Here is a 72,089-nt window from a genome sequence, read left to right on the forward strand (position 1 = left end):
AATTTTTTTCAATTAATTTAAAGGTAACTGCTATATGCCAGATATCCAGGCTATTTGTCATTATTATTCATTTATTTATATGCAGCACTATCATTTACAAGCACATAATTCTTAAGGAAACATAATTGCTCTAAACCTCTCAATTTGCTTATATAAAACTTTGTAAAGTCTTTTCTCTGGAAAGAAAGTTAAGCATTGGTTGTCAGAGAATGTCCCCCCAGGACCTCTGCATACCATGCACACTTGGGCCTCTGCTCCTGGTCCCCTCACACCCACCAGGCTCCTTGCCCTGAGCCCCAGGAGCCTCAAGTTTATACAGCATTGTTTCAAGCATAATAAAGCCTCAACAAACATTTGCTGATTTAAGGTGGCTTCCTGAGAAAAAGAGCAATGCATACTGTAAAATATGCAGGAAGAACTACTTCACTGGCACATGAATGAAGTAAAAAAAAGTCTAATATATCCTGCAGCCACTCCCTTTGCCCATTTCATTTGATAAGAATATAGAATCACAGACTCAAAATTCTAAAGAAACTTGGAGTAGAAAGGGACTTTAGAGTTCATTTTTCCAACATTATTTTGTAAGTAATGAAACTGAGACCCAGAGAGTTCATTCCACAAGACGACCCTGAGTCAAAGAAGTCTCCAGAACCTGCTGGACATGACTTAACCACAGGTTGTCTTAGCACTCCACATGTGAAGAGCTGGATATAGAATGTCCAGGGTGTGGACCATTATGGAGGTCACTAAATGACCAAGTCCCAAAACTCTGCTGCCATATTTACAATGTCTAGCAATTCCTACCTATGAATTCACTGCCTTCATTCATTCAAAGCTCACTTTAAACCCTGCCTCCTCTAAATACGTTTATTAAAAAGACATAGAGTTGGGCTTCCCTCGTGGTGCAGTGGTTGAGAATCTGCCTGCCAATGCAGGGGACACGGGTTCGAGCCCTGGTCTGGGAAGATCCCACATGCCACGGAGCAACTAGGCCCGTGAGCCACAACTACTGAGCCTGCGCGTCTGGAGCCTGTGCTCCGCAACAAGAGAGGCCGCGATAGTGAGAGGCTTGTGCACCGCGGTGAAGAGTGGCCCCCACTTGCCGCAACTAGAGAAAGCCCTCGCACAGAAACGAAGACCCAACACAGCCAAAAAAAAAAAAAAAAAATTAAATAAATAAATTAATTAAAAAAAAAAAAGACATAGAGTTAATGCCATTTTTAAGAAGGTAAAAGTATACTCGTGTCAAAAACATGACTAACAATCTGGATATTTACACTTTCAAGTAAACAAAAGTGAACTTTCCCTCTATCCCAAATCCCACATCAGACTCACACGGATAAATTTAACAGATTTTAAATTCTGAGAAGGTAATCATACAAAGTGTACAGCACATTGTAGTTGATCAGTGTTTTTGCAATCCGTCAAAGCTTTGCCTCTGTCAGGCAACCTTATTAAGCTTCATTCTTCTTGGAAGACAACTCAGTGGTTCTCCAGTTCAATTCAGTCTCCTGCTGGTTAGTATGTGATTATGTGGTCAAGACTCTCACTTTCATTCACTTCATGCAGAAATCCAGCTGAGAACCTTAACATTTCCTTTAATAGGGAAAGTAACTGACATGCAATGATGAATCAGTAATAGAGCATGAAGATTACCCTACTTAACATTCTTCAGTGCTTCCCTAGATCCTTCAGGGTAAAGTCCAGACTTCTTAAACTGGCAATCATGGACTTTCAAGGATCTGAGCGTCATCTATCTTTCTAGTCCCATTTCTCACTCCTCCCGCTTCTTACTCTCTGGTCCAAGCATGCCAAACTACTTTTAGTTCTCTGGAAAAATCGAACTCTCAAGTCTCTCCACTTAAAATGCCCTACATATACCCTCTTGACATTTGTCTGGCTAGTTCCTAACTCATACTGTAAAGGTCCATTTAGTTGCATGCATCCATGTGGAGTGTCATCATGAAGTAATTAACGTCAACTATACCCCAAATATAGGAACAATCAATCCACTTTCAGTGAGACATCAACATTTGTCTTTTCATGACTAAACTTTTGGTAAAATAGTTTATACCCACCACTTCCACTTCTTTATCATCCAATCCTTTCTTAATCCCTTGCAAACCTGCTTCCCCTAGCATTACTCAAGTGTAAAAAAAAATATTTTTAAGGCTACTAGTGTCCTCGTAATAATCTAATTCACTGACAATAGTTTGTTTTTTTTTTCTCCAAATACCAAGTTTTCTTAAGTTCTCTAAAGCCATCTAGACTGCTAGTCACCCTATTATATTCTACCTCCCTTCCCTTCTGTGGCAGACAGTTTTCCTTGCTGTCTTATTCTTTTTTTTTTTTTAATTAATTAATTTATTTATTTATTATTTTGGCTGTGTTGGGTCTTCGTTTCTGTGCGAGGGCTTTCTCTAGTTGCGGCAAGCGGGGGCCACTCTTCATCGCGGTGCGCGGGCCTCTCACTATCGCGGCCTCTCTTGTTGCAGAGCACAGGCTCCAGACGCGCAGGCTCAGTAGTTGTGGCACACGGGCCCAGTTGTCCCGCGGCATGTGGGATTTTCCCAGACCAGGGCTCAAACCCGTGTCCCCTGCATTGGCAGGCAGATTCTCAACCACTGCGCCACCAGGGAAGCCCTGTCTTATTCTAATTGTTCCTTTACTGTGTCATTTACTGGCTCCACTTCTTCCTCTAATTAAAGATATTCCTCTGGGTTCACTATTTTCAAAACATGAGCATTAGGATGCCTCCCAATTCCCTAACTCAGAAAACAAATGCAAATTATTTGTGTACCCTGTTGATTCTAGCTTCTTAGTGAGAAAGGAAGAACTCACAGTCCAGTAAAAAGAGCACTCATTTTGGAGATAAACTTGGGTTCAGATCTCAAGTACGTCACCAACTCTTGAGCAGTGTGGCATGGAGCATATTACTCAACTCATTTGGGCCTCAGTGTTTCATCTCTAAGTTGAAGAAAATAATGGCTATCTTTCAGTATTACTATATGAATTGCAGTATGCAAAGTGCATATTTCAATGCTGGGTACAAAATTGGGCACTCAATGAAATCTATTCAATATTATTATTTCCACACCCACTTCCTCCAAACTTGTATAGTATCTCACTGTTCCAATCCATTTCTTCATATGCATCAACAAAAGATAAATCTTATAGAGTGCATATATGAACACGTTTTTCTTCTGGCTTAATTGTTCCCGAGTGCTTACTGAATCAAAGCCCAATTCCTCCCTATTTAAGTAAATTTTCAGATTTTAGCCCCATCCTTCCTTTCCAGCCTTCTCCCTCACTGCCATTCTAAATGAATACCATTTTCCAAACAAACTGGATTTTTGTGGTCCAAAGGTCCACCTCAAATTCTGCCTCTTTTATGAAAATTATCTCCCCAGCTGGATATTTTATCCTGAGTATTTTAGTGGTACTTCTTATAAATTGTAACCCTTTTGAAGAGAGAAACTAGGTTCTTATTCATTCTCCTACTCACCGCTTTGCTAAGTGATGAGACATGTATATATATATATATTTTTTAAATTAATTAATTAATTTATTTTTGGCTGTGTTGGGTCTTTGTTTCTGTGCGAGGGCTTTCTCTAGTTGTGGCAAGCGGGGGCCACTCTTCATCGCGGTGCGAGGGCCTCTCACTATCGCGGCCTCTCTTGTTGCGGAGCACAGGCTCCAGATGCGCAGGCTCAGTAGTTGTGGCTCACGGGCCTAGTTGCTCCACGGCATGTGGGATCTTCCCAGACCAGGGCTCGAACCCGTGTCCCCGCATTAGCAGGCAGATTCTCAACCCCTGCACCACCAGGGAAGCCCCCGACATGTATATATTTTTAAAATACCAACTAGACTTTTCCTTAAGGAATTATTTTCACTTCCTCAACTTCTCATGAAAGGGTGGGAATAGAATAGGGAGGGAAGGGTGTATGTAGAGTACTGACAGAGACACTGCTGGCTGAACTTCCACTTGGAATTCTCCCAGCAGCAGCAAAAAGGCAGGGTTGAAACAGTCATCCTAGAAACTGACCAGGTAAGACTTTAAGGTCTGTTGATCAATTGCACTCAAACTCTTGGGAAACCCTTTCCCAATTTGCTAAGCTTGTCCATATTTCTTTTCTTTCCCAGAGTTATTTTTCTACCTTCTAGTCTTCTCTAAACTGAAGAGTAAACAAAAGATTTTATTTTAAACCCACAGTTGAACACACAGGAATATACACACATATATTTAATGTTATTTTATGTATTAGTTCATATTTGAGAATCTTATTTCTTTAAAGTGAAATTTCTTTCAACCCAAATCCAAGACTAAATTTTATAGGTATAATCTTCAGGCAGCACCTGGTATAGTGCTTTGGATACAGTACAAATTCATTATGTAATGTCTGAAAGAAGAATGAATTTATAATGCACAACTCCAGAACTTAATGTTGGTTAACTGCCATGGAAAAAAATGAGAAAATATATAGTCAAAGTGAGTGTGAAACTTCGGGGCTCAGCATCTTGGGTGCCTAGCGGTGTACAAAGATTTTTTTTTTTTTTTAAGATGAGGAAAACTAAGACCCACAAAGAGGTCACATTGGCAACAAAGCTCCTGCTACAGGCAAATTACCTGATGCAGAGTCCATATGTCTCCCTCTGAATATTACTTTCCACACACACACACACACACACACACTTCTTTTTTTTGGTTTTTTTCCTTTCTGATAATCTAGAGGTCTAAAAAATCCCCAAGGCTACTCTCAGGCCTGAGGTACACGTTTATATGTAGCAAAAGGGCAAGTGTTACTTGGCCCACGGTGTTTAAAAAATAAAATAAAATTTTAAAATAAATAAATGTATTTTAAAAAGCGGGAAGGGATTTCCCTGATGGCGCAGTGGTTAAGGATCCGCCTGCCAATGCAGGGGACACGGGTTCGAGCCCTGGTCCGGGAAGATCCCACATGCCGCGGAGAAACTAAGCCCGTGCGCCACAACTACTGAGCCTGCGCTCTAGAGCCCATGAGCCACAACTACTGAAGCCCGCATGCCACAACTACTGAAGCCCGCGTGCCTAGAGCCCGTGCTCCACAACAAGAGAAGCCGCCACAGTGAGAAGCCCGTGCACCGCAACGAAGAGTAGCCCCCGCTCGCCGCAACTAGAGAAAGCCAGGGTGCAGCAACGAAGACCCAACGCAGCCAAAAATAAACAAAATTAAAAAAAAAAAAAAAAAGGCGGGAAGAGGGTGCGGGTAGGCAAAAGGTCTAGCACTTTACTTTGCAACCGCTATGGCTCAGGTCCTTATTCTAGAGTTCAACTACCTTAATGAAGATATACTTTGGTGTAATAGAAAGAGCACAGGACTTGGAGGACTTACCAGTCTGGTATCAAATCCTGACTCTACCATTTACTGTGTGGCCTTGGCGGGGACCCTTAACTTCTTTGAGCCTTAGTTTCCTCATCAGTAAAATGGAGATAATTCAGATTCGATGTGAAGATTTGAGAGGAAAGTATTCTGGCACACAGCCGAAGATCAATAAATAGTTATAAATGAATGAACAACGCGGTCGACGCTCAATAGAAGGAGATCCTGCAGGGTCGGATACTCCCATCTCCTAGGGAGCTCCAGAGCTGAAGGCTCTTCGCAGCCCTCCGACCACTGATGCCTGAAGCTCAGCCCAGAAACCGGCCTACATCTTTCCAGCCTCAATCAGGGCCCCGAGCAGGCCCCGCAGAGGACTCTCTGGGCCTCGTTCTCAGGCCCACCAGGGTACAGTGGGCTTAGAGCCTACCTTCGCCTTCCCTTCTCTTCCCCGCCCTCTCCTCAGAGCCAGAATCAGAGGAAGCCTCACAGCGCTTCTCAGCCCCTGCGACACAACTCCACTATAGGGGAGTTTCTCCGGACGTTAGCATTCGGATGAAGCATTTCGCTTTTTCTCATCTCATTTAACTCGCGGTTTTCTGGTTCTCGTACACTCTCAGCAGCCCCAGGACACTGCAGCGGGTAGTGGGGGGCCACACCCCGCCCTTCCCCAGCAGCGCCAGGTGGGCTCGAGGCCGTTTAGGAGGCCTTGTTGCCTTGGAAATTGGGGCGGGGCTTGGGAAACTTCAGCCCTGCGCCGCGTTTGCGCAGGCGCTCGGGCCCTGGCCTCGAGTTCTATCGCGAGAACTCCTCACGGAAGTTCCACGTCAAGCAGTCGGCCGGTCAGCGGGTCGGTGGGTGTCTCCCGGACTGCTTCGTCTGCAGCGAGTGAAGGCGCCCGGGCTCGGACCAACGGAGCCATGGTAGGTCCAGGCCCTGCAGGAGGGAGTGGGGCCCCTGCGGCCAAGGCCAATTCCTGGGGCTCCTGGCCTGAGGACCGTAGTCAGCAGCGGCCTGGGCTCCCGCCGGGGCCGCCGCCTCAGGCCTTGCGGGGTCCTGGTCCAGTTTGAACTCTGGGAGGGAGGAGGCGGTGGGTGGTTTGAGGAGGCAGTCCCTGGAATTGAGGGGTCCCTGACTCCTCCGGTGCTTACGGCGTTTGCCAGAGGTCCTGCGGTCTGCAGCGGGATCCTTGGTGTAGGGAAATAGAAGAGACCGAAAACGTTGAACTCCGTAGAAGGCTTTGACGAAACTGCCTCATTGTGCCTTTAAAACGGCGACAGCTGATTTTGCACTCGTGTTGGGCTTGTTCTGGTATAGTATGTGCTGACCGCAAACTACGAACTTAAACAGGCAAGTCCCCTTCCCCCCAAAAAAGTAAATAAAATGCATAGTCAAGAGTGGAATTTCAGATGCTTTGGGACCCCAGCTTAAGTTTCTAGGGAGAAACGAAGAGTTGGGGAGTTGTTTATAAAACTGGTTGGCGTGCTTTTCTGCATTTGCAAATACAGCGGCTGATAAGAATGACAGTCATGACAGCATTTTTTATTATCACCCCCAAATATGCTCTAAAATACTTTTGCACAAAAAGAGTTATAATAGTAAGAAAAACAGTACGATAGTGTGAGAATTTCTTTCCAAAAAGATGTAAGAAATTCAATATTTTGTATTTAAACATTTTCCAATTTTTTTTCACTTGTTAGGAAGCACAGGTTCAAGGATTTTGGAGCTTGAAGACCGTAGGGATTAATAGGTCCAAGTTCCTCACCTTGCAGTTAAAGGAAAAAAATAAATAAAAACTTAAAATCAAGTTAGTTTAAGGCTCATTGCTGCAGAGTTTTAACTACAACAAGTTGATTCCCTGGGGAAACTTGTGAACATTATGGATACTTCCAGAAAAATGCATAAACACAGCATTGCATAAAATTTTAGTGGGTTCACTCACAGATACCGCCCCCCCCAATCCTCATCCATGAACTTTCTTGGGTCCCCAGGTTAAGAGCCTCTGAACAACACTCAAGTCACTTAATTATGCCACCTCGTATTACCAACGACCCGCTCTGGGGTGTGCTGTGCTTTCAGCACTGGACATTTTTGGAAACAGCCCTTGCATCTGCCTAATTTAATTTTCTTTTGCAATGTTTAAGAGTATTTTTATAATTACATATTTCATTCTTTAACACATTTAAAATCTTTTATATAACTACAAAATGTGAATTTATTTATTCACTCATTTACCATAGAGTGTTTACTATGTGCCATGGATTTTGCTAAACATTTGCCTCCTAATTCTCACAACAGCCGGGAGAGTGAGTTATAAATGCTTATGGAGTGGTTACAATAGGCCAGGCACTGTTCTAACTGTTTAACACTGAATTTAATTCTCATTATACTAAGCGGTAGATAATAGTCAATGGTTTTACATTTCTCAAACCTGAGAAAAGTTAAGTAAACTTACCCACTGTTGTACGTTTGAAATGAGTAGTGGAACTGAAGTTTGAGTCCATCATGATTCTTTAGACCTCGATTATACTGTCTGTACTTAAACCCCTATACCCAAATATATAAGATGCTGTGGAGATAAACACATGAATAAGCAGTGACCCTTCCCTTAAGGAGTATCTACTCTAGAAAGCAAAAACAGACATGTGCACAAATGTTAAATGTTAAAATTAAAACCTGTAGGATCCCGTAGGAAAGCATACTTCTGGTAGGGTAATCTGAAAGATCATAGTAGTGGCAGTAGCATTTAAGCTGAGTCCTAAATGCATCCAGCTCTTGGGAGATATAAGGAGACATTTTAGAGTTAAGGCTGCACCATGAGTACCTTACTCATTTTGGTATTCCACAGTGCCTAGTACAATGTCTCATTCAAAGTAGGCACTAAAATCTTGGGAGAAATACAGCAGGAGCTCTTTGCTGTGCTTTTTAAACTGAGATTGTGCATTGGGGGTACGTAGAGTTATACTGGGGTTGCTCAGTCCCCTGGACCACCTTCCTGAAGCATCACTTTTACTCAGTAATCAAGCATTTAAAACATTTTTAATGGTAAAATATACATAGTTTATAAGTATACAGTTTCCTCATTTACTAGAGGAAAAAGCCTCCACCGTGGTTCTTGGCATGTAATAGACACATCGTGTTTGCTGACTCTGAAGAGACCAGAAAAAAAGAGTTAACATTTGTGATGATAATTAATGGGACAAAATTCAGAAATGGGTGAAGTAAGAGGTCCTGCTTCAGCAAGGTATGTGAAGATGATGGTTTGAAAGTAGCAAGTTTGAGATGGAGAAGAAGGTAAGACAGTGGAAACATTTTTGTGGCTATTGTAGAGAAGAGCCAGAGAAGTCAGATCTTTTAAAGGAAAGTAAGAGGTATAGGTTGTTGCCAAAAGTGAGGGAGGCCTGTATAGAAGTCAGAACAAGGTTCGAAGCAGTCAGTGACCCAGATTTGATAGAGATCCAAAACGATGAATAAAAGCCTCGTGAGGTGTTTGCTTTGTCTCAGGAAATTATCTCTGTGGAAATTATCTAGCAGTCTTCATTTGTGTAGAAAAGTAACGTTAAATTTCTGTCCCATTCATGATCATCACGGAAGATCGCAAAAATAAAAATTTGATGATAACTCAACTTGCCAAATAAACTTTTAGGTTGTGTGTAAAACCTGTTGAAGGAGAAACATATTTTAAATCAGTCTTCCTCAGATCTGCTTCCAAGAGAGAATTAAGACTACTGCCCTAAGCCATCATTGTATATAATGAATTAACTTTTCTCTTAGAAAGGTATCCTTGGGAGAATTGAGAAAGTAGTTATTCAAATCATTTCCTTTCTGTGGTTTAGATGAGGAATCCAGGTTGAAAAAGGCTGTTTTAAACTATTAGTATTTTATGACTCGAGAGAGTATTTTAGCTTCGGTTTAAAATTGTAATTTCCGTTTGGTTCTTGTAACTTAAATACATTAAAACATTATAAACATTCCCATTTGGCTCCAAAGCCCTGCATGGACATGAATATAACCCCTGTTGATCCCACATTACATTGCCTAGCATTTACTAATATTATTGCCAAAATAAATCTAATACTTTTCTCTGAAGAACTCAGTTTTTTAAAAAAATAATTGAGGTGTAATTGACATATGACATTATATTAGTTTTAGGTGTCCAATATAATGATTTGATATTTGTGTATATTGTGAAACAATCACCACAATAAGTCTAAACACCTGTCACCATACATAGTTACAAAAATGTGTTTTTTCTTGCAATGAAAACGTTTAAGATCTACTCTCTTAGCAACTGTCAAATATGCAACACTGTATTATTAACTACTGTGCTGTACGTTACATCTCCATGACCTACTTATTTTATAACTGGAAGTTTGTACCCTTTGACCCCCTTCACCCATTTCTCCCCCTTCCACACTCCACCTCTGGGAGTTACCAATCTGTTCTCAGTATCTGTGAGCCAGGTTTTTGTGTTTTGTTTTTTGGGTTTTTTTCATATACATCAACCAAAACAATATATCACAACATATTGACGGCCGAAGCAGATATGTGAAAACAACTGTCTTCTATTAAGTCAGAATTTAGAGTTTTGCAAAAATGTGAAACATTGCTACTCTTCTCACTAAATTTCTTTTGAAACTATAGTTAGTTTTCATAACAATATCTTACTTACGTTAACATGTAATGGGTTTAGTTCATTTTTGAAAATGAATTAATACACAAATATTTTAATGTCTCAGTTTTAATTTTTAACGTGGTAAATATTAATAAATATAATCTACCTAAAAAGAAGCTTTTTAGTGTCCTCAAAAATTAAGACTGTAAAGGTGTCCTAAGACCAAAAAGTTTGACAAGTGCTGCTACAAATTAAAATTTTTTAAATACTCATATTTTTTGTATATATGAGTGAATAGGTGCTTTAGACTTCAAACTGTGTCTGTAATTTAGCAAAGTAAAAACTGAATTGTTTTGTAGCATGTTAATGCACTGTTTTTAGTTAAGATCTCAAGCATGTTTTATTTGGCATAGGAATTTAATGTTTGTTTGTTTTTTATGTTTGTCCTTAGCCTCTGCGACTTGATATCAAGAGAAAGCTAACTGCTCGATCTGATCGAGTTAAAAGTGTGGATTTGCATCCTACAGAGCCATGGATGTTGGCGAGTCTTTACAATGGCAGTGTGTGCGTTTGGAATCATGAAACACAGGTAGGAAGTTTTAAAGACTTTATTAGAAATACTATCTTAATCTGTTTTTAATGAAAGAGAAGAAATATAACAGAGTTCAGTAGTATATGCGTACTGCTTTCTTAAATAAATTGGTACAAAGTATTTTTAATAAAGATAAACTAACATTTATGAGGGTAGAGCTTGTGGGAGAAACTGTTCTGGGCTCATTATATCCAATATTTAAGTGTTAAGTTCTGAGATAGGTAGTATTAGCTCTACTTTGAAATTAAGGAAACTGACACCAATATAAGATCACTTGCTCTAGATGAAAGTATTTAATGGTACTTAATTTTCCATTCAGTGAGTATTCTAACAATCTTAATGGGATTTTTACTTTTATTAAATTTTCCCCAAGTGCTCACTGTAATGCATGATGCAGGTAACTTTCAGTCAGCCAAACAAATTATAGATTATATCAGAGGGAGATTTGTAGTCAGCTTTTCATTACACATGAGAATGTGCCTCTTACAGATTATCTGCTTTAAATGCTTTCATCTGAGTAAATAATAGTTCTTTCAGCTTAGTTTGTCTTATCTTTTCTGGTCTTTGTTGGCCATCCTTAATCTTTTTCTTTTAAAGTACAGAACATACCATACAGTTTTGAGTCTATTTATACAGTAATTATCCCCAACATCCAAGATTAAGTTCTTAAAATCCAGATAAAATTCACATTTGAGGGACTTAAGATGGCAAAAATAGGCCTTAGGGAACCAAGTTCAGGAGTAAACCTAAAAACACCCTTACAGCTTATATCACTCTAATGAAACAGTAGGGACTACACACTCAGCCAAGTCCCACCAGTGACATTTTATTCACATTAACACTTTGTTCTCTGCTGTATCCCAGTGCCTATGACATTACCTGACACACAGTAAGTGCTCATTAATTATTTGTTGAACTAGTGAATAATAAACTTTCCTTTTAACAGTATGTCACTAATTCAGAATTTCTGTCCTGCGACTTCAAATCTTTATCTTGTGAATTCCTTTTGCCTTGATGCGGAGAGTATGCTTGTTAACTGCTTTTGTGTGGGTGGGGTGGGGGGGAGGATCTACTCTCTCCATGTGTTTAAAACCTTTCAGATTTTATGCTTAGCAGATATACTGGTACCTGGTCCACCCCCACTGTGCTTCCTAATGCTCCCTGGAGTCCCCTCTGTCAGCTCCATTTAACCATTTCTCAGCTCTGTCATTTCACTATAGTTGTGCTCTAAAGCCTGGGTATACTTCCCTTATCTTTCTCCAGGCTTTACTGTAACATAACTGCTTTATCTGGGTCATCTACTTTGCTTCGTTTTTCTTTTTGTACCCTTCTGTGTCCTTCTGCAGGGCCATCTACTTCTCCTTTCATAATTCATCTCATTGGTAATTTTTTGTTTAATTTCCTTCTTTCCTTCAAAAATGGAGGTTCTCTGAGGACAGGGATTATCCTAGTGTTAATTCCCATTGTTATTCCAAGTGGGTACCTGGCAGACAGGCTCATAGTAGATACTCAGTAAGTTTTTGTTGAATGGTTGATCTGTTTTTGGTTCTCCCTGCTTTTCCTCCTCTTTTTATCACCAACAGAAGTTACTTGCCACTCGTGTATTGAGAGTAAAATTCTTGAAAGAGCCAAAATGGTTTTTGGAAGTAAATTCAAATGAACTTGAATTTCAAATAAGGAGATATTATACTCTTTGAGGTGATGAGTGCAGCAGTTAAAAAATCAGTATGTTATATATACAATGGAATATTTCTCAGTCATGAAAAGGAATGAAACTGAGTTATTTGTAGTGAGGTGGATGGACCTAGAGTCTGTCGTATAGAGTGAAGTAAGTCAGAAAAAGAAAAACAAATACCGTATGCTAACGCATATATATGGAAGCTAAAAACTTGGTACTGATGAACCTAGTGGCAGGGCAGGAATAAAGACACAGATATGGAGAATGGACTTGAGGACACGGGGAGGGGGAAGGGTAAACTGGGACGAAGTGAGAGAGTAGCACTGACATATATACGCTACCAAATGTAAAATAGATAGCTAGTGGGGAACTGCTGCATAGTTTCCCTGCTAATTAAATGATGTGGGCAAGCCTTTGAACCACGTTGAGGCTCAGTGTACTTACCTAAATGAAGATGATATGTTGCCTTCTTTACTTTGCAGGATTGTCAGAAGGATTAAATCAAATTGATAAAATTGTGTATGAGACCTATAAGGCACCATACAAGTGTTTCTTTATTTTCTTACATTTCGCTGGTGGTTTACATGTTGAGTGTGTAGCGTTTCCTCCTGTTTAGCTTGTTTAGCTTATGGAATGGGAAGACCATCCCTTAGGTCATTTGTATCAGCCACAGCACTTAACGTGGACCTGAAACATGACTGTTAGTTCTGTAGCTGCTTTATTTTTTATTGCTCAGCAGATCCCTGAATTTGTTGGCTCCTCACGAGCTTTCGTGGATTTGTCTGTCATCTTATAGGTTGCATGTTCTACCTGTTTGCAGTGTCTGTATCACAGTCAGCTGGTAGTGGTTGTGCAGGTTGGAGCTTATGTCCCCACTTATTCAGCCTTTGACTGAAGAATCTTTGAAGTCTTGCTCAGGAAGCCAGAGTGGGCTCAGCAGTTCTTATGAACCAGTCCCTATTTTTAAATTTGGTGCACATGGTTAATCAATCAGAATATGCTCTTTTCATTATTCTCTCGTACAGAGAGAGAGATTGAAAAGTGATAGTTTGATTTTCAGAATTTTAAAGAACAAGGCATCAAAGTGGGAGGACAAAGAGATGCATTCATCCCTGCTCTTTCTAGCAGGGTCTCCTAGTTTTCCACCTTTATCCTGTGTATATAATTCTATTCTGAGCAGCTTTAAGGGACATCTAAATCACTGTGTTCTCGTACTTCACTAAAAGGAGACAGCATCTGTATGGAAGCATATTGCTGAAGTGTACAAAAGAATTGTATCTTGTTTATAAGTTTATTTTATGAGTTTATGGGTTTAATTTTTAAAAGAAGAAAACTAGGGGCTAATTCATTCAACAAATACTTATTACACATTGTTTTTCAGCCGCTGTTCTAGGCTCTAGGTATACAGTGGTGAACAAGATTCCTGCCCTCAGCGGGCTTAGCAGGAAAGATTGACATTAAACACGTAATTATGAAGGTGCTGTGTTGTGAAAGTGGAGTATAAGGTCCTCTGGGTGGGTTTTCAGGCGGAGGGAACATGAGCAAAGGTAAGACACTGGGAGTAGCCAAGCATGAAGCTAGAGAAGTAGGGAAGGGCTGGAGCACAGAGGATGGGGAACTTCATCTTGTTGACATTTGCTTTCTTTTATCATTTATAAGTATTTGCACTTTGAATCTGTTAAAGAAAAGATCTTTGGTGTATTTTTTTCATTTGACTGTTGCACTTCTATATTTTAGCCTGAGAACATTTTGTGATTAGTAGTGATCTAAAAAATCGGATGTTTTAAATATAACAGGATAGATTTTTCAGTTATCTCATGACTCAAAGTGTATATTCTTGTGAAATTTTTAAGACACTGGTGAAAACATTTGAAGTATGTGATCTTCCTGTTCGAGCTGCCAAGTTTGTTGCGAGGAAGAATTGGGCTGTGACGGGGGCGGTAAGTAATTCCTTGCGCTTCTAACCCATCTCTGAACCTGTCAGTGGCTGCTTTGGCAGCAAGTCGCAGAGCTTTGACTCTTGCTTTGTTTTGTTAATTAGTGCCTTGTTTTGGAACCTGGGCTTTATACCCTGAGCCTATAATATACTTTTTTGTGCAGTTTATTTCATAACAGTAACAATGGTGTTAAACTTTCCATTTCTAGGATGACATGCAGATTAGAGTGTTCAACTACAACACTCTGGAGAGAGTTCATATGTTTGAAGCTCATTCAGACTACATTCGCTGTATTGCTGTTCATCCAACCCAGCCTTTCATTCTAACTAGCAGCGGTAAGAGATGACCCCTTTTGGTCATGTGCGTCTCTTTGAGTAATTCATTTTCATTCAGTGAGACATGCAATTCTTTACTGCTGTTACAAGCAGAGTTCTAATTCCAAGCAGCCTTTAAACTATTTAAATCCATTAACGTGCTATCAGTGCTGTTTACTTTTGTATTTTAATGAATATCAGCTCTACTTAGGATTTGTATAGCAGTTGCTCCAATTCCCGTCAGGGAAGAGTTGAAGGTCTAGATGCTGAAACGTCTACTGAACAGAAAGCTAATTTACTTGCTGATTGAGTGAGTTTTTGGCAGATTGCCATATACCCTAGTCAATTTTATCTTTATACTCAGACTAGCTTGCTCCTTGGCATTATGTATAAAACAGTGGAGCTTTTGGAAGGCATTTAAAACCAGTTGCACTGAACTGGTAATAGCTCTTTGAAACATTTTTAATTTAGAGATTGAGAAGTAACTCAAAACTTTTTTTTTTTAACCAATCTTGTGTTAAAAGAGAAATGCTTATTTCTGAAATAGTCATTGCCATCATTATTCATTCATACTTAGACTCTAATCAAACTTGTTCCTCTTTCATCATTCTGTAAAGCCCATTGAGTCTGTCTTAAATTTTTTTCCATGAAATTTGTATATTTGCTATTAGTAATCTCTCTCTTTTATCTCCACTCTTTAGAGAGTTAAATTTATTCTTAGAATAAATAAGCATTTTGAAAAATCTGTTCAATTCCTATTCTGTTTCTTTAAGTCATGGAATATATGATTTGTGTTAGATTTGCTGCCTTAAAAGGCACAGAGACTCTGCACCTTAGTTCTGAATGAAAGAAATAGAAATTGCAACTAACTGGAGACTTTCTTTTGGTCTAGATGACATGCTTATTAAACTCTGGGACTGGGATAAAAAATGGTCTTGCTCACAAGTGTTTGAAGGACACACCCATTATGTTATGCAGATTGTGATCAACCCCAAAGATAACAATCAGTTTGCCAGCGCTTCTTTGGACAGGACTATCAAGGTAGGATGTCCACTGTTGGTGTCAGTTATGATTGTTGCTGAAATATAGTTGTGTCAGGTATTATACTACTGGCTGCCCAGAAAGTTATTCCTGTCTGAGAAGTTTCTCCCAAAAGCTCATTTTGAAGCAAAATAAGACTTCTCTTTTTGATCCAGAAGGGCATATTCTGTTGAGAAGAACAGTGTGGCAGCTCAGTGCTCTTAATGAAGGAGTGTTTTTCCATGTGGAAGCAATATGGTGTAAGACTTTTTAAACCTCTGCACACCCAGAATAAGAAAATGCCTGTATCTTCTCTAGGTTACTGTTTCCTCTCCTTTAGTATATTTGTTGTTGACTTCTGCTGATTATTAATCTGTTTTATATTTAAATGTCATCTGCCTCCATTCTTTTTCTTACTTCATTTCTCCATACTGCTTCCAGTTATCTTTCTAAAACATGGATTCCATCTTGTCAGTTCCCAGTCTAAGGATAAAGTCCAAATGCCTTGGTGTGGAATACAAGGGTTTCCAAGACTAGCCTTAGCTAATGTTATGAGATATCTCCAGTAACCCTGGTCTACTCACCATTTTCTAGAGAAGCCCAGAACCTCACCTAATTCAGCTGGTTCTTCTGCCTGCAGTATTCTTTATTCTGCCATTTTGATTTCTTTTCCTCTGGAGAATTACTCATCTTTCAAGGCTTATTAGCACAGTTATTTACTCTGAGAAGCTCTCTTCAGACATTCATTTCACCTCTAGACAGAGCCAGTCATTTTCATCCCGTTCCTTCCATCGCTTTTTGCCTCTATTATGGCCTTCATGTTGAATAATAATGAACGTGTCTCCGGAAATTTTTATCCCTGAAATGTTGATGTTTGGGGCAGGAACTGTGTGTTACCCCCTCCCCCAAACAGACACACGTTAGCAAGCAGCACAGTGCCTTGCCTATACTAGATGCTTAATACATGTTGCAGTGAGTGTAAATACATTGCTTTTCCCACTGTAATATTTAAAATATTTCTATATGCGTAGATTTAAAATATACATTACATAAACTTTTGCTTGCATGTATAGGCTTACATCTATATAACATTTTTATTAGTTTTCCTTTAACTTTTATAAAATGTTATATGCTGTTTGTCTGGCAATTTATTATTAAATGCTATATGTTGAGTATCTTAGGACTTCGGCTTACTTTATTTTTTTTCCTTTCACTGGATTGTCCTTGCTTTTGACATAGGTTGAAACTTTGAAATTAGTTTTGAACCTTCTTCACTAAATTAGGTATATCTTGAAGACAAAAATTGTCTTATCTTTGGCTCTAGTAAAGTTTGTTTACACATCTTTATACTCCCCACAGGGCCTCCCACGTAGTAGGCATACAAAATAAATATTTGTAAAGGTAAAGCTCAATACCAGTGCTGTAGTAATATTTGACTACTTTCCCATACTTTTAATTTTTTGACTAAGCAGTAGTTTTCTCCTTTTAATACGTCCTACTAAGTCCACTTTCATTAGCTTTATATTAAATCTCTCGTGAAGTCATTTCCTGCCCTTAAAGTAGTGTTTCTCAAAGTCAAGACACCTGGGGTGTCTGTTAAAAAAATCTAGATTCCTGGGCTTCATTGTAGATCCACTGAATCATAATCTCTAGGGATAAAGCCTGGAAATTGGCATTTTTCAGAGAATGCTATAGTGATTCTGCCCCCTGGAAATTCAAGGAAAGTGAGAAAAAACAAAAACAAGTGGGTGAAAAAATGAGCATCCTTGAGCGCCTCTCCCGGCTTTGGCATTTATATGACCTGTCAGGGGTGTGGTGGAGCTGCCTTCTGAAAAGCAAGGCCCCATGTTGACTGGCAGATGCTGTTGCTCTCTGAAGGTGTGGCAGCTGGGCTCCTCGTCACCAAACTTCACTCTGGAGGGACATGAAAAAGGTGTGAACTGCATTGATTACTACAGTGGGGGCGACAAACCATACCTCATTTCAGGTGCAGATGACCGTCTTGTGAAAATATGGGACTATCAGGTACAGTTTTTTCATAACTTACTTGCCATATGTTAGATATGCTTCTTACTGTTACTTACAGGACAGTTAAAACTTGGGTTGTTGAACTCTGTTTATAGCATAATAACTTAAGGCATCAGAATTTGCACCTAAACTGTGGTCTCAGACTTTCATTTATATTTGAAAACTAGCAGACAAATGAATAAATGTCAGGACATCACCACGGTACAATCATTTTGCCACAAAGACTCTTGTAAACCTAGGTATGTTACTACACTTTTTATCTCCAAGAGTATGTTAAATTTTTATTTTTTTGTTTCTCACATCAAAATTTCAATAAACAGTTAATAAAATGAGGCCTAGAAACCAGTTGTACTGAGATACTCAAATTTGTGTTTAAATACAGGATAAAAATATTAAAGACATCATCTTAGGAATTTGAGGGAATGATACTTAGATGAAGACCACATCTTTCGGGGGTGTGTTGTGTTTTCTTCTTTAAATGTGATAGTTACATTTACATTTGCCTGTACTATCAAATAATTAGAGAAAATGTGTACACAGTAAGATGGTTCTATTTCAAAAATCTCTATTGAATACTGTTTAGATGTCATAACCACTCTTATTTATTATGTATCTGTGCACTGGGAAAATTAAGGATGAGTTATTGTTTGCCACTAATAAAAGTGTTTTCTGTGTACTGATTACAGAATAAAACATGTGTACAGACACTGGAGGGACATGCCCAAAATGTGTCTTGTGCCAGTTTTCATCCTGAGCTGCCAATTATAATCACAGGTTCAGAAGATGGTAAGTTAGAAATGAATATTTATTCCTGTGTTTAATATCATTACTAAGTGGATATTTAAGCTGGCTAGTGCCCTGCATTTTCATTGGAAGTTTCAAAGGATTTTGATATTTTTATTAGAGTAGACTACTTAAGCTATAAAAGAGTAAAGGGGCATTATTATCAGCATCATTCTAATGTGTTTTGACTCTGTTACTTAAATAAGAGGACACCCAGAAGTGCTAGAGAAAAGCTGAAAAAGCCTGTGCTTTGGAGTCTAAAACCCCGGGGTCAAATTCAGCCTCAGCCGCTTCATAGATGTGTGGTTTGGGTACATTATGAAATGGGAATAGATATATCTGCCTCATAGGATTACAGTGAAAGGATGTGAAGAAATCACGTGTAGAAAGCATCTGGCACATAGTGGGCACTGTACCCAGGAATCCTGTCATTATTTCACACTTAAGATCACATTTCTTAGTTTTAGTTTCTTATAAATTTTCTATTATTTATTAATGTTGCTTTATAAAATCACAGACTATAGATCAAGAAGTTAAGCTGCCAGGAAGTGTGTTCTGTTTGAATATAAAGACTTCCATGTGGCTGGTTCACCTGACAGTTCATTCTTGGATGTTCAAATCAAAAGGGCATATTCACATGGTTCTTTTCAGGAACCGTGCGTATTTGGCATTCAAGCACCTATCGCCTTGAGAGCACATTGAATTATGGCATGGAGAGGGTATGGTGTGTGGCCAGCCTGCGAGGGTCCAACAACGTTGCTTTGGGCTATGATGAAGGGAGCATCATTGTGAAGGTAATCTCTCATTACACTGTCTCTGAATAGATGGACATAGGGGAAGCAGTTATCTTCCAAGTCACCAGTTTTGTTAAACTGGCACTTCTGTCATTAAGCTCAAGAGATTAAGCACCGGAGATTTAAAGTGGAAGAAAGGAGCCCTCCATTAAATGAAAATAGAAAATGTTAATTTTGTCGTGGTTTTATTTTGTTTTCCTTTTCATTGCTAAGAGTCATTTGTCATTCCTCCAGCTTGGTCGGGAGGAACCTGCCATGTCCATGGATGCCAATGGAAAGATAATTTGGGCCAAACATTCAGAAGTCCAGCAGGCCAACCTAAAAGCAATGGGAGATGCTGAAATTAAAGATGGAGAAAGATTGCCACTGGCAGTAAAGGATATGGGCAGTTGTGAAATATACCCTCAGACTATCCAGCACAATCCTAATGGGCGGTAAGCCACCACCAAAATCTCTCTCTGGGCTTCTGTGTATGTTTGCATATCCACAGCATATCCCACCCCTGCCCTTTGGTGGGCATTCCTCATTGAGCTTTTGCCATGGCCTCACAGTCCTCAACACAGCAGCAGGCAGCCATGCCAGCTGATGGGGTTGGCATGCAAGGTGAAGCATAGTTGCCTTATCCTGGCCTTATCCCACCACGCAGTTTTGAACAATTGAATAGTTTTGTGTTGACTCTTTATTTCAAATGTGTTGGTATATGTCCTTACGCTCCTTCAAGGCCTAGAATCATGTCTTATCCTGAGACTTAGTGGGTGCTCTCCAAATACTTGCTGACTCATTGCTCTTAAGAAGAAGAGTTGTGAGGTCTTTGTCTTTTGAAAAAATTTTGGGACTGCTAATAATTCTGCTTCTTCTCTGTAATTTGAATCATCAGCTCTGTTTCTCCCTTAAGATTTGTAAAGCACTGAACATCTTGTGAGAGGAGAGTTTCTAGTACAATAAGTTGAAACCTGTGAGTTTTAAAAATTATTTTACAATAGATCTGGGCATTTTATAATGCTGTCCTGAGTATTAAAAAAGACAGAGTATATAAACCAAGTACACTGCCTAGTTCAGTAAATGGTATCCTTAATTACTTGTAATAAAATTTTATGAAGATTAAGAACGCATTGCATTTTTTCTCCTTAATATCATAAAACGTTTCTTGCTTAAGTTTTACATTTCACCTTTGGCCATCTAATAACAGCCAATATGTCTATTGAGAAAATTTTGACTATGCAACATTCTTTTTTTCTTATATTTAAATGTTAAAATATCCTGTTTATTTTGATAAGTTTAACAGTCATTAAAAACTGGGGTAAGATATCTTTACTCATTTGAATGATCAGCTTTAAAATGAAGATAGCCTTGCAACAAGATAGTGCCTTCCTATGGTGTAAATGTAATGAGCAAACTGCCAGGCATCTTGGTGCTCAACAGATGCTCGTCGAATTAGGGGAATCTTCCCCTGTGTGCCTCCACCCTCTCATCTTCCTGACCCTTTGTTTATAAGAGAGGCCACTGCAGTAACATTTTCAGCCGTAACCCCCTCTTCATAATCTGCTTTTGATTTGTTGGGTGGAATATTTATGTCTAGCTCCGTATTCAGAGAAATATATAACTTTAAAAGATAATAGGTTCATTTGTAACAGTCAACTGAAATCACGTTTGTTATTAGAAATATTTTACCATAAAGATGAATCATTGTTTCTTAACTTTTACATGTCATTGGTCCTCTGTACTTCCCTCCCTGGGTTCTATAATTTCTAGGTTTGTTGTGGTGTGTGGTGATGGCGAATATATCATCTACACAGCAATGGCACTGAGAAACAAGAGCTTTGGGTCTGCCCAGGAGTTTGCGTGGGCCCACGATTCTTCAGAGTAAGTTTTGGCTGTGTCATATCCAGCTTGCCCTGATTCCCAATGGGTGTTTGTGCAGCTGTATTAAAGAGGTTTGCAAGGCTCAGTGCAGGCTGTGCTTCACCATGTTAAAGAACAGTTCTCACCAGAGCTGTATTGGAAGATTGGTCAGGGGCAGCTATGCAGCCTGAGCTGCCTCTGCCTTTTCTGTGTTCAGTACTGAGCTGGCTCACTCAATCTGATATAATAATCACATTAAACCGGGGACCCGCACCTATTTCCTTGGTGGAGCCCATGGCAGGGCCTGGTACTTATGGGCTGAAGGCAAAGTAGGCCCTCAAATCAAGACCGTGGCAGGCCCTCCCCAGGACCTGGCATCCTGAGCTGCTGCTGCCCTTTTCTGAGCTACTGGGGAGAGATGCTAGATTCTGATGTAATCTTGATGAAAACCTCAATGAATCTTTATTTTTTTTAATATCTTTATTGGAGTATAACTGATTTACAATGTTGTGTTGGTTTCTACTGTACAACAAAGTGAATCAGCTATATGTATACATATATCTCCATATCCCCTCCCTCTTGAGCCTCCCTCCCACCCTCCCTATCCCACCCCTCTAGGTTGTCACAAAGCATCAAACTGAATCCCTGTGCTATGCAGCAGCTTCCCACTAGCCATCCATTTTACATTTGGTAGTGTATATATGTCAGTGCTACTCACTCACTTCATCCCAGCTTCCCCTCCCCGCCGTGTCCTCAAGTCAGTTCTCTACGTCTGCGTCTTTATTCCTGCCCTGCCATTGCAGGTCTGTTTACAATAGCCAGGACATGGAAGCAACCTAAGTGTCCATTAACAGATGAATGGATAAAGAAGATGTGGCCCATATATACAATGGAATATTAGCCATAAAAAGAAACGAAATTGAGTTATTTGTAGTGGATGGACCTAGAGTCTGTCATACAGAGTGAAGTAAGTCAGAAAGAGAAAAACAAATACCGTATGGTAACACATATATATGGAATCTTTAAAAAAAAAAAAAAGTTCTGATGAACCTAGGGGCAGGACAGGAATAAAGATGCAGATGTAGAGAGTGGACTTGAGGACACGGGGAGGGGGAAGGGTAAGCTGGGATGAAGTGAGACAGTGGCATGGACATACACTACCAAATGTAAAATAGTTAGCTAGTGGGAAGCAGCTGCATAGCACAAGGAGATCATCTCGGTGCTTTGCAACCACCTAAAGGGGTGGGATAAGGAGGGTGGGAGGGAGATGCAAGAGGGAGGGGATAGGGAGATATACGTATGCATATAGCTGATTCACTTTGTTATAAAGCAGAAACTAACACAACATTGTAAAGCAATTATACTCCAATAAAGATGTTTAAAAAAAAACTCATTTTCTGTAATGTTACCTCCTTTTTTTTTTTTTTTTTTTTTTTTTTTACAATCTTAGGATCCATTTAATTTTATTTAAATATATCATCACCCTCCTTGAGAATTGAAATCAAGGACTTGGGATCCTAATTTGAAAATGAGACAGAACAACACAGAGGAACCTGTTTCCTCAAAACAGTAATGGGCTTACAGAATGCCTTTTAGGAACTTATACCTAATTAAGTCTGTTCATTCCTTGCATAAACTTTAAGCATCCTCAAATTTTATACATCTCTAAATAAAGTGGAAAAAGGGGAAAAACCACATTTAGCTGCATAATTCAAATAAAAGTATTTCTTTACTCACGTCCCATTCTTAAAACAAATTCTGTCTGAATTCAAAATGTTCATAAAATAGTCTCATTAAAAACAGGAAAAATTTACGTCTCAATTATTATAGTCACTGACCGGTCCCATTTTGATTCCTGTTTGGTGCATGTAATAAACTTCGGGGCTTACGTTTTTTTCAGACACTGAATTACATCTTTACAGTTTTCTTAGTTTTGTTTTCCCCATATTTTGTGTTGCCTCTTCTGCCGGCAGTGGTAACTTAAGCCTCAGTGTTGCATAGTAAGATGCATGCTTTTTATTTTTTAACAAAAAGGTCACTGAGAGGTAAGATCTTTTCATAAATTTCCTAAATAAACTCATTCATGCACAGTTCCATATACTAAAAGGTACTTTGTTACCATCTTAAGCAAAATTATGGTTCATGAGTCACCTTACCTCTCTCAACATACCTCTCCCTCCATTTTGATAGTTTCCTCTTTTCAGCTTTATCCAGCCCAGACCCTGTTCAGCATCTTTCCCGTCTTGAGCAAAGCACTTGTCAGATCACTTCCTCATATACTCCCGAGTATCCAACCACAGCCCCTTTTCAAGGCAGAGGCCTGAGTATATATGATTTATTAAGTTGTTGCCAAACATGGCTGACTAATGAGCCACTTATAATAAAAGTTTTTATTTTTTAAGTTACTTTTATTGAGGTATAATTTATACGAAATAAAATGCACTGTTTTACGTGTATATTTCAGTGAATTTGGACAAATGGATATAATCTGTAACCACCAGCACAATCAAGATATATAGAACATTTCTATCATCTCAAAAACAATCCCCTTGTGTCCCTTAACAGTCAGCACCCCAGCCCCTACTCCCCAGTAGATTAGATTTGTCTTCTTTAGGGTTTCATGTCAGTGGAGTTGTGTGGTATGCACTCTTAACGTCTGGCTTGTTTTGCTCAGCATAATGTTTTTGAGATTTATCCATGTCGTTGCATGGATGGGTAATTGGTTCCCTTTTTTGCAGAGTAGTATTCCATTTTATGAACAGACCACAGTTGGTTTAGTTATTCACCTATTGAGGAACATTTGGATCTTTTCAGTTTCTAAAATAGTTTGTAAGCCCTAGTAATTTGTGTAATAGACCTTGTGAAACCCATTCATTATTTGTCCAACTATAAGCAGTTCACTGATCTCTCAGGAAAAAATATATTAGTGAATTTTCAACTATTAATTTTATATTTTTGCATAATTCACTACTCAAATATATTTGAAGATATTTGTAACATTTGGTGGAATTGCAGTTTAGTATATACATAATATGCTATGTTTGCTTTCCTTTTTTTTTCCCCCTAGATATGCAATAAGAGAGAGCAACAGTGTTGTAAAGATATTTAAGAACTTTAAGGAAAAAAAATCATTTAAACCAGATTTTGGAGCTGAAAGTGAGTGCTGTTTATATATGATACAATTTTAGAAGCTTTATAATGGCTCAAAAACATCTAAAGATCTAAAATTTTTTTTGTTCTTTTTAGGTATCTATGGAGGCTTCTTACTGGGAGTCAGATCTGTAAATGGCTTAGCTTTCTATGACTGGGACAATACAGAACTCATACGCAGAATTGAAATTCAGCCCAAACACGTGAGCTCCCTCCATTGCTGTTTTTGGAGTGTACATCTTTGTGACAAGCTCTGAGTCCCTGAGGCCAAGAAACATCCTTGTACCCTGCTGTCCCTGTTCCATTGTGCTGGACACAGTGCCATGTACCTCAGGATTGCTTAGAAAAGGAGAGTCGTGGTATTTGAGTGAAGCAGTAGATGTTGGGCTTTTTGAAAAGTATAAAAAGTTATACAAATGCCAAGTGCTGTTCATATTTTAAATGGCTTTAATGCTTTGAAGATAAGTAGCCAGGGAGTTCTTGACCTGGAAGGGCCTGCAAGTCTCCCACTCAGTTCAGAAAGCCTTTTCATACTTTACCTGATAATGGCTGTTTAAAATTTAGGTAGCCGTTCTCCAGTGACAAAGTTTTCAGCCTTTAGATCTGCCTGCTTCTTTGACAGCTTTAACTGTCAGGAAATTATCTGTGGAGACAAATCCACCTCCCCAGGGTCCTGGTTCTGTCTTCTAGAGCATGCATTCTCAGCAGGGGGACGTCGTCCCCTAGGGGGAAGAAATTGGTTCCTGAAACCAATTGATGACAAACTGTACTCTCTTTATCTATAAAGCATAGATGCACATATGTTTATACACATTATGTGTTTGTGTACCGTATGTATATGTTTATGTATTAATATATGTATAGACATATAGTATCTGTGATATTAAAACTTCAGGGGAAGGCGATTGGGAAAAAAATGCCTAAAAATGGTTTGGGGTGGGGGTCACATGGGAAAAAAAAAGAGTGAGAAACACTGTTCTAGAGCAATAGGGAATAGGCTAGTGCTCCTCTGAATCTCAGCACCCCTGGCACTTACTGCCAGCGCTCCTTGCTGCCTCCCTTAGGTCCTTCCATTTCTATAAATAGAACAGTAGTGCCCTGTCCCCCTCCCAAATATGTGTGTATATACATGACAAAATTGTTAAGTGTATACTTAGTATCTTAATGTAGGATGATAAATCTTGTAGGAAACAAAGTGTATGCAGTTTGTCATACCCACTCGAAAATCCGAAATCATTTATCTGTGTTTTTGTTTGTCATGTTGCAGATTTTCTGGTCTGACTCTGGAGAGCTAGTCTGTATTGCCACTGAAGAGTCATTTTTTATCCTTAAATATCTGTCGGAAAAAGTTTTGGCTGCACAGGAAACACATGAGGGAGTTACTGAAGATGGCGTTGAAGATGGCTTTGAAGTAATTGCATCAGCACAACTTTAGCTTTGTTTTTAAATGATTTATATTCTTATAGCAGAACTTCACTCATTGTAACATTTTACTATAAAATAGGTTTGGGGAAACTAATAAGCATTTAAGGAGTTAAGGTAAAATGTGAAAATTAAAATCCTGGCTCAGAGATCAGGGTCTGAAAGTATTTGTTCAAAAGAAATTTGTGCTTTGATTTTAGGAAACCTTTAGACTAACTTTGATTATCTTTCAGTAAGGAAATTAGAAGGTGTTTTGGTCTTAAGACAGTTTAGCCAGAGTTATTTAAAATGAGCGCTCGAATGTAAAGATAAATCATCCATTGTGGAGGTGTCTTGGAAGACTTTTTGAAATACTTATTATGCCAGTCTCATGTATGTTAGGAGTTTAGATCAGCATATTCTTAGATTACAGCTTTGACGCAACAGTGAGATTTTACAGTACAGATACTCATCCAGGAATCTGTTCTTAAGTGAAGAAAGTAGAATTTCCAAGGAAAGATTTTCTTTCTTGAAATAGGATTCTTTCTCTGCATTTCTTATTCTACGTATCACCTCTAATTATATTCAGTTTTTTGTCATTGACAGGATTCCTATTGCTGAATAAGATAATAATAGACTTTATTTTTTTCCTGCAGGTTCTTGGTGAGATTCAGGAAATTGTGAAAACAGGGCTGTGGGTAGGCGACTGCTTCATTTACACAAGTTCTGTGAACAGATTAAATTATTATGTCGGAGGAGAAATAGTCACCATTGCTCACTTGGACAGGTAGCTGAGTATTGTTTTGCTTTTGTCTTTAGCATCCTAAATTTAAAAGCATACTTTTTAAACATAAACAAAACCAATTCCTGGCTTTTAACAATGATAGGCCTGATTTTTCAGTGTTTTAATAGGTGGCAATTGCTAACCAAAATTGCATCAATCAAATGGAAAGATTTTGAGCAAGAGGCAGAGTGAGTGAGTGACTGCAAGAGAGAGAGAGTGTGTACATATACTGATTTGGGCTTAGTTCTAAATTAGTTTCCGTTTCTCTTACAGGACGATGTATCTCCTGGGCTATATTCCTAAAGACAACAGGCTTTATCTGGGGGATAAGGAACTCAACATCGTTAGCTACTCCCTGCTGGTTTCAGTGCTGGAATACCAGACAGCTGTCATGCGGAGAGACTTCAGCATGGCTGATAAGGTCCTTCCGACCATTCCGAAAGAGCAGAGGACCAGAGTTGCTCACTTTTTGGAAAAGCAGGTAAGGGGGTGGGGGTTGGTTGGTTGTTTTGTGTGTGTTTTTGAAAACCAGCAATTTGAAAGAATGTTAATACGAATTTGAAGAACTTTATTTCTTAACTACCACTGATTTCCTGATGGCAATGGAATTTCTCTTGTAAATTTAAGTCACTTGTTATACTCCTTCTCCTTTCTCATTGCCCTTCGTATCCCCTTTAAATGTTGGAGGTGATTATTAGTCTTCCCTTTTTGTAGACTTCTTCTCCGTTCTATCAGTATTTTCATTTCTAAGCTGCATTTTTCTCTATCCTAGCTGGCTTCTCTCTCTCTCTTTGTAAAATATACATAAAATTTACCGTTACTGATAAGCCTTTTCCTTAATGTAGCAATTTTTAGTATAAATTCAAAGTTATATGTGCACAAAGTACAACGTTTTACAAGGCTTAGGAAGAAAACAGCCCTCCCTTCTCTCTCTCATTTCTACTCCCTAGCGGTAATCACTTGTAATTCTTTTAGCTGACTCTGTTGGCATTTATTTCCACATGTCTAACATGCTTATATTGCTGTTTCTCAGCTTTAGGCATTTCTTGGGACTTTCCACTCTATACAAGATGAGGAATTTATCTTTCTTTCACTCCCCCTGCTTCTACCACATAATGCCACTTTCCTATTCCTTAACCTCCCAATATAGTTACATCAAAATTTTGATTAAATTGGTATTCATTGTTTATATTACTGTGGCTGTGTAAACACTGTTCACAGCTGAGCCATGTGATATATTATAGCAATAGCTTTCTCTTCTTGCAGTTGTTTGTTTTCCCTGGAGTTAATAATTGTTTCTTTTTTTTAAACTTTGCTTATTTTTCTATGTACTTAGGGTTATTCTCCCTACTCTGATGGTTCTCCAGATTTCCTTGAAATCTCCTTTCCGTATGTTCAGTCTGCTTCAGGCTGAATTGGTTTCTGCCCTCATCATGGATATCCCCTCACCATCGTGTTGGGGCTTCCCTTTGGCTCTCTTGAGTTGGATCCGTTGTTTCCTATATTCCCTAATTTCTTTCCTGGTTTACTCCCTCATTTTGCTGGGGTATGTCCTTCAGTAGTTTCCTGAGAAAAGGGTTATTTATTAATAGCAGGTAAATTTTTTTGTGACCTCGATTATCTGGAAGTGCCATTGTTCTACCTTAAAAACATATTTGGCCATTTAACTGGATATAGAATTCTAGGTTGGAGATGATTTTCTCTCAGAATTTTGAAGACGAAATTCTATTTTGCCTTCTGCCTTCTAGCTTCTAGTTGTTGAGGTCTAAAGCCATTTATATGCCTGATTCTTGGTACCTGATCTGTTTTTTTCTCTTTGGAAGTTTTTTGGATCTTGTCCCTGTTGTTCTGTGATGTTATCATGATGGTGGGCCTTTGTGTAGGGGTCAGTTATCGTTCATTCTTCTGGGTATTAGATGAGCTCTCTTAATTGGAAACTCATTCCTTCATTTTTGAGAGATTTTCTTGAATCATTTCTCTGTTGATTTCCTTCGTTTTCTATATTCTCTCTGTGCAACTGTTATTCAGATGTTGGACCTCTTGCACTGGTTTTCTCATTTTGTTATTCTTGGACTTTCTAAATCTTGTTTATGGATCAAAGTTTCTCTTCATACCCTCTGTAAGGGTATGAATGATGGTTTTTGTTGTTTTCTTTTCCCCTTATGTGGTATGCTTTCTTCAGATTGCTGTTATTGGTTCATTCTGATCTCTGTCTTTCCTTTTAAAGATTTTCCTCAGGTGTCTCATGATCTTTGGGCACTCATTTAAGAGTGGAGGTCTAAGAAGCAGGTCAAAAGATCTGAGTTTATGGGTGAATTTATTGGCTGGACTAAAAATATGTGATGTGGCTAGGCCTTTTGATTGGGGAGCCTCAATCAATGTCAGTATCTTCATCTAATGAATTTAATGACTCTTCATTTATTCAATTAGTGAATTTAATGAGCACTTAATATTGTACCAGGCACTGTTCAGGCTGGCATATGGCCCTCATTGACATTTTAGTATTTTTAAGTCTTACCCCTTTGGCTGGTTAGTTTACAGAGAAGCTCCCCAATCACCATCCTTCTGCGGGCTGAGCAGAGTATGGCTTGGTGTCTCAGTATTTAGTATTTCAAATATTTAGTCTCAACATCCATTCTTACGATCTCCTGTTTTCCTTTTGCCACTCAGCACTCCTTCTGGGTGTGCAGGGATCCCTCAGACTGGAGACCCTCTAGTTTACCCTCTCCAAAGAACAAGATTCCGGTCTTCTGTGTGTGTCGAGAGGTCAGGGCGGGGAGAGGAGTGGGGACCTGGGGTATCTAACTGCTTCTTATATAGACTTTCAGGCAGTTTTGTTTATTTGCTGGTTTTAACACTACCCTTCACGAGACACCTCTGGGGATTCTGAGGTGTGAATCAGGTTGTTTCTATGCTGTCTTCACTCCTGATTTAGGGATTAGTCTTCTCTAGTGTTTTAACTTAATGTTTGTACTCCTCCACCAGCTTTCGAGCTTCCAAAATTGTTACTAATGTCTCTGCTGCCTTTCTGTGTGTCCTTGGGAGTTATGCTTTTAAAAAAGAACCCCCTAAGTGTCATTTCAGTGGGGATTTGCAGGAAAGCAAAAGTAAGTGTATATAGCCCACCTCATTTCATCTGCTTTGCCCTCACCTATATCTGACTAGTTCTATAGATCTTCCATCCTCCACTCTTGGATTTTATATTGTCTACATCAGTGCTAGGGAAGAAAGGGAGTAATGCAGATTATTCGGAATGCCTTGTTACATTGTACTCCTGGGAGAATGGAGGGAGGGGCAGCTTGTATAGTCTGGAAAGTTATTTTAAACACAGTGATACAGCAATGCTGAGTATCTACCCAGACAGAACTCAGACAGCTGTCCAGCTTCTCCATCCTGACCACCCCCTAACAGAGCATTCACTCTCAGTCTGAGGAAGTCTTCTGCAGCCTGAGCTTTTTGTCTCATATACCACATCCCTGGAGCTGAAGAACTTGCCCATAGGGCAGACCCCATCAGCCCTGTTTGTCTTGAGGGAGAAGCTAATATAGTAATTACGGTAGTTGGTTTAAAAGCTTGTTGCTGATGACTGGAGCATGGGAAGGCAGTTTTAGACTTCTGTGCTCTGGAATACTTGCTGATGAGTAAACTGGACATGCGACCAACAGTAAAGGCATAGGTAATGACACCAGGTCAGTATCAGGACCTGAAAGCAAAATGTTTGATAAATGACCTGCAGATGGTAGAAAATTGGAAGGTTTTACATTCGACTTCCTTTTCTCTGAGGCACTGGACTAGATCTCTGAGGCCCAGCTCAGGAGATTACAGACAGCTAGGTTTACACCACTGTGCCTGTCTTTCTCTTTTTGAAGTGGCTCTTTTTCAGTCAACTTTCCAAAATCCTTTTCTTTTTGACATTTGTTTACTTTTACATTTCTAAATTTTAGTGGTTGTTGTTTTACTTGAGTTTATCAAGCATTGGTCAGCTTCCACTGCTTAGAAAACAGTAGACATTGTGTGACTGAATTTTGTCTGCCCTGTTTTTTACCAGTTAATTTAACAGCTCCTTAATTTTTCTGTCTTCTAATTGAAGAGTATTTTTTATTTGTTACTTTGTTTGATTTAAGTAATGGGGCTTCCAATGTCAGCAGCATATTTAGTTTGAGAGAGCAATGGATTGTTTGCCATGTGTGTGCACTGTATATGTAGACTACACGCACACAGGTTTTTCTGTACATAAACACACATATTTTATCTGTTTAGGGCTTCAAGCAGCAAGCTCTTACGGTATCCACAGACCCTGAGCATCGCTTTGAACTTGCTCTTCAGCTTGGAGAACTAAAAATTGCATACCAATTAGCAGTGGAAGCAGAGGTATGTACTAATTTATGATTTTTTGTAACTGATGGAAGGGTCAGTAGGTACTTACATGTGTTTACTGTAAGTTGTGTTTTAAAGTTTTCTGAAATGCAAATTAGTGACTCATTTTGGTGAGGTTGTTGCCTTTCTTTGGTCTTCTGAAAAAATGAATTACGTTTATCTTTGCATAAATTAAATGGATTATATTGGAGATATGTATTATTATATTCTTATTAATATATTCTTAGCATTCTAATTTAAGAAAAAGTGTTTTTTTTAAATCTTACATGAGATCTGTTTTGGAAGAGAAGGAAAGCTAGAAGATAGTAGATAAAGGAGTCTGGAACTCTAAAAGAATGCAGACACAGCAGTAATTTGCCAATATCCCAAACTAGTGAGGAAGACGTTGGTTTTAAAGAAGGGTTCTGACATTTGGAGACAGTTTAATGACATTTTTATGGTTCGTTGTATATTTTGTATATTGAGGGCTCCCAGTTGTGGTTTAAGTCTAGCATTTACTGGTAAATTCATTTCAGATGTACTAAATAAATTTTAGCTATGTTAAGATCATCCAAATGAGCATTTTATTTGATTTCTGAGAAGCTACAAATGACAGAAATAATATTTATTATTAAATATTTAAGGACATAAAAAGGTTTTTCTGCTTTCAAAAAGTGGTATTAAATCATTCCTTAAAATAATTACAGTCTAATTACCTTAAAACTCGTTAGTTTTAGTTTCATTATGTAATTACAAAATAAGAATATAATGGGCTGATGATTATTCACATGCCGCATTAAATTTGATTTGTGTTTGAATTAATTTTATGTATGTGAATAATTTCGATTTCCTCATTATACGTTTTGTCATTCCGTTCTTATTTTGATAGAACCTACTTAACAAGCACAGCTCAGTATACATAAAATATGTATTTTATAATTATAGAAAAAGCACAGCTCAGTATACATAAAATATGTATTTTATAATTATAGAAAATATAAAATTGTTAGTACAGTGATGTTCAGACTAACAGAATAATGTTGATGTTGGAAATTCAAATGTTTATTTAAAAGATATTTTAATGTGGAATCTCTTTTCTTACAGTCAGAACAGAAGTGGAAACAACTTGCTGAACTTGCCATTAGTAAATGCCAGTTTGGCCTAGCCCAGGAGTGCCTGCACCATGCACAGGATTATGGGGGTCTGTTGCTTTTGGCCACTGCCTCTGGAAATGCTACTATGGTGAACAAGCTAGCAGAGGGTGCGGAGAGAGACGGCAAAAATAATGTGGCATTCATGAGCTACTTTTTACAGGGCAAGTAAGTATTAACCCAAGGTCTAAAAGAGGTGGGCACAGTAATAAAGCACTGACTTCTGCACTGACTTCAAGGGTGGTCTTTGGAGAGGAACATGAAGAAGGAACCCTGGAGAGAGTGCTGATGCCTGGCCAAGTGGTGCTGCTGATGGGAGCAGGCAGGAGGACAGTGCTGCTTTGGAAGAACTCAAAGGATGCTCTTCAGCAAAGGATGCTCTTACCACATTTGGTCTAAATGTTTGAGCAAAATGAGCTGCTCAGGGAGGCTCAACTGGGAGAAATGTTAAACGCCTTTCTCAACAGCCCTGCCACTTAGTGGCTAAGGTATTTTATTTAATGAAGGCAGGAGGCTGTTGAGCTGCTTGTTTCATTTGGTACCTGAGCGGCAGGTGATTTTACCCAAGTTGAATAATTCTGATCTGCTTAAAACAAAAATAAGGTGGATGAGGATGCCAGTTACTTTTAGATTTAATTTCAACTATAAAGCATAAAAATGTCATGTATTAAAAAGTCTAGCAGTTAGTGCATATCAGATCATTTCATTAGTTGACCATGTTATGAAATAAAACACAAAAGTATTCATTAACTTTGCCCTACATACTTTTTAAACCTCACACTTAATCATAAAAACTTTGAATGTGTATGTGTTTTATAACATATGTATGCGTAAATTTATATACCTATAAGAATAGGTCCACTATTTCTTATCAATAACTCAAAAACCCAAAAACATTCTGAGAATATTTGGTGGCAAAACCTGGCCTAAACGCTGAAGTATTATTATTAGTTGCTTTTATGCCACTTGGTTTGTTTTTATTGCATTTAGTATTCGTGTGTTATAGCAGAATATTGATGTTTGTGACTCTGATGCTGAGGGTATTATATAATGTATATGTACTTTTTAAAATCCAAAAAATTCTGAGTTCTAAAGCACGTTATCCACTTTATCAAACTTACACAGGAAAAAGTTAAAATTAAAAAAAGAAAATGGACACCTGGATATTTTCCTACTGGGCACCACTGGATTGTCCAGCATAGTCCGTGTTAGAGATGCTGCCCTCAAAACTATACTTGTGAAACTGAGTTTCTGCTCTTCATATTCTGAAGCCCTTAAATGTGCTCATCTAAGCTACCTTGTTTTAAAAAGCCCCTTAAGATTCTTCTTAGGGAAGTTAAGGAGACTGAAAAATCTCTCACACTCCTGGAGTCCGTTATGTAACACACTGGTGATGACAAGTTAGTGGCTCAGTGACAGAAACGAGGTGTATGTGTGAGAGATGGAGAGGGAGTGCTGACTTGCCAGCACTAAACCCACATTTCTTTAATGTGGTAAGTGCCATTATTATAGCATTTATTCTTGGTAACAGTGCCTCTCCTTTTTAATCTTTAGGCTTGATGCTTGCCTGGAGCTCTTGATTAGAACTGGACGACTGCCAGAAGCTGCCTTCCTGGCACGGACTTACTTACCCAGTCAGGTTTCAAGGTACAGACTTTTCATTTTAGGAAGAAATGTTTCAGATAAAAACAGAGCCCTTAACAGTCTCCCAATGGTTCTATGATATCTGTAATAGGGTGGTGAAACTCTGGAGAGAAAATCTCTCAAAAGTCAGTCAGAAAGCAGCAGAATCCCTTGCTGATCCAACAGAATATGAAAACCTTTTTCCTGGATTAAAAGAAGCCTTCGTTGTAGAAGAATGGGTGAAGGAAACACATGCTGACCTGTGGCCGGCCAAACAATACCCACTTGTCACGGTGAGTGCCTGGGGTGCCTCATCCCGTGTGACTACGGGGTGGAAAGGCATTCACGACTTAAGGTTTTGAACTGCACCACATACATTATGGTTCGATTAAAAGCTAGTATCTGGGATTTAGGCCAAGTTTATAGATGAATTATGCTTTCAGAATATTTCATTTCATCATTGCTTTATTCTCTGATAGCCAAATGAAGAAAGAAATGTTATGGAAGAGGCAAAAGGCTTGCAGCCCTCAAGATCTACATCTCAGCAGGTCAGTCAGACATGAGAAAGTTTGGTTGAGATTTGTTGATTTTAAGTACCATTTCCCACTTCCTAATCCTGATCTGCCTTCCCTTCGGGAAAAATTTCAAATTCCTGAACAGATTCCTTTGTTTTTATGTGTGTTTCTACTTGGGTTTTCAGGAACTTGATGGGAAACCTGCTTCTCCTACTCCTGTTATTGTGGTCCCCCCCACAGACAACAAAGAGGAAAAGGTACGGACATCATACCCAACTTCCTATTGGACCCCAGCCTCACCCTCCCTCCCCGCGAATGTCTGCAGGATGTGCAGGCCTCTGCATTTTAAGTGATGTAATCAGTTTCAGAGCAGGGGTTTTGAAATGAGAAGATCCCCCCTTTTGACTGTTGTTTTAGTTCTCTTTGGATCATGAATCACAGATAACTTTTCTTTAATAACTTTGCTTTAACACAGTACTATATAACTCACCCTCTTCCTTTTCTTTGCAGAGTTTACTTGAACTGGAAGTAGATTTGGATAATTTGGAATTAGAAGATATTGACACAACAGATATCAACCTGGATGAAGATATTTTGGATGACTGAATAATGTTTCCCATTTACTCAACTAAACAGATCATTATTATGGACAGGTATTGATCGTCACCCTGACCACAGTGCTTTGGACTCTGAGAAACTCCTTAGATTTTTATATGTAGATGCTGTGGCCCACTGGGAGCACAATGCCCTCATCTTCAGAGGAGTTTATGTGCAGCATCTAAATCACAATGTTTCCTTGTTAACTAAGACTGCTGTGGGCTTTGATTTTTTTCGTACTATCATTAAGACCATATCTCATAAAATCTTTTGAATTAATGAAGATACGTCAAAGTTTCCTTTGTGCATAATGAAAACAGGATTCTAGTTTTAGAAGGCTGAGCCAAAACTACACCTCAGCTAGGGATCAGCCCACATTCTCTTTTCTTTGAATAACTATTTTCAAATACCATCAATCACATTTTTCTTAGAACTGAGTATCTGTGCTAAACCATTTTCCTTGACCTCACGGCATTATTCCTCTCTATGTAGCTTTCTTATGCCTTGCCCTGACTTTGTCTGGTAGGTACCCGTTTCTGGAATCAGGGTCTGAAACCCCAGCTCCTCTGACCTCATTAAGCTGGGCTCTAGTTAAATTACCGACTGGCCCATTTGGTAACACAGAGAGAGGCATAGTACTTTTTTTCCTTTCTTGTTACACTGTACTCATCTGACATGATTAGAAAAATTCATAACCAGGCACTAAGATGTACTTCTCAGTTATCCCCTCGTAGCCTAGGAAAGTGAGCAGAGTAACAAGTTTTTCTTTGTATTTCTGATAGAGGCACTATTTGGAATTTAAAAAACAAAAGAAGTAATTTTATAGGGAACTCCCAATTTTGACATTTTTAAACCGCTCAGTATTAACAGAGAAAACTAGCCAGTATTTAGTAAAATGAAATTTACTTAAAAAATATCTTTAGGAAGCTGCAGAATTGCTAATGAATGCTTCTTGATAAGCTTGCAGTGTTAATTCTATATATGCTCCCTTCTGTGCTTCTGTTTCTGCAAAGACCTGTTTAAAAAAAAAAGTTTGAAAATAATAGAGCATATACTATTGATAAAGTTTTTAGTTTTGAGACATCACTAACAAACATTTCTGTAGTAGCAAAGGAAAGTCCCAGTTTAAAAAGCCTTCCACATTTCCAGTATTTTTCTGATTACCAAACAATAAGCATACTACATGGACAGAAAACAGTATCACAGTTAAAGCAATACTAATTCTGAACACCAGAGGTATCCAAATATGGATGCCATCTTTCAGAAAAAAATTAAGAAACCTGACATTGCTGGATCAAAATAAAAATCATTAGGTTCAAGAGAAATCTGGAGGATGAGAGTTAGCAAACTGATTTTTCACTTTAAAGAATGGTTTTTTTCCTACCCCACCTATGATGGCATCATCACTGGTTGTTTTTATCCTTAGTAAGCTTTATAACTGCTTTGAAGTATGCATGAAGTAATACTGGGATAGAAGCCAGATCCACAAATACATGGCTATCCTGAGCATTAGAATCTAGAGATGAAAATCATACAATGTCTCCCCTTCCCTTCCTGAAAAAAATCGTCTCTCAACATTTACAGAGACATCTATGTTAGCCCACAGTTTTGAGAGGTATGCAATTCCAAAATGATAGTGCAACTAAGGCTTGGTATTATACAAGCACTACCCTCCCAGCTTCTGGACACCTGAACAGGAATGTGACCGAACTGGAGGACAGGAAGCTGCACTGGGGACGTGTACCACCCAGCAGTCCTCCACCACGCCCTGCTGGTGACCTGACCACTTATAGTTGCCAGTACTGCAAAAAACAAGGGGGCTACTGCCCCACTGTCTGAACTTCCTGGACTCCAGCAGCAGCTCTGTTTCTACTGTCCAGGCTAAAGAAATATGGGAGCTCTGATCACTCTGGTTCAAAGCCACAAATCTGTTTAGTTACCATTAAATATGACCCACTTAAAAATTCTTTCCAACTCAGTCACGACAGAGTAGCTAATGTGAAAAAAGTCCCTTTACCTTAACTAAATGTAATCCCTCAGCAGCCTGTTCTTTGGCCTCTTGAGCTGACTGGCCATCTGGATGGAGGATGTGATAGAGCTGGACCAAGCTGGTAGCATCATCGACTCTAGACGGAAAGGGTTTACTGTTAAAAGGGTTTATTGTTTTCTTCTTTTTTAATGTTTAATTTTTGTTTGTACTGTTTTCCTTCTTTTGCTTCACAGTCCTATAAAATGTGCCAAACTTTAAATTACATTTCAAACTTTCCTTGGGCCAGAAAAAATTTTTTACAGCCTTCAGTTTCATATTTTCAAAGGCACTTTCAGGAATACTGGCTAATCTAGGCTTCATACCAACTCTGAGATAGGTAGGGCAGGAGTCAATACAGGCAGGGCCCAATTTATGACAGTGAATATATTCTAAATGTGGCTGTATCCTTTTTGGAAGCAGAACGTCATTTCTTGTAGAAACAGCATTCTAATGGTAGATGATTTCCAAGCCAGCCCACATCATCAGCAGATAACATAATCCAACTCAGATGGTGTGACTGTACCTTCATCCTACATAAGCCAGAGGCTGGTGGTCATGGGGATTGCTCAATGCCACTTGCATTTATGTGCATTAGCAGTGACATCTGCTAACAAATTTTCATTGAGACTCCTCTGAATTAGCGGACAGATGCCTCTGTATGAGGCATTTTAGCAGTCCAAGGAAAGACTCCCAGGCCTCCTGTATTCACAGTAACCCATCAGTTAAAAATCAGCATCCTAGGGAAGCAAATTTGAAATTATACATACCAAACAAAAGGAAAGTCAGGTTCTACCTCAGCAACCTATCTAGTGTCACACAAGATGAAGCCATAACAAAAGCTCAATTCTTACAGTTTGTACTTATCTTTTGTGAAACCTATAAACAATTTTTATCAACCTTAAAACTTACCTAGCCTTCCCCAAACTAATCTCTGTGCTCTCACATAGTCTAGTCAATACCTTCCTGCCGTTTGCCACCTCAAAGCTGAGAGGGTATATAAAAATAACCCTTCTAATGGCTTCACAGGCGAATTCTATCAAACATTTAGAGAAGAGCTAACACCTATCCTTCTCAAACTCTTCCAAAATATAGCAGAGGGAGGAACACTCCCAAACTCATTCTACGAGGCCACCATCACCCCAATACCAAGACCAGACAAAGATGTCACAAAAAAAGAAAACTACAGGCCAATTATCTCTGATGAACACAGATGCAAAAATCCTCAACAAAATACTAGCAAACAGATCCAACAACACATTAAAAGGATCATACACCATGATCAAGTGGGGTTTATACCAGGAATGCAAGGATTCTTCAATATACGCATATCAATCAAAGTGATACACCATATTAAACTGAAGGGTAAAAACCATATGATAATCTCAATAGATGCAGAAAGAGCTTTTCATAAAATTCAACACCCATTTATGATAAAAACTCTCCAGAAAGTAGGCATAGAGGAAACCTACCTCAACATAATAAAGGCTATATACGACAAACCCACAGCCAACATCTTTCTCAGTGGTGAGAAAATGAAACCATTTCCTCTAAGATCAGGAACAAGACAAGGTTGCCCACTCTCACCACTATTATTCAACATAGGTTGGAAGTTTTAGCCACAGCAATCAGAGAAGAAAAAGAAATAAAAGGCATCCAAATCAGAAAAGTAAAACACTCACTGTTTGCAGATGATATGATACTATACATAGAGAATCCTAACGATGCTACCAGAAAACTACTAGAGCTAATCAAGGAATTTGGTAGAGTAGCAGGATACAAAATTAATGCACAGAAATCTCTTGCATTCCTATACGCTAATGATGAAAAATCTGAAAGAGAAATTAAGGAAACACTCCCATTTACCACTGCAACAGAAAGAATAAAATAGAAACCTACCTAAGGAGACAAAAGACCTGTATGCAGAAAACTGTAAGACACTGATGAAAGAAATTAAAGATGATACAAACAGATGGAGAGATATACCATGTTCTTGTATTGGAAGAATCAAAATTGTGAAAATGACTATACTACCCAAAGCAATCTACAGATTCAATGCAATCCCTATCAAACTACCACTGGCATTTTTCACAGAACTAGAACAAAAAATTTCACAATTTGTATGGAAACACAAAAGACCCCGAATAGCCAAAGCAATCTTGAGAAAGAAAAATGGAGCTAGAGGAATCAGGCTCCTGGACTTTAGACTACTGCAAAGCTACAGTAATCAAGACAGTATGGTACTGGCACAAAAACAGAAATATAGATCAATGGAACAGGATAGAAAGCCCAGAGATAAACCCATGCACATATGGTCACCTTATCTTTGATAAAGGAGGCAAGAATATACAATGGAGAAAAGACAGCCTCTTCAATAAGTGGTGCTGGGAAAACTGGACAGCTACATGTAAAAGAATGAAATTAGAACACTCCTAACACCGTATACAAAAATAAACTCAAAATGGATTAAAGACCTAAATTTAAGTCCAGACACTATAAAACTCTTAGAGGAAAACATAGGCAGAACACTCTGACATAAACCAAAGCAACATCTTTTTTGACCCACCTCCTAGACAAATGGAAATTCAAACAAAAATAAATGAATGGGACCTAATTAAACTTAAAAGCTTTTGCACAGCAAAGGAAACCATAAACAAGATGAAAAGACAACTCTCAGAATGGGAGAAAATATTTGCAAATGAAGCAACTGACAAAGGATTAATCTCCAAAATATACAAGAAGTTCATGCACCTCAATATCAAAACAACAAACAACCCAATCCAAAAATGGGCAGAAGACCTACATACACATTTCTCCAAAGAAGATATACAGATTTCAACAAACATGAAAAGAGGCTCAACATCACTAATCATTAGAGAAATGCAAATCAAAACTACAATGAGCTATCACCTCACACCGGTCAGAATGGCTATCATCAAAAAATCTACAAACAATAAATGCTGGAGAGGGTGTGGAGAAAAGGGAACCCTCTTGCACTGTTGGTGGGAATGTAAATTGATACAGCCACTATGGAGAACAGTATGGAGGTGCCTTAAAAAACTAAAAGTAGAACTACCATACAACCCAGCAATCCCACTACTGGGCATATACCCTGAGAAAACCATAATTCAAAGAGTCATGTACCACAATGTTCATTGCAGCTCTATTTACAATAGCCAGGACATGGAAGCAATCTAAGTGTCCACTGACAGACGAATGGATAAAGAAGATGTGGCACATATATACAATGGAATATTAGCCATAAAAAGAAACGAAACTGAGTTATTTGTAGTTAGGTGGACGGACTTAGAGTCAGTCATACAGAGTGAAGTAAGTCAGAAAGAGAAAAACAAATACTGTATGCTAACACATATATATGGAATCTAAAAAAAAAAAAAATTGGTTCTGAAGAACCTAGGGGCAGAACAGGAATAAAGACACAGACGTGGAGAATGGACTTGAGGACACGGGGAGGGGGAAGGTTAAGCTGGGACGAAGTGAGAGAGTGGCATGGACATATATACACTAACAAATGTAAAATAGATAGCTAGTGGGAAGCAGCTGCATAGCACAGGGAGATCAGCTCGGTGCTTTGCGACCACCTTAGAGGGGTGGGATAAGGAGGGTGGGAGGCTGATGCCACAGGGAGGGCATATAGGGATATATGTACGCATATAGCTGATTCACTTTGTTATACAGCAGAAACTAACAAACAACATTGTAAAGCAATTATACTCCAATAAAGATGTTAAAGGAAAAAAAAAACCCTTCTAGAGTGGGGTAAGGAATTTCTTAAGACATGGTGACCTCTGAGCGATGCTCTGGGCTCATTCCAAGGCCCATCCACCCTAAAGGCCATCTCTTGGTAGAACTGAGAAGCCAGAGGTCAGAAACTAAAACTTTCCAGAGGAAAAATATTTTTTAAATGTTCAGTATAAATCTGTTGTGTTTGTTGTAATCTAATAGTCCAATAAACGTGACAACAAAAGGTAACAGTAATTCTCTTTAGAGCATAACCATGTGAACCCATAAAGAGCTTAAATGGGTTTCTATATCTTAGTCATGCTTAGGGCTTCTTTACGTTCATCCTACGGTACAATGCCTGTGTCTCACAGAGTAATTTAGCTTCACACCCAGCCCATATTTGAAATTAAAAAAAAATAAATTTACATGTAAAGATTTTAAAGGCATCTCAATTCAAAACCAACAGTGGAACTTCAGTTTGAAATGTGCAGAATCTCAATTCTGGCCTGGGCGCCATTCACTGAGGACATGCACCCTCTACTGTTTAGCCTGGGATTTGCAGCAAACTGTCCTGTTCAGCATTCCCACAGGAAGTTTTACTTACGCAGATCAGGAAATTCAGGGAACTCAAATTTCCCTCCCAGTATGCAAATGAACTGCTTCAGAGGTAAAGCGTATGTGTGATGAGTATTACTATAATATTACTTATTAGTACTCCTCGATAAAGAACTTTAATTTTCAAAGAAATTTTTTTTTTTTTAATTTATTTCTTTTTGGCTGCATTGGGTCTTCATTGCTGCGCATGGGCTTTCTCTAGTTGCGGTGAGCAGGCGCTACTCTTCACAGCGGTGCGCAGGCTTATTGCGGTGGCTTCTCGTTGCAGAGCATGGGCTCCAGGCGTGTGGGCTTCAGTAGTTGTGGCATGCGGGCTCAGTAGTTGTGGCTCACGGGCTCTAGAGCGCAGGCTTGTGACACACGGGCTTAGTTGCTCCTCGGCATGTGGGATCTTCCTGGACCAGGGATAGAACCCGTGTCCCCTGCATTGGCAGGCGGATTCTTAACCACTGCGCCACCAGGGAAGTCCAGAAGTACACTTCTGTGTTGCTCTAATTTCTTATAAAAAATGTTAAATTCTTTTTATAATAAAATAATTTCAGAATATTGACATTTGAGAAGCTTTATAAGAAAATTCATTCACAGGAGATGTCACTGCTAATGCACCTAAAGGCAAGTCATTTTTGAGCATCCTCATGACCACCAGCAGCCTCCTGCTTATGTGGGATGAAGGTATATTTCTGCCCTCTGAATTGTATTACACTACATATGCCGGAGAAGAGCGCTAGCCTGGAAATCACTTACCATTAGGAATGATGTTTCTATGAGAAATGACACTGTTTCCATATGGGCTGTATTTCTTAGACAATATGGAACCTTCTAGTTCCAAATGCCTTACCTTTGTGTGAACGGTTCAGATTACGCGGAGGACAGTCTGAGTCAAAACTCCTTACATTCAAGATGGCAATAATCACTAAGCTCTCTGGTGACTTTCTTACTACAGCCATGTTGGTTTCTTTTCCTTGTTATTTTGGCCTTTCTCTAACTCAACCAATGGAAAGATACTCGAAAACAATCTTCTCCTCAGTTCATCACAAGTTGTAAAGTATTATTTCAGCTAGAAGGCTGGGTGCACACCAGTTGCATGCTAAAATACAACAGACATTCTTAGTTTCACGCAACTTTGAAAAAAACCTGTAACCTTTTTAATGCCTTAAAAATCTTGCAAAAACAAGGAGGATCAAAAGCAAGAGTATTTTCATAAATTAAATGATGACTTTTACTGTAAAGCACCCATCAGAGCTTATGTCTACTTCTTCACATTTCCTATTTAATCCCCTTTGAGTATATGGAAAGTTCACTGATATCCAGGAGCACCAGTAAGGCCAGGGATAAGTCAATATCCAGGGTATACAGTATAGATCCAAAGCCATTTACTCTTTCAAAGAATCCAGCCCTGTTTACAGAACACGGAAGCAAAGACTGAGAAAACTGGGTTATACTGGAAAAACAAACCCATAGATAAACTGAGGTAAGTGAAATCTATCACTGGACAGTACATTGTTATCACTGGAAAAATAACATTAAATACAAGTTTAATGGTAATAAGAATTTCTTTACTTACTAAGAGCATACTTACAAATCTCTCTGAATCTGGTCAATCAGTAAACCATCAATCCTTTTCTTATTTACAAAATACCAAGCCATTCCACCGAAGTGTCTTGTTGAACGTAAAAGGTCATACTTTCCATATTTATCTATATCTTCGTAGGTCTTATGATGAATCTATCCACATAAAATGCAATTTTTCAGAAATATGAAAATAAATAGAAGTGAGCAGCATTACCGGGTATACATCTACTAGCATGTGAGCTGCCCAAGAAAGTATCAGTAAACGAGGTCTACTTATACCGGCCTCCACTATCACTAACCAGCAGATAGGATTTAGACCAACCCTCCACTGTAGAAGTATATAGGGCCTGGAACAAGTCTGCCAAACATTTATAGCCAGATCAATTACTCTTCAGCAGCCACGCACTATTTATGAAGCTCCTATTACATATATATATATGGACCACTGGAAATAATGGGCCACCACTCCCTTTTTTCCCTATCCAATCAACTACCCCATTCCAACTTATTAACTAATGTTCCTTCAGTTCTTTTAGAGTGATCTTCCTAAATGAGGACTTTGATGAGGGCATTCTTGTGTTCAAAAGGCTGCTGATTGAAGTCCAGATTCGTCAGCCTAGCATCTGAGGTCACCTGTGATATGGCCCCATCTACCTTTCTAGCTTAATCTTGAACCACTCCCCTACATATACACTGCATGTACAAGCAAACCAGATGACTGGCCATTTCTCAAGTATACTTTGTTTCCTGCCTGTTGTTCATACTTTCCCCTCTACCTGAAACACCTCTCCTCACCCAACTCCACCAGCCATAATGTTCCCTGCCCTTCTAGAACCCTCTTCAAGAACCCTATGACGCCTGAGAGCACGTTGTAACCTTCTCTTAGCACCTAACATCTTAGACCTACAGTGGTAATTATCTGTATACTTAACTAGCACTCTTCCCCACAATCATTTCTGGACTTCGACAGGGCTCCCTATCTTAGTTCATGCCATAACCTATACCTCCACAATAATACCTTATACATGGAAGGTACTATATGATTATTTATTAAACTGAACTGTAAGATACATACACTGCATTTTGGCAAATTTCAGTGAACAACTGTTTCCTGTGTGATAAACTGAAAAAAGAATAGTCTTTGCCGTCAAGTTTGGGTCTTTACCACTGACTAGCTGTGCAACTTTCAACAAGTTACTTAACTCTCCAAGCTTAAGTTCTCTCATCCTTCAGTCAAGGGTTGTTGTGAGGATGAAAATATCTATCTGGTGTACATCAGGCACTTGATAGGTGTTCAGGCATTTCCCTTCTCTTCCCCCTGTATCAAAGCTTATAACCTAACTCATTGTGCTGGATTAAAAAATCATACTCGTAATCATACTTAAGCCCATACTTTAGAAACTGTAAAATATACTCACTTTGATATATTCAGCAGAATCTGGCTCAAACTGGGCAACGCAGAGATTGAGGACATCAACATGCCGGTCCTGGCTGTACATGGTCTAAGCCAACACAGCGGAGTTGGAATTAGATGAGAAGAACATGAGCATGCAACACCTGTCCTGACGCCATGCCGGGCCTGCCCATCCACACACAGGCCACATCTGTGCCCAGCAAGAGGGCTGCAGAAACAACACAGGCTTCGGAACTGTCCCACCTGGATTCAAATCCTAGCTAAGCCAATTACAAGATAAATAACCCTCCTTATCATTAGAAATGTCTGTTTATCAAAGCAAAATGCCCAGCAGCACCAGAGCCAACTGTTCAACAAAGAAACCATCAGCACTACCTCTATGAAACAAAAATCACCTTACCTGAAGATTTTCTTCCTTGAAAATTACTGGTGTTAAAATTCTACGACCTTCTTTTGGGAAATAAATTTGAATCATCCGGTCCCTTTCTTCCCAAGAGGCTTTGCGTAGTGTGCCACTTGGTTCTCTGACAACAATAAAACGCTCCTGAAATAGAAAACATAATCAAGGATGAGTTCGTGAGGACTTATTTTTAGTTCCAGTGTCCCACTAAGCACCATTATAAGAATAACTTGCAATCAACAATATAAAATGCAACCGGGAAACATAAGATGCAATCATCTGTATGATTTCCATGATAATTGTAAGCCTCAAAGACCTGGCGAGATTTGATACTCCCTTCACTAATCACTGCCGTGCCTCTGACAATCAGAAACCTAAATGAAAGTATGTACTAAATGTGATCTATAGCCCTCAAGTGGGTTCAATACATAAAACGGTTCAACTAAAAAAAGATGACCTGAGATTCATCTAAATCCATTTCAGAAGAAAGAAGTGCTATAAAACCTTTCTGAATTATTTCATTTCCCCATCCTAAAGTCTCACACAGACAGACTTTACTACTTTATGATTTATGTTTAAAGTCCCAGGGATTGAAGGAACAAACCCAAAGGTGTGGGGTCTTAATCCCACACCTCTGTGATGCCTCATACTGGAGACACAAGTGTCAGAGAGACTGGCTGGTCCGCCTGCCAAATCCCAGGCCACAGGACTGCTTCCTCCACTGAATTCCACCCACTGGGTGTACACCCAACTGGCAATTTATCACGTGCAGGATTCTTAACACCTCTCAGATATTGTTAATATTGTTACAGAACTGGAAAAGGTCAGGAACTGTGGATTACAATTCTTTGCAACACCCAGAGTGACTTACACAGAGCTTTGCACATAGCAGATAAATGAGACACATCTGATTAATGTTTAAATTAACCAGATGGTACTGACTCTCAACTCTTCAGAGATGTAAGAGTCTCTGAATATGTTCTGAGGATAATATAATTAAAACTTTCATCAGGCACTGCAAATAGAAAAAAAAAATAGCAGATGGCAAAGTAACACATTTGTTCCTCAAAAGGATTTTGGTAATTTGAATTCCAAGTTCCTTTCTCCCTCTCAGGTTATAGAATGCTCCCACAACCAGCCTGCACAGCACTTCAAACATACATAAAAGCAAAAATTCTAATTAAAAATGAAACTCTGATCCCTGTTCATTATGTCAGATATACAGGTGATTGATGTACAGACATGGACATTGCTCAAATCATGTCTTCTAACCAAAATCACATATGATAAAAAGATTAGTACAGGGTGGCCCTTTTCCCAGCCCTATCACTATGCAATATTCTACTGCATTTTGTGGGCTGAACTGTAAATTACTCTTTTACTCTTTACTTGAAAAGGCTCAAACAACAACTAATATATTTTGTAAGTGCCAGAGTGTTCTTTTGGAACTGGCAATCAGAGGAAGAGGAGCTAGACAATAAAAACTACAGCAGATGAAGTGGTGCCTGAAAATTATCTGGGGAAGCCTACCATTTTTACTGCAAATTCTGAACAGTGAAAATCCTTCAGGAAGTCTGAGTTTTTTGGGCATCAGCAAGAATTTCCATCTTAAAAAGCTTCAGCTAAGGAAATCAGTCTAACTTGAGCAGAAAGAATCTCCCTTCTCCTATTGCCTTGAAGATATTTTCCTATTTGTGGTTTGAGGGTAGGTTTCTGTCTTGTTCTGTCTCAGCACACCTGTCTCTTTTTCTGCAGTCAATCTGGAAATACTGTGTCCATAATCTGTAAGGAAATGGTGACATGATGATGTGGTGCTGGCTTGCATTTTTCTTCTTTATGCTGTATCTGCCAGGTCTCACTCAGTCGCAGAAATTCTGGTTTGGAAGATTCAGAGACAGCTGGGTCACACGATGTTGACCCTCGTCCCTCAGGCCCATCTCTACACAGTATTTCAAATAAAAATCATTTTGCAATTAGACATATACTTACCCGGTGTGGTATGCTATATGATATATCAGTAAACACGTATTTGGCTGTTTCTGTTCCTTCCAAAATCTTATCTTCAGCTAACACGTCATTTATTGGCGCTCGCTCTTCCAGAACTGGTGGCATTTTTAATCGGACTTTAGCTGCCTCGACTGCCTGTCTTGTAGCCTAATGAAATAAAATATTTCTTGGGAAAGCCGCAAGGTTACAGACCAAAAGGATCACCTGACAAAAGCAGATACTAATGAAAAATGCTAGACTGCAAAGAGAAGAAGCTGTAGCCATGAATAAGTGAGTAAAAAGCCGAACTTGGGCTCCTGGGCCCTGGTCTTTGCCTCTGTGGTGTGGCTGAGAGCACTAGCTACCGGCTTAACCATTCTCAAAACAGCAAAGGGACGCTCTAAGACAGAGCCAGGCCACAAAAGCTGCCTGAAATAGGCCAAAGGATTTCACTTACTGGGTGCTTACTATGTGTTTCAATATTTTGTATTATATTTGGCTCATTTAATGCCCACAACTACCTTATGAGCTAAGGGCTACTGTTAGGTCATTTTATGAGAGAGAAAATAGAGGCACACAAATGTTAAATAAATTGCTAAGAAGCTGCAGCACTAGGATTTGAACCCAGGCCACTTAACTCCAGAGCCCACGCCCTTAACCACTGAGCACACTGCCCCATGCCATACTGTTAGCGGTGGTCACCTCTGAGAGGTGAAAGGGGCCCTTCATGTGATGTACTATTGGGTATTTGAATTTTTTGCTATGACTCTTAATTATTTTTGAATTAGAAAGAAGAGCTATTGCTCTTCACATATTCATACATCAAAACATTTTCCACAAAGCACTCAATACCCACGATTCCAGGAGGACCCTTGCCTGGAGCTGGATGCTGTTCAGAAGGATCTCATAATCTCACCAAAGCCTCAGCCTCAAAGTACTGACAACAAATGTTCCTCTAGGAAGGAAGCTGGAACAGGCAGCACAAAGGGAGGCTGATCAAGCTGGTTCTGGAGCAGAGGCGGCTCTGCCAGACAGCCAGGCCTGACCCACACGCCCAGTCTGCCTAGTTCCGGCCATACCCCCTGCTCCTCTCTGCCTGCCTGCTCACATTTCTCTTCTCGGTTCTGTGCCTTCAACCCCCCTCACTAGCACCTGTGGAAGAGCAGCTACCAACATCTGAAGGTGTCCTAAAAATCTTGTTTAATTCTTTAAAGAAAGGTATTATACCAATATTCTTACATTCACATACCTCTTCCAACTGTGCTTGGGTCATTAGCTTATAAGTTGGTGGCTTCACTTCTTGTATAGCTGGCTTAAAAATCTTCCGCAAATCTAAGCCTGTCATCTTGATGAGTATGCTTTGGACTTCCTCATCCATAAAGGTAGGTTTCTTGATCTTTGAGCTACCAGATTCTGTTAAAATGAATTTTTAGTAAATAAGATGTCAAAAATAACAAACCAACAAGACCTCTAAATGGAAACATCAACCAAAAAAATTATTAACACAAGGTCTACCTCAGTATGCATAATACTAATACCTACAAGATTCCTTCATTCATTCATTTAAAATTACTGAGCATTCACTATGATAAAGATACAGTTTCTGCCAAAAAGGCACTCAAAGTCTAGTGAAGAAAGCAACATGAAAAAAGTAGCTAATGCAACATTAATAACAATCATGGTTACTACCATCTACAGAGTTGTCTCCTATATGCCACTCATTACATACATTTTCAGGAATGCTTACAACAACCCACAAAATACTGATATCCCAGTTTTGTAGATGAGGATATCGGATATTGGAGTCTTCCTAAAGACAGCTAGCTATTAAATGATAGAGCCAGGATTTAAACCGAAGTTTATCTGATGCTAGAGCCTAGATCAATTCCACTCTTCCATTACGCTCCTTAGAGCAAGTGCTACATACAAGGAAGGTACAGGGGGTTGTGTGATTACAGAGGCAGAAACTAAACATAGCCTGGGAGCAGAGAAGGGCATGGTAGGGTCAAAGAAGGCTTCCCAGGGGCCTGAATAGAGCAGAGAAAAAAAGGAAGGAAATTCTAGGCTGAAGGGATCCAGCTAGGAAAAAGAGGCCTGGGTCACTGGACATGATACTGAAGAGGTCATGTGGCATCATGGAAGAAAGTTGGACAGAAGAGGAGGAGACTCAGATCTCAGGTCTGCCTTATGCAGCTTGACTATCCCTTTGCCCAACCTCCATTTCCATTAGAAATAAAAAAGCCATTCCTTCCCAACCACCTCTTCCTCTGCTAGTCCTATAAATGCTGGTGTCCTGGTGTCCCTCAGGATTCTGAACTACATTCTTCTTTTCTCCCTTCTCACATTCTTGATGGATGATCTCCTAACCTCCTATAATTACTTCTATATGCTGGAGACTCTAAAACCTGAATCTCCAGCCAAGATCATCTTCCATCCAACTACCCAATGGATATCTCACATGCAGTTCAATACTGCCAAAGCAGAACCCATAACTTCTCTCCTGTCAGAAACCTGCTTTTCCTATTATCCTTAGCACCATCCAACAGGTCACGTGGGCCAGAAGCCTACAGTCATTCTTGACTTCTCCTTTACCCTCCTCATCTAGCCAACAGCAGGAGTAATGTTAACAGCTGACACTTGTTAGATATTTACTATGTGCCGGTACTAACTACTTTACGTACTTGGCATGTTTAATCCTCCTAACAACCCCACAAATACTATGATTATCCCCATTTTACAAAAGAGGATACTGACACAAAACATACTGCCTGTTACACCTCATAAATCAGTCTTTAATCCTCCATTTCCCACTGCCACTACTCTAGTCAAGGTCATCCTATCTCTTGCCTTAGCCTCCTAACCTATCCCCCTGCCTCCATTCTGACCGTTCTCCACAGAACAATCAGAGTCATCTCTTAAAAATGTTAATTCAAACAACAGAAAAGATTAACAAAGAGTCGGTTCATTGAAAAGATAAGCATAATTGACAAACCTTTAGCTAGACCAAGGAAAAAAGAGGACCCAAACCAACAAAATTGTAACTGAAAAACACATTACAACTGATACTACAGAATTTCAAAGGATCCTAAGAGGCATGAACAACTATATGCCAACAAACTGGACAACCTAGAAGAAATGGAAAAATTCTTAGAAACATACAATCTACCAAGACTAAATCAGGAAAAAATAGAAAATCCAAACAGACCAATTACGAGTAAGAAGACTGAATCAGTAATAAAAAATTCTCCCAATGAAGAAAAGCCCAGGACCAGATGGCTTCACAGATGAATTTTACCAAACATTTAAAGAATTAATGCCCATCCTTCTCAAACTCTTCCAAAAAATCGAAGAGGAAGGAACACTCCCAAACTCATTTTATGAGGCCAGCATTAACCTGATACCAAAGCCAATAAAGGATACTAACAGAAAACTACAGGCCAGGACTTCCCTGGTGGTGCAGTGGTTAAGAATCCGCCTGCCAATGCAGGGGATGTGGGTTCCAGCCCTGGTCCAGGAAGATCCCACAAGTCGTGAAGCAACTAAGCCCGTGCACCACAACTACTGAGCCTGTGCTCCAGGGCCTGCGCATTGCGACTACCGAGCCCACGTGCTGCAACTACTGAAGCCCGTGAGCCTAGAGCTCAGGCTCTGCAACAAGAGAAGCCACCACAATGAGAGCCCGCGCACCACAATGAAAAGTAGCCCCCGCTCGCTGCAACTAGAGAAAACCGCGCACAGCAACAAAGACCCAACAATCAATCAATCAATCAATAAATACTACAGGCCAAACAGTCTCAATAAAATACTAGCAAATTGATTCAGCATAACATTAAAAAGATCATTAACCATGATCAAATGGGATTTATTTCTTGGGCTGCAAAGACGATTCAACATACTCAGGTCAATCAATCAATATTCATAGAATGAAAGGAAAAAAACATGATTACTTTGACAGATGCAGAAAAAGCATTTGACAAAATTCAAAATTCATGATTAAAAACTTCTAACAAATTAGGTACAAAAGGATCACACCTCAACATAATAAAGGCCATATATGACAAACTCACAGCTAACAGCCTACTCAATGGTGAAAGGCTGAAAGCCTCTCCTCCAAGATCAGGAACAAGACAGGGCTGTCCAATCTCATCACTCCTATTCAACACAGTACTGGAAGTTCTAGCCAGAGTACTCAGACAAGAAAAAGAAATAAAATGCAACAGAATTGAAAAGGAAACTGTCTCTATTTGCAGATGACATGATTTTATCTATAAAAATATCCTAAAGACTCCATCAATAAACTGTTAGATCTAATCAACAAATTCAGTAAAGTTGCAAGACACAAAATTAATACACAAAAACCAATACCATTTCTGTACACTAACAACAAATTATCTGAAAAAGAAAGCATCAAAAACAATACAATATTTAGTTATAAATTTAACCAAGGAGGTGAAAGATTGCTATACTGAAAACCACAAAACACTGCTGAAAAGAAATCAAAGAAGACACAAATAAATGGAAAGGTATCCTGCGTTCATGGATTAGAAGAATTAATATTGTTAAAATGTCCATACTACCCAACATCATCTATAGATTCAATGCAATCCCTATCGAGGGTCCAATGGCATTTTTTTACAGAGGCAGAAAAAACAAACCTAAAATTTGTATGGAACCACAAAAGACCCTGAATAGCCAAAGTAATCCTAAGAACAACAAAGCAGGAGGCATCACACTTCCTGATTTCAAGCTATACAATCAAAACAGTATGGTATTGGCATAAAAACAGACACACAGACCAAGGGAACAGAATTGAGAGTGCATAAATAAACTCATGCATATAGAGCCAACTAATATTTGACAAAGAAACCAAGAATACTCAAAGGAGAAACGACAGTCTCTTTAATAAACGGTGCTGGGAAAACTGGATATTCACATGTAAAAGAATGAAACTAGACCCCTAGCTTACACCATTCACAAAAATTAACTCGAAGTGGATTAAAGACTTAAATGTAAGATCAGAAACCATAAAACTCCCAGAAGAAAACACAGGAAAACAGCTTCTCGACATTGGTCTTGGCAGTGATTTTTTGTATATGACACCTAAAGCACAAGCAACAAGATTAAAAATAAACAAGTGGGACTACATCAAACTAAAAAGCTGCTGCACAGCAAAAGAAACAACCAACAAATGAAAAGACAACGTACAAAATGCAAAAAAATATTTGCAAACCATATATCTGATGAGGAATTAATATCCAAAATATATAAAGAATTCATACAACTCAATATCAAAAAACCAAATAATCCAGCTAAAAAATGGGCAAAGGACCTGAACAGACATTTCTCCAAAGAAGATGTATGAAAGGTACATGTAAAGTACTCAACATCACTAGTCATTAAAGAAATGCAAATTAAAACCACAATGAGATATCATCTCATACCTGTTAGAATGGCTATAATCAAAAAGACAAGAGATAACAAATGCTGGTGTGGATGTGGAGAAAAAAGGAACCCCTCTGCACTGTTGGTGGGAATGTAAACTGGTACAGCCACTATGGAAACAGTATGGAGGTTCTTAAAAAAAAAAAAAGAACTACCATATGGCCCAGCAATTCCACTTCTGGGAATATATCTGAAGGAAATGAAGACACTATGTTGAAGAGATACCTGCATCCCCATGTTAATAGCAGTATTATTTACAATAGCCAAGACATAGAAACAAGCTAAGTACCGATTGATAAACGAATGGATAAAGATGTGAGATATATACCCACTCATCCGTATTTTACATATATATGTATACATATTTACATACATACATATATGTTTATGTGTACACAAGAGTGAGATATGTTTATATACCTCACATCTTTATAGACACAAACACATATACATACACACGTGTATGTAAAATATATATATGTAAAATATAGTGAATAACATATAATTTTGTTAGATACTTCTGAATTTTTCCAGAAAGATAGTTTAAAAACATGTAAAAGATGGTTCTGTTAGAGTAGGCACTCCTGATAGCATCCTGTCTTTACAGTTACTAAGAAAGAATATTATTAGTGAGAAGAAAAGCATCCCAAAGATCACGTCCTAGTAGAAAATCATGGCTGTCAGAGAAGTTTAAAATTTAATATGTAAAATAATACACACACACACACACACATTTTTCAGCCACAAAAAAGGAGGAAATCCTGCCATTTGTGGCAACATGGATGGACCTTGAGGGCATTACACTAAGATAAGTCAGGCAGAGAAAGACAAATACCGTACGATCTCATTTATATGTGGAATCTAAACAACAACGACAACAAAAACTCACAGAAAAAGAGACCAGATTAGGCTGGAGGCGGGGTGGGGGTGGGGGTGGGGGTGGTGGCCGCGGTGAAGCGCACGGTGCTGGGGGGGCGGGGCAGTTCTAAGATGAAGATGGTCAAAAGGTATAAACTTTCAGTTATAAGATAAATTCTAGGAATGCTGTATGGTATACATGAAAGTTGTTGTGAGTAAATCCTAAAAATTCTCATCATAAGAAAAAAAACCTTTTTTTTTTCTTTTTTTGTATCTCTGTGAGAAGATGGACGTTAACTTACTGTGGTAACGATTTCACGATATATGTAAATCAAATTATGTTGTACACTTTAAAGTTACACACTGCTGTATATCAAATATATCTCAATAAAACTGGAAAAAAACTTTTATCTTAACAATGTAATCAAGATCACTCCCATACTTAAAACTCACCAATGGCTTTCAACAGCATTTAGAAAAAAAGTTAAGGTCATCTGCTTACTGCACTGTGTCCCCACTAGACTCTGTGTTCTCCCAAGGCCACAGTCCTGTTTTGTACTGGTCTCTGGCACCCAGGGTCTCTTACAGTGCCTGGCACACCGTAGTGCTCAGCACTACTCTCCCCTCAGACAATCCCTCCCATTCCGCCAGCTTCGGTTAACATTTTTACTCCAGTGCTTCTCAATTTCTATGTAACTGCATACCCGACACCTCCACTTGAATCTCAAAGGCACCTCAAATTTAATGCGTCCAAAACAGACGTTTAACTTTGCTTCCCTTCCCATCTCCTACCTCATCTACTCTTGCTTTTTCTCCCCCATTTCTCCTCCTCTCATTCCCCTCTAAAAAACTGCCCTATAATTAATCTTCTCTGTCTTGGTGTAAATGGGACTACTCTCCACTCAACTGCTCAAGCCAGAAACTTGAGAAGTAACACTGATTTCTCCTTTGATAGCCAGATTCAAAGTCATAACCAGCCTCAACAATCCTACCTCCAAAGCGGGTTCCCAAACTACCTGTGTTCAGTCTCATTTCTGGATTTTGCTTATGCTGTTTCCTCCGCGTGGAATGCTTCTTGTTTTCTCCCTGGCACGATTAACCAGGTCTCAGCTTTGGCCATATTCTCCAGGGGTCCTTCCTTGCCTTTTCAACCTAGTTTCAGTGCCACTCTTCTCTGCGTCCCCTATCACAGTCCGGGTCACACTGCACTGCCATTCCCCACTGGGCCGCGAGTTCGCTCAGGGCAAAACCCATGTCAGTCTTAGTCCACCGCATCCCCTAAACCTAGCTCTGTGCTTTACAAAGAGCGGAGCCCAGGCACTGACGCTTAAGTGAAGGAACGAATGAACAAACGCGGGAGACGACAGACCCCGCGGGTACAGGAGAGAGCCGCCTGGGTCTAAGGTCGCGCTGCGGGAAGAGCCGGGGCCCCCGCGTGGGTCTCGCCAGCCTGAAGCAGGCTCTAGATCTCCCAGAAGAACGCCCAAGCGGACGCCCGGCAGGTCACTTACCCGCCTCGGAGCCGAGCCCACGGCATGGCGTTCCCGCCCCGCAGACCCCGGGCAAAGGCTGGAACAGGGAACCGGGCCGGGGCCGAGGGCGGGCCCGGAAACAGACCCGCCAGGTGACCCGAGAACCTGCCTGCAGGGTGAACAGCGACACGGACGCTCTGAGAGTCGCCATACTTATCCGGGCCACTTACGCCGGAAGCGGCTGAGAGCGATTCCGGGTATCGCGCGGTTCTTACGGCATTCTGGGAAATGTAGTCTGGAAGCGGGAGGAGGCAGCAGGATGCTACGCAATTTCTATTTATAAAACAATAAATTTCTGCTTATGAAGCAATAGATTGTTTCTTGTAAACCGTTTGTTCACAAGTAGAAGGTGTTTATGTGCTCTTTTTCCTAGATCTTTCCTTCGTTGCCATGGCTCTCAATAACAAATTTCCTGCCCAAACCTTTTCTCCCAGCCCCAGGTTTAAATCCAACTGCCTATTCGACTTCTCCGTTCAAACTTCTCACGGGGCCCCACCCCGCTAACCCCGCCAAATAACACCTGATTCCAAGCTCTGATTGCCACCACCATTCCCCATCAACTCACGCACCGTTTGCTGTCTTGGAATCTTGTCTCTTCTGTAGCTCTTTTCTCAATTTGTGCTCAATTATTTTGCTCATTTATCTGCTTGCTTATTTTTCTCATGCCATGAAGACAATGACTTTATATACTGTATTATAATATCACCTAGCCTGGTACATATGTACACAGCAAACATTTGTTGAATAAATGACTAACTGAACAATGAAAGGATCCCATTATGTTCTTCCCAGCTGTCCAGGATGTGCAGGTTTTGCCCTCCCCCAGACTATAGGTTGGTGCCTGTACTAACTTATCCCAACACCTGGCTAAAGAAGGATGTTAAGTAAACGATTGTTTGAATTAGCTAGATAGATAGACTCATCTTCTAACCTTACCTCACCCACTGCCCAGTAAGAGCTCTGTTTATGAACTCATTCCCTATTCAGGCAGGGAAGGAGAGAGCCCTAGGCTTCGTGCTGCATTCAGGCATGACTGCTGCCCAGTGTGTCCCAACACTTCCTCTCACACCTACAGCATAAAAGGTGTCAGGGAGTGGTAGTGGGATGCATGCAAGTGTCTCCCAGCCATGTCCTTTCTCTGAGAATATACCAACTACTTTCCCAGAGGATAGGCCTCTGTGGTTGTCTATTTAACATCCCCCTGGATATAACTGATTGGACAATGAGTGGACACCTAACACAGGAGAAGTGAATCCATTGGCTGCTGTATTAGTTCCCTGTAGCTTCTGTAGCAAATCATAACAAATTTGGTTACTTTAAACAACAGAAATTTATTCTCCCGCAGTTCTGGATGCCAGTAATCTAAAATCAGTAGTGCTGGACTGAGGTCAAAGTATTAGCAGAGCTGCGCTCCCTTCAGAGGCTGTAGGGGAGAATCTGTCTCTTCCAGAGTCTTGTGACTGCAAACATTCCTTGGTTTACGGCTGCATCACTCCAATCTCTGCTTCATATCACCTTCTCTTCTGTCTGTGCCCAATCTCTCTTTGCCTCACTCTGTAAGGTTATACATATGATTGCATTTAGGGCCCACCCAGATAAACCAGGGTAATTTCTCCATCTTCAAATCCTTAACACTTCTACAAAGACCTTGTTTCCATATAACATTCACAGGTTCCAGGGATTAGGAAATAAATATCTTTTCAGGAGGGTAGACATTTTTCAGCTGACCCCAGCTGTCCAGGTACCAAGCAGATTTTATCTCAATATTTCAAACTAAGAAACACAGAAACTATAGTTGATGGTAGAAGCTTGAAGTGAGTAACTATTTAGAGTTAGGTTTGGAGCAGCCTTTTTCAGCAATATGCTCACTAATGAGTGAGCAGAGAAAGCCAGTCTACAGAGAAAGGCAGGAAAATGGAGGAGAAGCAGAAATGGCAGAGTAGGAGGTCTGAGAAAGAGAGAGATGGAGGGAGGTGCCATCTTGGCCAGAGACGCTCCCACTTCCCTTCTGTTAACCTCCTTTTCTTGGGCTACACTAAATTTTACTAATGGGATGACCAAGTTTCCTGGTCCCAGCTTTAATCCTCGGCAGATGCCCACATCTTTCAGAGCCTCAGTCTCTCACCTGAAAAATGGGTATGATGATTGTACTTATCTTGCAGACTCTGAGGATAAAGTACTTTCAGGATCTAATGCCTGGTGTTTCCAAAGGGGGTGCAAGAAGGTCATGTGGTAGCCAAGTCGGTGGCTTTCCGAAGATCTTCAGAGGGAGAGCTTTACAGAGGTATATGCTTACCAGTTAAGATTCTCTGGTTACAAGCGACTGAAATCTTTCCTGTAAAACAGAGATGGAGGTGATGGGAAGGATGCTTAATATCTCACAGAGTTAAAGGGAAAGCTGAACAGCCAAGCCTCAAGAAGGACTTGAAGGATGGAAGCTCCAGGCAAGAACTGAAGAGAAATCTCTCCAGGAGGCTGCTGTCAGAATGACGTGGTTCCAACTACAGTTGGCCCTTTGAATCCACACACTACACATCCACGACTTTTTTTTTTTTGGCCGCGTTGGGTCTTCGTTGCTGCATGCGGGCTTTTCTCTAGTTGTGACGAGCAGGGGCTACTCTTCGCTGCAGTGTGTGGGCTTCTCATTGGGTGGCTTCTCTTGTTGTGGAGCACAGGCTCTAGGTGCGCGGGCTTCAGTAGTTGTGGCTCGCGGGCTCTAGAGCGCAGGTTCAGTAGTTGTGGCGCAAGGGCTTAGTTGCTCCACAGCACGTGGGATCCTCCCGGACCAGGGCTCGAATCCGTGTCCGCTGCATTGGCAGGCGGATTCTCAACCACTGTGCCACCAGGGAAGTCCCCACATCCACGACTTCTGCATCCATGGGTTCAAACTGTGGATTGAAAATATTCAAAGAAACAAAATTCCAGAAAGTTCCAAAAAGCAAAACTTGAATTTGCCATGTGCCAGCAAATATTTACAAAGCATTTACATTGTATTTACAACTATTAATATAGCATTTACATTATATTGGGTATTATAAGTAATCTAGAGATGATTTAAAGCGTGAGAATGTGTGTAGGTAATAAGCAAATACTATGCCATTTTATGTAAGGGATTTGAGCATCCTTGTATTTTGGTATTTAAGGAAGTCCTAGAACCAATCCTCCACGGATTCTGAGGGATGACTTTACATGCTTGCCATCAAATTCAAGTTCTGGTGAAAGAAGCTGATTGGCCTGGGTGGGGTTCTATTTATCCCTGGGAAATGGAGAGAGCTGGTCCTCCGACTGACAGTTCCAAGACAACTTGGCTGCATCTACTGGTACGATTCATCAGGTCAAATCTGGGAGAGGGATGCCTAGCTCTGTGCAGCAAGAATGAGTCCAATTATTTGTAAAGCAAAAGTGATGCTTCAATTACTCAACTGTCAGTGATTTTACAAAGTTTGAACTTTTCATTATTTCCCTAAAGGGACTAGGATTTTCATTCTTCAAGATGAGGGTATGAGGATAGATGTCAGGGAGAGGGACGGAGAGGGAAAGAACAGGGACTGAGGGAGAAGGGTGACAGTCTGGACAATCTAAGAACCCTTGCAATTTTCAGCAACACCCTTGCAACTTCCGTAGAGTCTTCAAAACCTTATCTTTGAAGCCTTTCCCAAGGGCCACACCTGCCCCATTTTTGTCCTCACCCGGAGTGTTTCTCCCCTGTTCCTGTTCACGGTCCAAACCCCCAACAGGTTCCTACAGACACAAATTCCTTGGTCAAAGCCCCGTTGTGCGCTGAGAAGGGACCAGTAGCAAGAGAAAGAGTAAAGTGAGAAGGGATACGTGATGAGGGGAGGTCCCCAAGGAAGTATCAGGAAATAAGATTCTAAGTGGGGACGCTGGCCATTGATGGGAAGGGGCCTCTGAACCAGCAGGCAGGGAGTTAAAGATGGGTAGAGTGTGGATAGGTTTTGAGTAGAGAACCAGAGGGCCTTCCTGCCTCTTGGCCTCTCTCTTCTCTGAGCAATGGAAAGCAAAGTCACTGGCTGAGAAAAGGTAGGGTTGTGCTGAGAGCTGCAGGAGTGAGAATTCTGAAGTAGCTGCTGGGGGCTGTGCACATGGCTGTGATGCTAGAACTTGAATCCACGCAGCCCACCGAGTAGCGGGACGGTCTGTAGCACCGCAGGGCAGTCCTTCCCGCTCACGCGGAGCACAGTCTGCTCATCAGCCCTGTGTGTCCTCATGGCAGATTGGTGAAGTAGACAAGGCAGGCACTGATAGTCCCACCTTCTATATATAAGCCGAGGCTCTGGAATTAAGGGTTTTGACCAAGGCCACCCAATTTATTCAAAGCAGAGACGAGGCTAAACTCTGTGGTCCCTGGCAGCTGTTACGATGGAAAAGCTCTGTTTCACTTGTGTTGCATGGGGTAGGAAAAACATTGAGACTTGTGAAAATAATACAGACTGTCTTCTGAGCCCAGAATGTGGCCCAAAAGAGAGCAGGCAGGGAGACTGTAATCCACCACGAGATGGTGGGGTGGATGAGTCAGTTCTTCCAACCCTGGAATTATCAGCTTATCCCCAATTTTCCACATGACACTCTGTCGCTTTTCTTCTGACAACACCTACTGAACTACAATTCTACCCCAAACTGAACACTCAAAACAGAAAATAACTGCCCAAGGCCAAGGCTACATCTGTCTGTGATGACAGGCAGACTCTCTGCCCTATAGCACAGGGACATAAATGTCAAAGGCACTTGGGCCGGCTCCTTCCTGCCATCCCGGATGCCCCCATTGTGATGCAGGCCCAGAGCAATCATCCCATGTCACAGCCACTGTGGACATGATCTATAAGAGCTGACACTTGGCTCCCCTGCTCCCCAGAGCTGGCTGCTGTCAGGTTTGGTATGTGGAACATTTTGTCTGAGGGACATGCTGGCCTGGGTTGAAAGTAATTCCCATCAGCTCAGAACCGGGTGGTCTGTCACAAGGTTATTTTTCAGTTTGATCTGGACTCAGGAAGTCTTTCGGGCCGAGAGCTGGTATTTTCAAAGGTTAAAAAGCCCATCAGAAATTTCTTTCATGAGAAAATGTGATGCATCAGACTGCCCTGACTTGCATGCAGTTCCCAGATCAGGGGCCTGAGCATTATTTCACTTTAGACTCAGGACTGCAGTGTCCTGAAGATTCCTGGGGCCTGGGCTGGGAGAAGCTGGCAGTGGGATGCACTGGCCACTACTAATGGGAAGCCAGAAAGGGCAGCATGTATGTTCTTAGGATGCCCTAAGTGTGTGTCTGTGTGTAGGTACACATGCAGTGTGTGTTTGGCTGTGTGCGTCACACAAATGTTTATGTGCATGTTTGTTTGTCTCCAAGGGACATGTGTTTGTGCATATGTGTATGTATGGGTGGTCAATTGGTGTGAATGTGCATGTGTATTCAAATGTGTGTGTATGTGTACACATGTGTATGTGTGTTGAACGTGTGTGTGTATGTGTGTGTGGTCCTGTGTATGCATAGATGGACATGCATGTGTTCACACATCTATGCTGGCCTGAGAATGGGGCAGTTTAATGGTAAGAGCTTTGGAATCAGACAGATATGGGTTCAAATTCTAACTCTACAATTTATTAGCTATATGAACCCTTGCTACTCACCACCTTGGCTTCCTCCTCTCCAAGATGGGATGATACCACCTTTCTCACAGGACCAGGGTGAGGGTTAACAGCCATGAAGTAGATACTGCCCTGGCACATAGTCAGTGCCCAGCAAGTGGTAGATAATATTATTACTATGACTCTCATCACCACCATCATCATCCTTCTTGTCTCATCTTATTTTGTTCCCTGGCTGTGTGACATTCGTTCTGTCTCTTTAAAACCCATCCAGGGCTGCAAATATTTCAGATGGAAATGAACTAACTTGAACTAGCAGTCCAGAGAAATGGGTGACCACACCAATTCCCCTCATCCACTGTGACTTTGGCTACATCAGTGAATAATAATATCCCCATCAACTAAATGACATGAACAACCATCCCTGCTCAATGAGTTTTCTTTCTGTGCTGGTACCTCTTGTAGAGATGAAAGGAATCAAATGATTGTTGGCCACTTTCTGCACACCCAGGCCTGGCATAGCCTCCATGGAACATATGAGAAGAGAATACACATATCCCTGACCTTAACAATTTCCAGGGCAGTTGTCTCGTTGTTTTTAATAAATAAACAAACAAGTAAACAAACAGGCTCATTCAGGTATAATTGGTGTACAATAAAATACACACATATAAAGCATATGATTTGGTAAGTTTTAACCTATGTACACACCATATATCCATCACCACAGTCAAGATAATGAGCATGTCCATCACCTCATCGCTTCCTCCCACTCTTCCTGCACAACCCTTCCCCCCAGGCAACCATGCTTTCTTTCCCTGCAGACTGGTGTGCATTTTCTAGAGTTCTATAATCTTCAGATTATAATCATAAGCATGAATTTGGGGGGCTTTTTCACTGAGCATAATTATTTTAAGCTTCATCCATGTTGTCATGTCAGTTTATTCCTTCTTATTGCTGAATAATGTTCCATTATATGGATGTACCACAATTTGTTATTCATTCACCTGTTGAGGGACTTGTGGGTTGTTTCCAGCCTTTGACTATTACAAATAAAACTCCTATGAACATTTGTGTACAAGCTTGGATGTATGTTTTCATTTCTCTTGGGAAAATATCTAGGGGTGGGATGGTTGAATCATATGACAAGTGTATATTTAACTTTTTAAGAAACTCCCAAACAGTTTTCTAAAGTAATTGTACCATTTTACATCTTTACCAGCAGTGTATGAGTTCTGTTTCCTCAAAATCCTCACCAACACTTGATATGATCAGTCTTTTTAATTTTAGCCATTTTTCATAGGTGTGTTGTGGTATCTCATTGTGGTTTTTAATTTGCATGACCTAATGACTAATGATGTTGAGCATAATTTCTTTTTGTAAAATGTTATTGGAGTATAGTTGATTTACAATGTTGTGTTAGTTTCAGGTGTACAACAAAGTGATTCAGTTATATATATACATATGTTCATTCTTTTTCAGATTCTTTTCTCATACAGGTTATCACAGAATACTGAGTAGTGCTATACAGTAGCTCCTTGTTGGTTATCTATCTTATGTAGAGTAGTGTGTGTATGGTAATGTGCGTATTTGCCATTCATGTATCTTCTTTGGTTAGTTGTCTGTTCAAATCTTAAGCCTATTTTTAAAGTTGGGTTATTTGTTTTCTTATTATTGAATTTCAGGAATTCTTATATATTCTGGATACAACTCCTCTATTAAAAATATTTGCAAATATTTTCCCCCACTTTGTGGCTTGCCTTTGTATCATCTTAACAATATCTTTTAAAGATAAATTTTAAATTTATCACTGTGTTCTTTTATGGGTCGTGCTTTGCCTAATCCAAGGTCACAAAGGTTTTCTCCTGTGTTTTCTTCTAGAAGGTTCATAGTTTTATATTTCACATTTAGGTCTATGGTCATTTTGAGTTAATTTTTAAAATATAGGGAATTCCCTGGAGGTCCAGTGGTTAGGACTCTCTGCTTCCACTGCAGGGGGTCCGGGTTCAATCCCTGGTAGGGGAACTAAAATCCCACAAGCCATGTGGCATAGCCAAAAAAAAAAAAATATATATATATATATATATAAATAAATAAAATGAGGTATGGATTGAAGTATATTTTTGCATATATATGCCAATTGTTCCAGAATCATTGTTTAAAAGACTGTCCTTGGGGCTTCCCTGGTGGCGCAGTGGTTGGGGGTCCGCCTGCCAATGCAGGGGACACGGGTTGGAACCCTGGTCCGGGAAGATCCCACATGCTGCGGAGCAACAAAGCCCGTGTGCCACAACTACTGAGCCTGCGCTCTAGAGCCTGCAGGCCACAACTACTGAGCCTGCCGGCCATAACTACCGAGCCCACACGCCACAACTACTGAAGCCCACGCTCCTAGAGCCCGTGCTCCGCAACAAGAGAAGCCACCACAATGAGAGGCCCGCGCACCGCCGTGAAGAGTAGCCCCTGATCACCGCAACTAGAGAAAGCCCACGTGCAGCAACGAAGACCCAACGCAGAGAAAAATAAATAAATAAAATTAAAAAAAAAAAAGACTGCCCTTTCTGCACTGAATTGCCTTTGCAACTTTTTCAAAAATCAGTTGTCTGTATATGTGTGGGTCTACTTCTGGAAACTGTTTTACTGTGTTGATCTACTTTTATATCTTTATGTCAATACTATGCTGATTGTTACTGTGGTTTTAAGATAAATCTTGTAGTGTTCTCCAATTTTGTTCTCTTTTCTTTCAAAGTTGTTTTGGCTATTTTATGTCCTTTGCATTTCCATATAAAATTTAGAATCAGGTATTCAATTTCTATAAAAATCCTTCCTGGAATTCTGATTGAGATTATATCATATCTCAGATCAAATCTAAGATCTCAGGTCAAATTAAACCTATTCTCTCCAATAAATCAATTTGGAGAGAATTTAGAACTTAAAAATATTGAGTCTTCTCATCTATGAACAAGGTTTATCTCTCCATTTATGTAGATCTTATTTACTTTCTCTCAGCAATGTTTTGTAGCTTCCAAGGGTACAGATCATATCTTTTGTCAGACATATCCCTAAGTGTTTTTAACCCTCATACTAGTCTACACTGAGCCTCCAGCAATTTGTCAATTACAGTTCAAGTTTTCCCACCTCTGGGCCGGTTCCTGCAGAAGTTGTGATTCTATGTATCCACCTATCTGTCTCTCTAATTTGGGGGTAGCAGTTTGCCCTGTGACCTCACTTCTCTGACAGACCTAAGAGGATCTGCTGATTTTCAGTTTGTTCACCCATTTAATTGTTAGGATAGAGTGATGACTTCTAAGCTCCTTACATGCTAAACCAGAAACCTGTTTAGGTTTTATTTGTCCAGACTGTTCATGATCTCTTTTCCATAATTTTCTGCTTTTTCCCAAAGTGTTTGTTTTTTGTTCATGACCCACTTTATGTCCTTTGTTGGCTTATCGTATTCTTATCTTAGTAATTATTTTAGGATAGTATATATCTATAACACATTTGGTGTGATATTACACACCATAGCATACTTCTGTTCTTTTCCCCTCCAGTATTTATGTTATTTTATCATACCTTTCACATATATATCGACATATATACATATATTTTACATACATATATTCTAGACCCCAGAGTGGGTGGTTACTATTTTTGTTTAAACAGTCAATTACCCTTTACATTTTTAATACTTTAGTTTTTAGAGCAGTTTTAGGTTTACAAAAAAACTGAGCAGAAATTACAGAGAGTTCCCATATACCCTCTCTCCTGACCTCCACCCCAGTTACTAACATTTTGCATTTGTTACCAATGATAAACAATCTTGATATATTTTTTAAAAAGCTAATGTTCAGGGCTTCCCTGGTGGCGCAGTGGTTGAGAATCTGCCTGCCAATGCAGGGGACACGGGTTCGAGCCCTGGTCTGGGAAGATCCCACATGCCGCGGAGCAACTGGGCCCGTGAGCCACAACTACTGAGCCTGCGCGTCTGGAGCCTGTACTCCGCAACAACAGAGGCCGCGATAGTGAGAGGTCCGCGCACCGCGATGAAGAGTGGCCCCCGCTCGCCGCAACTAGAGAAAGCCCTCGCACAGAAACGAAGACCAAACACAACCAAAAATAAATAAATAAATTAATTAATTAATTTTTTTTTAACATCTTTATTGAAGTATAATTGCTTTACAATGGTGTGCTAGCTTCTGCTTTACAACAAAGTGAATCAGTTACACATATACATATGTTGCCATATCTCTTCCCTCTTGCATCTCCCTCCCTCCCACCCTCCCTATCCCACCCCTCTAGGTGGTCACAAAGCACCGAGCTGATCTCCCTGTGCTATGCGGCTGCTTCCCACTAGTTATCTATTTTACATTTGGTAGTGTATATATGTCCATGACACTCTCTCACCCTGTCACATCTCACCCCTCCCCCTCCCCATATCCTCAAGTCCATTCTCTAGTAGGTCTGTGTCTTTATTCCCATCTTGCCACTAGGTTCTTCATGACCTCTTTTTTTTTTTTTTTTTTTTTTTTTCCCTTAGATTCCATATATATGTGTTAGCATACTGTATTTGTTTTTCTCTTTCTGACTTACTTCACTCTGTATGACAGACTCTAACTCCATCCACCTCATTACAAACACCTCCATTTCATTTCTTTTTATGGCTGAGTAATATTCCATTGTATATATGTGCCACATCTTCTTTATCCATTCATCCGATGATGGACACCTAGGTTGCTTCCATGTCCTGGCTATTGTAAACAGAGCTGCAATGAATATTTTGGTACATGACTCTTTCTGAATTATGGTTTTCTCAGGGTATATGCCCAGTAGTGGGATTGCTGGGTCATATGGTAGTTCTATTTTTAGTTTTTTAAGGAACCTCCATACTGTTCTCCATAGTGGCTGTATCCATTTACATTCCCACCAACAGTGCAAGAGTGTTCCCTTTTCTCCGCACCCTCTCCAGCATTTATTGTTTCTAGATTTTTTGATGATGGCCATTCTGACCGGTGTGAGATGATACCTCATTGTAGTTTTGATTTGCATTTCTCTAATGATTAATGATGTTGAGCATTCTTTCATGTGTCTGTTGGCAATCTGTATCTCTTCTTTGGAGAAATGTCTATTTAGGTCTTCTGCCCATTTTTGGATTGGGTTGTTTGTTTTTTTGTTATTGAGCTGCATGAGCTGCTTGTAAATCTTGGAGATTAATCCTTTGTCCGTTGCTTCATTTGCAAATATTTTCTCCCATTCTGAGGGTTGTCTTTTGGTCTTGTTTATGGTTTCCTTTGCTGTGCAAAAGCTTTTAAGTTTCATTAGGTCCCATTTGTTTATTTGTGTTTTTATTTCCATTTCTCTAGGACCTGGGTCAAAAAGGATCTTGCTGTGACTTATGTTATACAGTGTTCTGCCTATGTTTTCCTCTAAGAGTTTGATAGTGTCTGGCCTTACACTTAGGTCTTTAATCCATTTTGAGTTTATTTTTGTGTATGGTGTTAGGGAGTGTTCTAATTTCATACTTTTACATGTACCTGTCCAATTTTCCCAGCACCACTTATTGAAGAGGCTGTCTTTTCTCCACTGTATATGCTTGCCTCCTTTATCAAAGATAAGGTGACCATATGTGCGTGGGCTTATCTCTGGGCTTTCTATCCTGTTCCATTGATCTATATTTCTGTTTTTGTGCCAGTACCAAACTGTCTTGATTACTGTAGCTTTGTAATATAGTCTGAAGTCAGGGAGCCTGATTCCTCCAGCTCCATTTTTCGTTCTCAAGATTGCTTTGGCTATTCGGGGTCTTTTGTGTTTCCATACAAATTGTGAAATTTTTTGTTCTAGTTCTGTGAAAAATGCCAGTGGTAGTTTGATAGGGATTGCATTGAATCTGTAGATTGCTTTGGGTAGCAGAGTCATTTTCACAATGTTTATTCTTCCAATCCAAGAACATGGTATATCTCTCCATCTATTTGTATCATCTTTAATTTCTTTCATCAGTGTCCTATAATTTTCTGCATACAGGTCTTTTGTCTCCTTAGGTAGGTTTATTCCTAGGTATTTTATTCTTTTTGTTGCAATGGTAAACGGGAGTGTTTTCTTAATTTCACTTTCAGATTTTTCATCATTAGTATACAGGAATGCAAGAGATTTCTGTGCATTAATTTTGTATCCTGCTACTTTACCAAATTCATTGATTAGCTCTAGTAGTTTTCTGGTAGCATCTTTTGGATTCTCTATGTATAGTATCATGTCATCTGCAAACAGTGACAGCTTTACTTCTTCTTTTCCGATTTGGATTCCTTTTATTTCTTTTTCGTCTCTGATTGCTGTGGCTAACACTTCCAAAACTATGTTGAATAATAGTGGTGAGAGTGGGCAACCTTGCCCGTGAGCCACAACTACTGAGCCTGCGCGTCTGGAGCCTGTACTCCGCAACAAGAGAGGCCGCGATAGTGAGAGGTCCGCGCACCGCGATGAAGAGTGGCCCCCGCTCGCCGCAACTAGAGAAAGCCCTCGCACAGAAACGAAGACCAAACACAACCAAAAATAAATAAATAAATTAATTAATTAATTTTTTTAAAAAAACCTAAATAATAGTGAAAAGAAGATGGGAGTCTCCACAGTTGAATTTCCAGGATAGGGCTTTTCACTTTAAAAAAAAAAAAAAAAAAAAAAGCGAATGTTCATGGTTTACTCTAGGGCTCACTCTTTGTGTTATACGCTCTATGGGTTTTCACAAGTGCATAATGTCAGGTATTCACCATTACAGTATCATTCAGGATAGTTTCACAGCCATAAAAATGTCCTGTACTCCACCTAGTCACCCCTTACTGCTCCCCCAAACCCTTGGCAACCACTGCTTTCTCCAGGATGTCCTATAGTTGGAATCATAAAGTATGTAGCCTTTTTAGACGGGCTTCTTTCACTCAGTAATATGCATTTAACATCTCTCCATGTCTTCTTGTGGCTTGATAGCTCATTTCTCTTTGTCACTGAAAAACAATTCCATTGTATGGATGTACCATAGTTTGTGTATCCATTCACATATTGAGAGACATCTTGATTGCTTCCAATCAAGCATTCCAAAATAAACATTCATATCCAGGTTGTTGTGTGGACATAAGTTTCAACTCACTTAGGTAAATACCTAGGAGCATGATTGCTAGATAGTATGGTGAGAATATATTTAGTTTCGTAGGAAACTGCCAAACTCTCCCAACAATTATCTTTTAAAGATATTTAAGTAATAAAAATATACATATAGATATAGATGGATACATACACACCCACATATGCCATTTCTGGTGCTCTTCACTCGTGTAGATCCAGGTTTTCACCTGGCCGGTAGGATGTGTTCTGGGTTCCTGTCCAGCGCCCAACTCTGCAGGGTGAAGGGACGCATGTTATTCTGGGACGACACTAGGTGGTGCTGTGGGACCACCGTCAGGCCTCAGGCCCCAGGCCCCAGGCAATGGGTCCTCCCGGGTGGCTCAGCCCTGGAGAAGCTCTCTCCCACCTGGTCCTTCGTAAAGCCAGGGTGGCCCCTCTCCCTGTTCTCCTCTCGGAATGATATAGTTGTGTCCTCCCTTTTCATGCAGCTTCTTGGTTCCTTTCCCAACGGCCCTGTGGGCAGAGAGAATCCTCACTCTCCCTCCCTCCCGCAGAGAGAGACACTGGGTCTCCGAGGATGGAGGAGGAAGTAGGGAGCAGACAGGAGCACCAGTCCTGGGGGAGACAGAAACCTTGCTACAGAGACAAGTCTACCTCCTAAATGCCCAAAGCCCACATCCAGGCATGCTAACCCCTCTTTCTAATTTTGGAAGCTTGGTGATAAATCTCTGCCACCCCGTCTTTGGGGAGACTTGCTTTTCTAAACGGGTCTGTTCAGGAGAGCCAGAGGGCCAACTCTCCTCCCATCTGGCACTGAGGGACCCCACCTGTGCCCACACGGCTTGGCGGTGGATCTTTCAATGTGGGATAACAGAGGGAGTGTGGGTCAGGAAACGCCAGCCCTGGAAGCAAGCTCAGCCTCCACAAACTGGGTGATTTAGAATCAGTCAGCATGGAGGCTTGTCTGAGGCTTGTCTGCAGAGTGGGGAGAGGAGGCCCTGCGTTGGAGGGCTGCAGTGAGGAATGAGTGTGTCTTGTGGAGGTGCTGTGTCCACTGGGAAGCTCTGAGCACCTGTGTGATGTGCTTATCACAAAATGATAACAAACTTGGACAGCCTTGGGACATGTACAGAATGGTTGGTGTGGGCAGCAAGGGCCAGGGAGGCCGGAGGAGGGTGGAAGGGAGAGATGGGCCTTGAGCCAGGCGGTTGGGATGAAGGATGGGGGTGGAGGGTTCCCAGGAGCACGGGGATTGCAAAGTGCGGGGTGAGTGGGGCTTGGTCCACAGGCTGGAAGGAGAGGATGGAGTCTGAGATGGGGACCTGAGTGCCTGGCTGCTGAAGCTGAACCAGTCCTCCAGCCATCAGAGAACTTCTACCCAAGAGGGGCAGCCCTTGCAAAGGTCCCTCTGGCGGAAGTGGGATGAGAGGATGGGAAGGCAGCCTGGAGGCTACTGAAATCAGTGTGCTTTCACCCTGTTCTTAATTGTGATTTTGGAAGCACTGTTCCTCCTCTAACTTTTCCTGACTACAGTATTGAAATGGGCTGGAGAGTCGAGGCAGGCAGCAGCACTTGACGGATGACACAGGGCTGTTCACACACGTGTTCCCGTCTGCACTGACACCATGGAGAGTGTCCCTAAGGCTTCACCCCCTGCTTCCCAGCGAGGCAGGGAGCCCAGCTGAGGCCTGTCTGGGTTGTCTCAAAGAGACAGGCTGGTTACAGAACCCATGGCAGCACCATCCCAGCACGCGCGCACACACACACACACACACACACACACACACGGCGGTGGGGGGATGAAATGTATGAAGGACAGGGCTATCTCTGCTCTGAGGGAAAGCCAAACAAACCACAGGGCCATGTGATGTGCCCACACCTCTGGGCTTCATCTCCTCTGCCACCCACCAGAAGGAGAAGGTGCTGCAGCCGCCGGCCCCTCCCGCGCAGCACGGCGGGACCTACTTCCTTGGTATCTCCTCCACAGCAACCTTATCGCCGAGCCGTGGAACTGTGGGTTAGGAGGCCTTGGCTGGCCACAGGTCTGGGGCAGTGGGCTTTTCTGTTGGGGAGGAAAGGGGGCACCTGAAGTCGCTTGCCTTTTCCAGCCTGTGGCTGATAATCTTTCTGAAATCCCAGCACTCCCATCACTGCTGGTGGCTCTGGGTGAAATGTCCCTTGAATGTTAACTCTGAACCCCCAGCAACACAAGGACTGCAGAAGGAGGAGGAGCTGGGCTGGCCTAAGGACGCATTTGAGGACTCCGTCCTTGGGGGGAAGCTCGAATCTCATTTCTCTCCATGCACTCAGGGAGAAGGCAGAGGAAGGTGGCGGAATGCGGGACAATGGGAGACTTGGTTAGCTGGGTCCCGTCTTAGTGAGATTTCTGTTCTGAGCTCTGGGAGCAACTCCCTATGGCACATGGCTTCCCCCCCGACCCCCCACCCCCGCCCAGGGGTGCCAGGAAGACCTCTGATCCAGAAAAGGGGCAGAGAAGCCTTCTATGTGCCCTGGACAGCCCCCTACGAGCTTTGCGCCCAATTCTTCCATCTGTAATATGGGGACAACAGTACACAAAGGCACTTCATGGGGTCACTGTGGAGGTTAATAGATAGATGTAAAATAATTTGGAAAAGGGCCTGGCACCATTTAGTGAAGGTGGTATTTTTTCCCCCAGTGGGAAAAAGAAGCAATATCTTCTCACTACATAGAAGTAAAACCTTAGTCCCCAGAGCCAAGCGAGTCCAAGAAATGAAGCCAAAAGCAAACCTGGAAGGCTGTGGCTGGAATTCTCAGAGAGGAGGCCTTTGAAGTGAGGGCTCTCCCTCCCTCCAAGGGCTCCGGCAGCTCCCCGCTCCGTGCTTGATAAAAGGGAAGACAGGCTCTGTTGTGGTTTGACACATGCCCCAGATGTCAGGTTGCAGCTCCACTTGGCAATTAGCTCTCAGAGGTGGCAGCTGTGTGGAGTGGAAAGGACCCGGTCTTGGAATCAGGGTGCGCGGTGCCAGTGCCAGCTGTGCCCCACACAACTTATCTGTGCCTCCTTCCTTTGTGAATAAAATGGGGGTGACACCAGCCCACGCCACCTCCTCTGAAATTCAGATCAATCTGAATTTCAGATAATGAACATATGATCTTTTAGTACAAGTATAGCCCATGCAATACTTGAGACATACTTACACTAAAAAAAAACATTATTTGATGTTTACCTGAAATTCAAATTTTCCTGTATTTTATTTGGCAACTCTATTCCCTTGGAAGACTTTACAGGGGTCATCTGGGTGAAAGGGCTTCAAACTGTAAATGCTTTGAAAGTACAGTCTGGGAGGTATTCTGGAAAGATGGTGGACGGTAACTTTGGCAACCAAAAAGGCCTTTTATCTTGAAACGCCCAAGGCCCTCCCCGCCCCCCGCATCCATACCCACTCCCACTGCCGTGGAATCTCTTCATCTCTAAAGGACTCCCCTGCTTTTCTAAGCCCTGCTCCCCTCTGGCTCGCACACCTCCTCCACCCCCAGGTCCTGGAGAGGCTCCCTGGGTTTTTGGAGGCTGAAGTCATCCTCTGCTCTGGGTCCTGCACACTGGGCTTAATCCACCTTGGGTTCAATGTGACTTTGGGCTTCATGGGGTGTGTGATGCAGTGGGGAGGCTCCCGGGTCCGGGCAACAGCCCTGGCTGGAGCACGTGCTCTGCTGCGGAAGCAGAGACCTTGGACAAGCTACTTCTGTCTCTGAGTTTCAGAGTCCTCATCTGTACAATGGGAAGATGCTAACCCCAGCTCATCTTTAAGATGAGAAAAGAAGATGATGCTGGCAAAGCACCTAATATGGAGCCAGGCCCACGGCGGACACACAGTGGGCTAGTTCCACTTCCACCTGTTCACCCCGCCCTCCGCCACAGCAGGCGGCGCTGCTGGCAGTCACCCAAGTGTTCTGCCTAAAGGAAGGCTCTCCCTCACCGTTGCCTCCCCCTATATGTTCCCACACTCTCAGGATTCCAAGCTACCAGCTTTGCCAGCTTCTGTCTCCCATCTGTCTGCCCCTCCCCAAACCGCACTGGATACCCTCTCTTACGATGGGAATCTGGTCACTGTCATTGTCGCCCAAGTGCAGCAGAAAAACAGACAGACTTAGCTCACACTGCCTCAATCACACCACCAACCTATTCCCTTCCCTCCCCAACCAAGACATTCCAGAAATCCAGCCACTTTAGGGAAGCAGGGCAGGTGCCCAAGGTGGGGCTCTCTGCTGCTTCCCTGTTGGGACCCCAAGTGGCTTTCAGGACAAAGTGTTTTGGGGGATGGGGGTGGGCAGAGGACGATGACAAGGAGGACTCGGGGGTCTTCTGCTTTTGTTCTCTCAGCCCCAAGTGCAGCTGGGGCCAAGCGTCCCACACGGAAGGGCAGGGTTAAGGGTGAGGAGCCTCTGCCTTCCCCCCACGGAGCCCTGGCCCATTCTTTTTTTTTTTTTTTTTTTTTTTAAAGTTTTTTTTTTTTGTTTTTTTTTTAAACATCTTTATTGAAGTATAATTGCTTTACAATGGTGTGCTAGCTTCTGCTTTACAACAAAGTGAATCAGTTACACATATACATATGTTGCCATATCTCTTCCCTCTTGCATCTCCCTCCCTCCCACCCTCCCTATCCCACCCCTCTAGGTGGTCACAAAGCACCGAGCTGATCTCCCTGTGCTATGCGGCTGCTTCCCACTAGTTATCTATTTTACATTTGGTAGTGTATATATGTCCATGACACTCTCTCACCCTGTCACATCTCACCCCTCCCCCTCCCCATATCCTCAAGTCCATTCTCTAGTAGGTCTGTGTCTTTATTCCCATCTTGCCACTAGGTTCTTCATGACCTCTTTTTTTTTTTTTTTTTTTTTTTCCCTTAGATTCCATATATATGTGTTAGCATACTGTATTTGTTTTTCTCTTTCTGACTTACTTCACTCTGTATGACAGACTCTAACTCCATCCACCTCATTACAAACACCTCCATTTCATTTCTTTTTATGGCTGAGTAATATTCCATTGTATATATGTGCCACATCTTCTTTATCCATTCATCCGATGATGGACACCTAGGTTGCTTCCATGTCCTGGCTATTGTAAACAGAGCTGCAATGAATATTTTGGTACATGACTCTTTCTGAATTATGGTTTTCTCAGGGTATATGCCCAGTAGTGGGATTGCTGGGTCATATGGTAGTTCTATTTTTAGTTTTTTAAGGAACCTCCATACTGTTCTCCA

General features: G+C 40.7%; 2 protein-coding genes across 3 annotated transcripts; one reads left to right on the top strand and one right to left on the bottom strand.

Annotated features, from left to right (window-relative positions):
• The first annotated feature begins 6,178 nt into the window (after positions 1–6,178).
• On the top strand, positions 6,179–34,816 carry COPB2 (COPI coat complex subunit beta 2). The gene is made up of 22 exons (XM_061194600.1): positions 6,179–6,280; positions 10,424–10,561; positions 14,096–14,182; positions 14,388–14,514; positions 15,386–15,534; positions 17,392–17,538; positions 18,228–18,327; positions 18,976–19,118; positions 19,353–19,552; positions 20,871–20,981; positions 24,028–24,116; positions 24,207–24,313; positions 25,378–25,521; positions 26,168–26,298; positions 26,569–26,776; positions 30,556–30,666; positions 31,756–31,970; positions 33,357–33,449; positions 33,538–33,718; positions 33,905–33,973; positions 34,126–34,197; positions 34,451–34,816. Exons 1-22 carry the CDS (start codon positions 6,278–6,280, stop codon positions 34,544–34,546), a joined length of 2,721 nt encoding a protein of 906 aa, XP_061050583.1. The 5' UTR covers positions 6,179–6,277; the 3' UTR covers positions 34,547–34,816.
• A 594-nt stretch (positions 34,817–35,410) lies between these two features.
• On the bottom strand, positions 35,411–54,284 carry MRPS22 (mitochondrial ribosomal protein S22). 2 transcript variants are annotated; one of them, XM_061194602.1, is made up of 8 exons: positions 54,106–54,284; positions 47,544–47,707; positions 46,298–46,462; positions 44,309–44,452; positions 43,913–43,996; positions 42,502–42,647; positions 36,555–36,663; positions 35,411–35,552 (listed from the first exon to the last, which is right to left on the bottom strand). In XM_061194602.1, the coding sequence occupies exons 1-8, from the start codon at positions 54,275–54,277 to the stop codon at positions 35,457–35,459; spliced, it is 1,080 nt and encodes a 359-aa protein (XP_061050585.1). In that variant the 5' UTR covers positions 54,278–54,284; the 3' UTR covers positions 35,411–35,456. The 2 variants fall into 2 exon arrangements, with proteins under 2 accessions (XP_061050585.1, XP_061050584.1); XM_061194601.1 differs by lacking the exons at positions 35,411–35,552; positions 36,555–36,663 and adding an exon at positions 41,077–41,344.
• Positions 54,285–72,089: the final 17,805 nt, after the last annotated feature.

The sequence above is a fragment of the Eubalaena glacialis genome, chromosome 6, assembly GCF_028564815.1.
Source record: "Eubalaena glacialis isolate mEubGla1 chromosome 6, mEubGla1.1.hap2.+ XY, whole genome shotgun sequence".
In the NCBI taxonomy this organism is placed as follows: domain Eukaryota; kingdom Metazoa; phylum Chordata; class Mammalia; order Artiodactyla; family Balaenidae; genus Eubalaena; species Eubalaena glacialis.

Excerpts from the sequence above, each read along its gene's own strand:
- COPB2 (XM_061194600.1), top strand. Across the intron at positions 19,119-19,352 it reads AAGGGAGCATCATTGTGAAG|CTTGGTCGGGAGGAACCTGC; the intron begins GTAATCTCTCAT and ends TCATTCCTCCAG. Across the intron at positions 26,299-26,568 it reads ACCATTGCTCACTTGGACAG|GACGATGTATCTCCTGGGCT; the intron begins GTAGCTGAGTAT and ends TTTCTCTTACAG.
- MRPS22 (XM_061194601.1), bottom strand. The coding sequence starts at position 54,277 with ATGGCGACTCTCAGAGCGTCCGTGTCGCTGTTCACCCTGCAGGCAGGT. Across the intron at positions 46,463-47,543 it reads CCCAAGCACAGTTGGAAGAG|GCTACAAGACAGGCAGTCGA; the intron begins GTATGTGAATGT and ends TTATTTCATTAG. Across the intron at positions 41,345-42,501 it reads GACCAGATTCAGAGAGATTT|GGGACACGGGTTCTATCCCT; the intron begins GTAAGTATGCTC and ends CTGCCAATGCAG.